The sequence below is a fragment of the Chionomys nivalis genome, chromosome 8 (genome assembly GCF_950005125.1).
Source record: "Chionomys nivalis chromosome 8, mChiNiv1.1, whole genome shotgun sequence".
In the NCBI taxonomy this organism is placed as follows: Eukaryota; Metazoa; Chordata; class Mammalia; order Rodentia; family Cricetidae; genus Chionomys; species Chionomys nivalis.
This window is the reverse complement of record NC_080093.1, coordinates 55,435,965-55,505,227: the sequence shown is the minus strand read 5'-3', so window position 1 is coordinate 55,505,227 and position 69,263 is coordinate 55,435,965. Positions and strand designations below refer to the sequence as shown.

Sequence of the window (69,263 nt, the reverse complement as noted above, 5' to 3'; positions counted from 1 at the left end):
CTGCCAGGAAACACTTAAATGGTACTGATAAAAGCTGACTGCATGCTTGCTTGTTTTTAGCCGTAGCAGGAAAAAAGTTGTGCTGTTTTAAAATGCTGGCGCTCTGGTCTGTCCTGTCAGGGCAAACTCTGACTCTTTGAGGCAGGAGGTCAGCTATAGAGAGAGCATTTGAATGTTGTAGCTTGTTTGCTGGCAAGGACCTTGAAACGCCACAGAGTTGTGGTGATAAACATGGCTACAGCTGGTACCTCAGCCATGAGGCTGGAAAGCTAAGGAATGGGCTGGATCCAGCCATCAAGGCCACAGCTTTAAACCTACCCATATTGCTCAGTAATTTCAAGACTCATGTGGTGAGAAAAACAGAGAGAGATACAGTAAAGAGAGCGGAGTGTCAAAAACAAAGAAAACTTCTAAATGATTTACAGTGTGTTAAAAATATATGCAGGTTGCCGGGCGGTGGTGGCGCACGCCTTTAATCCCAGCACTCGGGAGGCAGAGGCAGGCGGATCTCTGTGAGTTCAAGACCAGCCTGGTCTACAGAGCTAGTTCCAGGACAGGCTCCAAAACCACAGAGAAACCCTGTCTCGAAAAACCAAAAAAAAAAAAAAAATATATATATATATATATATACAGGCTAAAAGTTAAAGTTTTTAAAAGTAAAAAAAAAAAGGAAGGAAGAAAGTAGTTGGGTGTGGTAGTACACACCTTTAATCCCAACACTTGGAGGCAGAGGGAGATTGACCTCTGTGACTTCAAGGTGTGGTAGTACACGCCTTTAATCCCAATGCCTGGGAGGCAGAGACAGAAGGATCTCTGAGAGTTCAAGGACAGTCTGGTCTACAGAGTTATTTTAGGACAAATATATACAGAGAACCTGTCTCAAAAATAAAATAAAATAAAAGTAAAATAAAAATAAATGAAATAGAGATTAAAATAAAGCTGCATAAAGATGGAAAATACAATGAGAATTTTGATACTGTATGCTATTATGCTCTCTTTGAATTGTTTGAATGCTGAGGAAGGAGCAACAGCTGCTAAAAGATATTTGTTTATAAATGCTGCTGAACTAATTCAAGATAGATATTTTCAAAATACCTTGACTTCAGAATTTGGGTCTAAGGATATGATACTTTGGAAAAGAGTTTCTTCTTTTGTTTTCAGAGGATGAGATCCTGTGTATTACTTCTATCACAATATGGTATGATAGACCACGCCCTCCTGAAAGGTTGCTGTGAACACCCTCAAAAAATTACTTTGCTCAACTGCCGACTGAGATGAACCTAGCAGACAGGTTATCCCATAAAAGATCTGAATAACAGTGCCCCCATTCAGCAGGAAGCAGTTTGGAGAGAAATAACTGTGCCCATATTCCCAAATACTGTTTATAAATGTTCTTTTACATTTAAAGGGGGATATGGGCAGGTTGCCACAGGGCCCCCTTCAATGCCAGTGTGCATAGTGGGAGACCGACCTTTAGGTCCAGCTGACTCTCCCTTTTGCCCTGTGAAGGAACAACTTAGACACAGATCTGGGCTTATGGTTTTCAGGGCACAGATCAGTGTCATCAGCGTAGTCCCAGTCCCTTATAGACGCTTCGTGGGTAACTCCCCTCCCAGGCTAACCCCAGATCAGCCCAACCAACTTAACCACTCACTCGTGACCTGTGGGTCTGGCTGCAAGATAAGGATGTGTGGTGACTTAGGAGCAGGGGTTCTGGTCTGCAGTCAGCACTCATCTTGATCAGAGTCCTCTTGCTTCCCTAGGCGGGCAGGCCTGGTGATGCAGGGTCCCTGAAGGATCAGGGAGGGTCTCCTGGTCAACCCTCTGGTATGGGCCTGAGGCAGACCTTGCCAGGAGAGCATAGGCTTGGGATTGGAGGCGGGTGGTGAAAAGGCTTATGGGAGGAGGAAGGTGGGCATCAGGGTGAGAGCTACTGGCTGTCCAGCCAGGCTAGGCCAGATGAAGGGCCATTAGAGAAGCAGAAGAGGGGGCATGTTTCTCCTAGAGGCTACGAGAAACTGAATGGGAGTTTAGTGAGTGTGTGTATGTGTGTGTGTTGGCAGGAGGAGAGGGCTAGGATAGATACCTGGAACCTTTGGAAGGCCCTTCTGAGTAGCACTTAGGGGGCCTGGCAGTAGGTGAGATACTGTGGGTTCAGCCTTGGTTCTCGAGGGCTTGCTGGACACTTGGAGTTTCCAGGGAATGAGGGGTCACCCCCACCATGCAGAGCATTTAGTGGTGATGACACCATTATATATGGCTTAATTAAAACCTGACAAATCCATATCCAGAACCTGGAAACAACCTAAATATCCCTTGACTGAAGAATGAATAAGGAAAATGTGGTATATTTACACAATGGAAAAAAAAATAATGACATCTTGAATTTTACAGGAAAATGGATGGATCTAGAAAACATCATATTGATTGAGGTAACCCAGACCCAGAAAGACATATATAATATGTACTCACTCAGAAGTGGTTTTTAGACATAAAGCAAAGAAAACCAACCTATAAATTATAATCCCAGAGAACCTAGACAACAATGAGGACCCTAAGAGAGACATGCATTGGATCTAATCTACATGGGAAGTAGAAAAAGACAAGATCTTCTGAATAAATTGGGAGCATGGGGACCTTGGGAGAGAGATGAAGAGGGGGGAGAGGAAGAGAAGGGATCAGAGAAAAATGTGTAGCTCAATAAAATCAATAAAAAACAAAAAACGGCTGGGCGGTGGTGGCGCACGCCTTTAATCCCAGCACTTGGGAGGCAGAGGCAGGCAGATCTCTGTGAGTTCGAGACCAGCCTGGTCTACAAGAGCTAGTTCCAGGACAGGCTCCAAAACCACAGAGAAACCCTGTCTCGAAAAACCAAAAACCAAAAACAAAAAACAAAAACAAACCCTGACAAATCTTTTTTGTTTGTTTGTTTTTGTTTCTCAAGACAGGGTTTCTCTGTAGCTTTGGAGGCTGTACTGGAACTAGCTCTTGTAGACCAGGCTGGCCTCAAACTCACAGAGATCCGCCTGCCTCTGCCTCCCGAGAGCTGAGTTTAAAGGCGTGCGTCACCACCGCCTGGCAAAACCTGGCAAATCTTACAGCTAAGTAGGGCAGCTGCTCTAGCCCTGAGTACAAACGTGGTTCCTCTGTGTAACCATCCCCATTGTGGGGACACAGGATTTCCCCTCCTTCCTTGACTGTCTCAGTCCCTACAATCTGGCACTTTCCCTTCAAGCCGTGAGCTGACACTATATGGTTCTGAGAGTTCTTTCAGGACAGAAGAGTGACTGTGTTCCTCAGAGTTATCTCAGAAGAGAGATCATGTCACCAAACATTTTAACTTATTAAAGAGAATGAAGGACAACCATGGCGGGGTGCTGGGTTCAGGGCTTAAGGAGCCCCAAAGTGGATGTGAGTTTGGGGGCTCCACGGCAGGGCCACATACTCCAAACCTTCACTGTGATTTCAGGTCCTCGACTGGGGCCTGACCATGGCTGTCAGGAGTCCTGCTTTCAGGTTGTGTCTCTGCTCCTGTTTGGTTGTGAATGCAGTGTGCGCACACCTTGGTAGCTTGAATTAATGGTGTGGCAGCCACACAGGGTGACAAGTGGCAAGGTGTGAGTGGACAAACAGCCTGGGGAGATGGACTTAGGGCATCCACACTGAATTCCAAGCCAGGTGTTTGGTCCAAGAGTCTGTGGGAGGACTGTGGGAGGACCGTGGGAGCTGCAGAACTATTATGGGGACTGTGAGACCACTGTGGGCCAATTATAAACCCTCAGCTCATGCGGCCTTTGACATGGCCCCAGCCAGAGCCCCAGAGGTAAAGTGGTCAGGCTCTGTCCCCAGGGAGGATTTTATCTAAGGCCCCTGCTCTGATGTCTCAGCTCCCCCATATTTTCTGCTCCCTACACTTGGCCTCCTTCTCTTACACTGTGGTGGACACAGCTGTGCCCCCCACCTCCCAGGGCCAGGGAGATCTCCTCCACCCTCCTTTCTCATTCTCAGACTCCTCAGTCTGTGTGGTCACTAGATTTGCTGGCCGCCCCGTCCTGTGAACTGAGATCTGGTTCGCCTCTCATACCTGCTCCCCTTCCCCGCCCCCAACTCCAGGCACAGTCCTAGCAATGCAGCATGTCTAGGGTCAGGCAGATGTTAATGGTACCAGGATGTTCCCAGGCAGTCAAGCAGAGCTACCCCGTCTCCAGTCCAGGAGACAGCTGAGGATGACCCTTTGTCTGGTCCACGCCCTCTAGCCCGAGGGTAGTGCCCAGTGTCCTCCCAGGCTTTGGCAGGCATTACTGAGAGACCGTGAGTACTTTCTCTCTTTCCTGGGTTCAGAAGAGAGCTAAGCCTTTCAGGAAGTACTGGGTAAGGAGCTGGAGCCGTGTCCCATTTCTCCTCGAGTTCCCTTCAAGAAAGTATCGATTGAGGAGGCCTCACGTCTGGTCCTCATGTCATTTCCGAGAGTGTCCATCAGTGTGGGTCTTTACTGCCCTCTGCTATCCCCTTACCTTCCCTCTTGGCCTGAGGTGGGGTCAGGGGCTGAACATGGCTGCAGAGTCACCTGGTCCACTCTATTCTGTCTGAATCCTTGGTCTGAGCCAGTCTGTCTCCACCCAATGCTGGTTCCCATGCCCCGAGGAAAGATAAACCCAAAGTTTGTTTTCTGAAGGAGGAGGGTGGCAGAAGAAGATATTCTCCTTTTCTATGAATAAGCGTGTCTTTTGCTAGTGTGCATGCCAAGGTACACGGCTCATAGGCCCTGAAACCTGGCTGGGCTGTAGCCCATGACTCAGGGTGCCCTAGGAAACTGGAACCACCCATCTCAGCCGGAAGAAATCCTAGGCTAACCCCAACAGCAGGCACACAGCTTTATCATCCACAGGGTGTCTTTCAAGTACCTTCCGACCTGCCACCAACCGGCAGTGCTGGGCTAGTCTTCCTCCAGGTACCCAAGTTAAGCTGTTCAGACCTGAACAAACCATAGATTGGTCACAAGGTTCTTCTCACATTGGATGAACTTTGCAGGGGTACAGTGGCCAGTGGCCCAAGGTCATGGCTTGGCCAATACTTACTGAGCCAGAGGAGGAATGAATAACTCAAAACTCTTCCAGCTGCACGTGGGTTCACCACAGGTCCACAGAAAGGCCCCAGGCTACTTATTCACGTGGCCTCAGGTTGAGTCCTTCTGTGGTAGAGTGGCCTGGACCAATAAGTCTCAGGGACCCTGACTCTTCCCTCTACCCTATCCTCCTTTTCCTCTCTCCTTCCCTTCCTCCTGCTTCTATTAGTTCTTTACTGGTCCCTCGTTGTTAAGAGCATCTGACATAATGTCAGGCAAGGGAAAGATATTTCTGTCTGTCTCCTCACTCAATCCCTCCATTTATATCTTTGTACAGTGGACATTTTTATCCTGTGCTGACTGTGAGTAGCCAGTACCACCAAAGCTCAAATCCAGCCTCAGTGTCCAGTTTGGGCACACAAGGGAGCTTTGTGGATGGATGTAGTACAGGCACACAGCCGTGTGAATGTATCCAGTGCCACAGAGCTGTGCCCTTAACATGATCGCAAGGCTGTGTTTCATACTCTGCATACTTCACCATGTTACAGAGCATGATGTCAAACACAAAAGGGCCTGGGAAAGCAGCGTCGCATTGAACCGAGGTCTAAGAGCATACGCCAGTGGTATAAATCCATTCACAATGTTGTGCAACTATTACCATCATTCACTTCTAGAGTTTTCCATTTTTTAAAAGTTGGAACCTTGATTTTGTCAAGTATTGATCCCCCAGTCCCAAACACCCTATTTTGTTTTCTGTTTCTATGAATCTGACAACTACAAGGACCTCAAGGAATCCTGCTAGATTCAGGGCAGCATCCTTGATGGTCCTCGGTGAGTAATGTCCTCCCATGGGGACAACCACAGACGAGACCAGAGGATTGCTTCGCCTGTCCAGTTATCTGTTGGATACTTGGTTATCTACCTCTGGGATCTTGGAAGTAAAGTCGTGTGAACCTGGTTGTGCAAAAAGCTGACTCATTGTTAGAATCAATGTGTGTGTGTGTGTGTGTGTGTGTTGCCCACCAGGAAGGTAGGCTGGCCAAGGCAGGATTCTCTAGATGCCTGTGTCCAAGTCAGCTGGAACCAACCAAAGCTCTGGTAGAGGAACTAAGTTCTTCTCACTCCACCCATCCTAGCCCCGGTCAGAAGTACAAGGGTGCAATTGTCATTCCATGTGGCTAGTGCCCTGACCCTCCTGGGTGGCATGCTATGTATCAGGACCAGTGGTCACTGCTCCAAGTGTCCAGCTCACTTCTGTCTCCTTAGGTGTATCTTGGAAGAAGGCATAAAAGGATAGGGATATAAACTTGGGCATATATAGCTGAGTGTATAACTGGTCCCCCACTTCTGAGGCCAGGCTGCCGAGGCCATCAGCATCGAAGGTCATCCTGGGATAAGGCATCTCTATGGAGATAGCTAGTACTGATGCCAACCTGACAGGAGACAAACCTCTGGGCTTGTCTGTGAGGGAATTTCTAGATTAGGTCGACTGAGGTGGGACAACCCACCCTGAGTGCGGGCAGCAACACTCGGTGGGCTGGGGTCCTAAGATGGATAGAGAAGAAAGTGAGCTGAGCGCCACACCCATCTCTCTCTGTTTCCTAGCTGCAGAAGCAATGTGAGTGGCTGCCTCCCGTTCCCGCCAATGTGTCTTCTCCACCACAACGGACTGGACCCTTAAATGTCAGCCCGAACAAATCTTTCCTTAGGTTGTTTGTCAAGTATTTTGTCAGAGCAGTGGGAAAGGCAACATGTCCGGGAACCCCCGTCTGATCCTCATGGATGCTCTATCCTTTTCCTGCTCTTTGCCCAGTGAGCATGGCGGTGAGGACCCTTGTTCAGCCAGGCCCCATGCCACCCAGCAGTCTTCTGCCCTGCGTCCCAGCCCTTCGAATCTTGTTGCACATGCTCCATTCACGCAGTGTACACCTCCTCACAGCTTGGCTACCTCTTACAGCCCCTTGTCTGGCCAGAACGGAAGTGAGGGTTCAGTGGATTCTCAGCCCAGCAGCACCTCAAGCCTTCCACATGAAGGGAGAAAGGGGTGTCTAAGGGGACAAGCCAGGACAATGTGGAAAGATAATTGTCAAGCAGGGCCCAAGTCAAGTCAATGAGATGTGTAAGTAGCCAAGTGCCCTGAGGAGGTCAGGAAGGGAGGAGTGAGATGGGGCAGGGGCATGAGCATGACTGGGGACAGGTCCCTGGGTATAGGGGAGTCTGGGATACCTCGTCTCCCCACCTCATCCTCTCACTATAGGCCTTAGAGGAGTGAACCTGCACCTTCTGCTCCACGGTCCACTTCCTAAGTCAAGGCCATATCCACCATGCCCTCCTTCAGGCAAAGGCTTCTTACCCGGTCCAGGCACCAAGGACACCAGGGTGGAGCTCAGACCAGAGGGGGTCTCATGTATCACATATCTCCCTAGAACAGCATGGTACCCACTCTCCATAGTACCTGAGGCGCAGGACTATGAAGTGTGAAGGCAGGGGTTCATGGGACACTTTCAGGATGTTACCCATAGAACCTGGTATAAGACAAGCAATGAAGTTCCAGAGAGTCCAGTACTGGTCTCGTGCCTTCCCTCCAGCAGGTGCTGAAGACGGAATATGACCTTGAACAAGGCAGTTCCCAAGGAGAGTCAGTCCTGTCCCTGGTAGCCATAGGCCTTGATCCTGGTGGAGGCTGAGGAGGGTCCGCCATGCAAGGCTGTTGGTAGCCTTGGAAGCCCACCTTTACCGACTCTCTCTTTCCCTTCCCTAAGCCTGGAGCCTCAAGCTCATGACAGCTTGGGTGTGTGGGGCGGGAGTGAAGGTGGTGGTGGTGGTGGGGCGGGTGTGTGTGTGTGTGTGTGTGTGTGTGTGTGAGACGGTGGTGGTGGTGACACTTTACGGTGCTACCTCAACATTGTCATTGTGTCTAGGGAAACCAAGGCTTAAAGATACCTAGCAAATCCCGGCAGAGCTGGACTCACCCCACCTCCTCATTGCCCTGCTTAGAGCTGTCTGCCTGCTGTGCCTGGCCAGGAAGCAGAGACAGAGGAAAGTCTAAGAAGGGGTTGTTGTTCAAGAAGACAACCAAGACACCTGGTGATTCCCTCCAGCTGATGGGTGCCCCTCTGCTCAGCTATTGCCACAAGTGGTGAGCCATCCCCCAGGGCAGATGTCCTGCATCTGGACACAGCTCCAAAATGATCCCTGCAGGTATGGGGTATAGGGAAAAGAGGGGTTGAAATCTGAGGCTCCCCCCACCCTGCCTAAGGTAGCAGAGGGGCCTGCCTGGCTCTGGCACTGGTCTTGATGGATATCTGGGAACACCACCCACCAGCTTGTCCCCTTATCTATGCTTTGTGTGGCTCCTCTCGGGTGCGGTTGCATTGTGGTTGATAAGCCGCTTAGCTTGGCGTGCGCCCTTAGGCTTTATCGAGGCCAGGATGTTGTCTCAGGTGGAGTTGGGCAGGCCCAGGGGAGAGGTGTTCCCAGGCTACAGAGAGGCAGCACTGCCCAACTCCCACCAAGAAGGGGGAGTGCTGTAGAGGCCAGGCTGGGGGCCCGGCTGCTCCAGGGGCCTAGGTGGATGGGAGCCAAGGCTGGCAGGCTCTTACTTAGTTTTCAGAGACAGCGTTCCTCACCATGTGTGTGCCCCCGTGTGTGGAGCATGAAGGTTAATGAGGAGGGGAAGCAGCCTTAAGCATTGGGGTTTGTAGCTGGGCCTGGGCACCTGGGGGACCAAGTGCACCCCTGTGTTGCCTCTGATCAGTTCCTGAGACTGCACCCACAGGAAGGGAAACTGGCAACTATCGTTGCCTCTTTTGAAGTCAGATCTCATCTCAAGATGGGTCTGAGCATCTTACAGTGACCCAAGACCAAAACCAAAATAAAGTTAGCACGAAAATTGTGTAAAAGAAACATAGATGTGGGAATCTGGTGGCTCCGGGGTGAGTGGCAAGCCGGATGCTTGGCTCATGGGTGACAGGGATGGGATGGTGAGAGACGGGCCAGATGAAATGGGGAGACTAGACAGGCTAGAGGGTTGGAGTATGGATGGTTCAAGAAAGAGGGTTTGGGGACACTGAGGGAGGCACAGGGTGTTGAATGGAGAGTTTGGGGAGCTGGGCCGGGTGGATGCACCAGGTGCCCTCCTCTGTCCTGTCCCAGAGCTCACTTATATCCAGCCTATGCCCAGTCGGTCTGGCTTCCTACCTGAGACCTCCTAGCATGGCCAGGTTCCACCTCAACACATCCTGCCTGTCTCTTCTGAGTCTGTGCCAGAGATATACCCCCCATCCAGTATAGTGCCCCCACAAGCCCCACGCCCACTTATCTAAATGCTCTATGCCTAAGCCCCCTTCCCACAGCCCCCCATCCTCTCAGCAGGAAATACAGCTTCTAGAGTCTGTCCCTACCCACCCTTTACTCTCAAGCTGATGAGGACCAGCAACTTCTAGCTGGTGGGCCTGGGGCCTTAAGGGTGCCTCCCAGCCTAAGTATTGTTGCAGATCTGGGGGAAAGGCAAACAGCTCTTTGTGTGAGGCCTCCTCTTCTATTCCAAGCACTCTGGGGACAAAAGCTGGAGGCTGAGGAGCCCTACAGTCTAGACAACCTGGCCCCACCCAGCGGGCACCTGGGTGAAGCGGAGGTTGTGTGAGAAAGAGCTCGGGTGTTCCTGGGATTGCTGGGTCCCTGGTCCAAAGCTGGGAGGGTGAGATTCTAACAGGAATGTCATACAGTCTGAGTCTCTCCGGACCCCAGCAACCCTAGGAACTGCCAAAAGGCCAGAGGACGGCCAGCCGAGGCCAAGTTTAGCTCTGTTGCTCCTCTTCCTTAAGTGAACCCCCCTGGGCCCTGCATGGGCATTCTGGCCAGGACAGGAGTGGCCTGGGCTCTGGGCAAGACTCTTTTCTTCTTCCCTGCCTCCTTGTCTCCCCTTTCTGACCCTGCCACTAACACCATGAAGTCACTGTATGTGACCCTGATTCTGAGATCTTAGGGGGTCCCTTGCAAAAACCTCAGCCATGGTTTTCCAGCCTTAGGACTCTGCCATCGTCCCCATGACATTCCATACACATGCTTCTTTGTTTATTCAGGCTTACGATCCCTGCCTGGGGAAGAGAAAGCAACGGGAAATCAGCCCTCCTTACAGTGCTCTCGGGAAGATCCCCAGCTGTCATCGGTTCTGCACTCTGCTATGGTGTGCAGAGATCATCTCTATCCTCCATTAGCAGCGGAGATGCCCAGTGAGCCCACAGTGTACACACTGGGACTACTCCTCGGCTCTCTAAACCACAGGCTTTTAGGCCAATCAAATGGTGACTATGGAGCCAGGTGATCCATAGGCCTAGGGAGAAGTGCGGAGACTAGGAAGACCATATTCCTGTGAGCAACACACACACACACACACACACACACACACACACACACACACACACACACACACAGCTGTGATGGGGCCCATTAAAAACATTCAGGAGAGAAAAACAGGTTATTAAGTAAAGTAAGGCAGTTGGAGGGCATGAAGGGCTCCCTGTGAACAGGGAGGAAGAGTGTGGAGAGATAGTGGGGGGCCCCTTCAGTGCTGAGAAGAGAAGGACACATCTGTCACTCATAGTCACAGATTTGGAGAGCATAGAAAAGTCCCTATGATTAACACTGGAGAGTAGAGAGAGGAGCACAGTATCAGAGGGATCCAAACCAGTACAAGGAAGTAGATGAAGTATGATTCAGTTGGTACAGTAGCCGCTTTCTTCATTGCTGTGATAAAGTACCAGTATCTGACAAACAACCTGAAGGAGGAAGGGCTGGTTTTGGCTCATGTTTTCAGAGGGTCCGTTTGGTCTGTGGTCACTTGGACACATCACGATAGCAGAAGTGTGTAGTAGAGAAAAGTCTTGCTCTCACAGCAGACAGGAAGTGGAGAGGGAAGGTACCACTTTCAAAGGCATGTGGCAGTGACCTACTTTCACCAGCTAGGCTCCTTCTAATGTTTCCAGAACTTTCCAAGGTGAGGAACGTGTGTTCAGCACATGAGCTGGGGGAGTGGGGATGTTTCGTATTCAAACTATGGCAGCTGGCTCCCGGGAGGAGTCTCTCCAGTTTCCAGGGAGAGGAGGCGAGCTCAAACTAAATGCCTAAAACGGTGGTGCCGGCTGGACCCACACGCTTAACGTGTGAGCCTGTAGCAGGAGCGGGTGGTTTCTCATTCAAACTGTGCTACCTCTATCCACAGTCTGCAGGCTCCTGACAGGAGAGCTCAAGGTGGAGTCAGAAGCTTGCTAGACAGAACAGACAGGTCCAGCATGATGTGGCCAGATCTTGAGTTGGGAATCTGGGGGGCACCGCAGAGAGGTGCTGAGGACCAAACTCACTGACTGTTCATTCTGGCCCATTCCCTCAACTTAAAAATTTCCCTTTCGTCGACTGAAATGCAAAGCCAGTCAGGATCCTTGCTCTCATAGGGGTGAGTCCCCTAGGATTATATTTTAGTGGGGTGGTGACCTCAGCAGGTGGTCTTCCATGTCCCAGCCATGGAGCCGAGAAGGTGAGCAGAGTGGAACACCAACAGAAGAGAAGCAACAGGCAGGGGGATGAAATCTTGTTTTCTAGAGCTGAAGTGATGAGAAAAAGGGGGCACCCTAGAAAAAATGGAGAGCTAGCCATAGCAACTCGTGTATGCATTTCTGGCACTTGAGAAAATGAGGGATTTCCACGTGTTCAAGCCCAGTCCATCCTGGGCTACATTGTGTGACCTTGTCTACAACCTACATAGTAAGTACCAGGCTAGGCAGGGCTATACAGCAAGATCTTGTCACAATCCTCAATCCCCTATTCCCCAAATAAAAAAGAACATACACACACACACGAGAGAGAGAGAGAGAGAGAGAGAGAGAGAGAGAGAGAGAAAGAGAGAGAGAAAACTGCCTTAGTCCAGTCAAACAAAACCACAGAAAAAACAGTGCATGAAGGACGGTAGAGGCTGGTGGAGCTAAGGTTTCATCTCAGCGAGGCACCCATCCCTTCTTCCCTTTAGGCCAGTGAGATTTCAGTGAAGGCCATGTGGATGCATGGATACTCCTCCCGCCCCTACCACACATCCAACCTTCCCTCTCGGCTTCACCTCACTGGTGACCAAGCCTCTACAGGGTCAGTGGCAGACTTGTGAAGACTTGTAACTAGATACCTTGTCCCACCGTAGTCAGCGAGAATCAGACCTATGTGAGCAATGAGCAGAGACCACTTGAGTGCTCAGATACCTGGAGTGAATATGAGCCTCCTCCTGGTGAATCAGTGCCAGAGGAAGTCAACCCAAAGAGTTGTAACTCTGTCTTTCCTTTCAGCTGCCGCCATGCCATCCGTACTGAGAAAGACCCAGAAACTACAGGGTCACATGAGCCATGGTCACAGCTGCATCGGTAAACATGGCAAGCAGCCAGGAGGCTGTGTGAATGCTGGAGGTGCGCATCACCGCAGATCAACTTCAGAAAATATCACCCAGGTTACTTTGGGGAAATTGGTATGAGACATTATCATTTAAAGTGGAACCAGAGCTTCTGCCCGACTGTCAACCTGGATAAATTGTGGATACTGGTCAGTGAGCAGACACGGGTCAACGCTGCAAAGAACAAGACTGGGGTTTTGTTTCCCATCACTGATGTTGCAGGATCAGGCTACTACAAAGTTCTGGGGAAGGGAAAACTCCATAGGCAGCCTGTCACCGCGAAAGCCAAATTTCTCAGCAGAAAAGCTGAAGAAGATAAAGGGTGTTGGAGGCGCCTGTGTCCTGGTGGCTCGAAGCCACCCAAGGAAATTAATTAAAAGCTGACATTTTCAAAAAAAAAAAAAAGAGTTTTAAGCTCCAGAGTCTCCTAACAGAACCTGTAAAACACAGGTTTTGATAAGAATTCAGTACAAGAACCAGGAAGCTCTCCAGCTGAAGTTAAAGGTGATCAGCAGAGGTCAATACTGAGACACCACAGTCTGATTCCTCAGCCAAGACCGTAACACAGCCTCTGTGAAAAAGGCTTCCATGGGGGCGAGACAGAGGCAAGCTTAAAATACACACAGAGGCTCAACAAAGAACAGAGAATCCAAATAAAGATATGAAAAATACCAAGGTATAGGGCTGGAGAGATGGCTCAGAGGTTAAGAGCTCTTGCTCCTCCTTCAGAGGACCCTGGTTGGATTTCCAGCACCCACATGGTAGCTCACAACCATCTGTGACTCTAGTGCCTTCTTCTGGCACAGTCATCTCCAGGCACCAGACACACAAGTGGTACACAGACATGTATGCAAGCAAAATACTCATACACACAAAATAAAATGCAAATGAAAAAAGAATATTAAGGAGAACCAAATGGAGATTTTCTTTTTTAGGACTGAAAACTCGGATAATGGAAAAGATAAAAAAGAAAACAAAAGCTCAGGGTGTGTGTGTGTGTGTGTACGTGTGTGTGTGTGTATGTGGGTGTGAAATATGCTTCACAGGCCCATCTGTTTCAACCCTTGGTCTTTGACTGTGGGGTATTGTTAAGGGAGGTGGTAGAACCTTTAAGAGATGGGGCTTTGCTGGAAGAAGTGGATCACGGAGGGATCAACCTTGAGGGTTGTAGTCCAGCCCTTGCTCTACCTAAGTCTCTCTGGTTCTGGTCCACCGGGAAGTACAACCACTGGCCATAGAGTGGCCCGCCACCATACCTTCCCCATGATAGACTGTAGCTTTGAAACAATGAGCCAACACAAGCCCTTCATCCCTTAAGTTGCTTCTTGTATTTGGTCACAATATTGAGAAATTAGCTACTATGGTGGGCTTAAGTGAGAGACGGAAGGGGAAAGATCCTGGGAGAGGATGAAACGCTGAACTGAGATGTGGAAGTCAACACAGATGATCCAGGCTGGAGAGGAGATGGAACACCAGAGGCTGGGAAGGCAAACACACACACAGCCCTAGCAACCCAAAGAACTGTTTCAGAGAGCTCACACTGATGCCTTCTGTGGCATGTTAGTCACTCTTCACGTGACCAAATACCCAACAAAAGCAGCATAGGGAAGGGTTTGTCTGACTCACAGTTGGGGGCTACAGTCCATCGAGGTTGGGAAGGCTTGAAGCAGGAGCACAGGGCAGCTGGTCACATTAGGTCCACAGGAAGGAGAGAGAGATGAATGCTGGAACCCAGCTTCTTTTTTTTTTTTTTCTATTCAGCCATTGGGGTGGTGATTCCCATATTCAGGGTGGGTATTTACATCTCAACCAGCCCAATCCAGAAACCCCCTAGACATGTCAAGAGTTTTGTCTCCTAGGTTGTACGTAGATCATGTCAGGTTGACAGTCATCTTTGGTGTTACCTGAAGGACGCATGTGTTGAAGGCTTGGTCCCCCCATGTAAGTTATGGGGAAGTGGTAGACTCTTTATGGAATGGGGTCTGGTAGGAGATCTTGGGTCACTGGGAGCATGCCTTTGAAGGGGCTGTTGAGTTACTAACCTTTCCTTTTTCTTTCTTTTGCTTCTCATCCATGAGGCTAGGGGTTTTAGCTCATCATACATTCCTGCTGTGATGTGTGGCCTTGTCCGCACCTGTACTGAAGCTCTCAGTAGCCTGTACCTTCAAATCCAGGGGCTCTGACTCCCTCTTGGCTTCCATAGGTACCTGGCCACACATGCACAGGTGTAGACACAGTCACACACAGGGTTAAAATAAAAATAGCTCTTAAAAATTAAAATCTCCCGAGTATGGGCAAGCACTTGAATGCTCAGGAAGCCAAGTGAACCTCAAGCAGGATCAATCCTAAGAGCCCACATGGAACCCTCAGTGCCAAACTTCTGAAAACCAAAGAGAGTGTCTTGATAATGGTGGGAAAGAAGCGTGTTACCTACAGGAAGCACCAACTCAATGACAGCAGGTTCCTCATCAGAAACCACAAAGTTCAAAGGTGTCAGGGCATCCTCCAAGTGTGGGAATACATGTTCTCCAGCTCAGAATGCCACTCCAGCGAGGGCACTCTGATAAACAGAGGGGTCAGGACCGTCTTAGGAAAAGCCCATGCCCCGGGGCTGAAAGGAACAAAAGGAGAAACACAAATCTACAGTTATGGTTACAGATGCTGCCAATCCTCTCTAAACAATTACTAGAACAATGAGACCCAAGGCCAACAAGGATGTAGCAGAGATTAATGCTATCAGCCAACAGGACCTAGCCTTCATCCGGGGCACTCCACCCTGCGGCACACACCTTTCTCTCAAATGCACAGGGACCATGGTTGAGCAGCTGCTTCCTCCAGGCTATGTGACCACCATTGTCTGGAAGCAGAGCTGTTGTGATGACCTAGGAAGACCCTAGTCATGGCAAGGAACAAAGCAAATACAGCCAGTAGCATGGTTTGGGGCAATGAGGTTGTTAACATTCTTAGGTAGAGAGAATCATGGGAGACTTGGCTTCTGTAAGGGGTTTTGCCCTAGCTGTATGTGCTCCTGAGGATTGCTGGAGTATACAAGACGTGGAAGGTTGGCTGGAGTATAAAGAGGTGGAAAGTTGGTTGGGGTCAGGGCTTTATAGTGGTATAGCTGCCTGAGAGTCACCCAGGTTTCTGCCAGTAACTTCAATAAACTCACTGGTTTACTGTTGTGGTTTGATAGTGGAATGCTTCAGGCCAGCTCCTGTGTTTGAACTTGGCCACCAGCTGCTGGTGGTATTTTGGGAGGCTGTGGAACATTTCAGAGATGGATTAGGAAGTGGTCACTGATGGTGGGCCATGAGATTGACAGCCTAGCTCTGCTTCCTGCCCCAGGCAGATGTGAGCAAGTCACTGCCACCACCTTGAGTTACTCCCATCTCCTTGCCTTCCCTGGACTGGACTCTCTTAAACCACAAGCCAGGCAAATCCATTCTTCTTTAAGATGCCTCTTTCCAGATACTCAGTAATAGATATGACAATCCTAACTCCCGGATATTCACCAAGCTGGACATGGACAGGCTCTTCTTTGGTCTGCGGGTACCTTCCTTTTCTAGGCTGAATAAATGTTTCTTTAGCTCTCTGCAGGAAAAGGCATGTGGTAGGCACATGCTCTCCATGTCCTGGGATGCAAACAGTCAAACCTGCACGTACTGAGTCCGATGACAGTAGAATCAAGTCAGAATCAGCACAGAAGACAGCAAGAAAACCTCCGAACACTTGATAACCAGGAGCGCGTGGCTGTGTAACCCACGCCCAGAGAGGGATGCATTTGGGAAGTTCAATGGTTATTCATGGTAAACTTACACAGGGAAATGCCATAGGGAAATAAAAAAATCCCATCTATACAAACCCTGCTGTGGGGAAGAAGAGATGGCTCAGTTGCTAAGATGCAGCCCTTGGGGTGGAGGGAAGTCTGGTGTGGTGAGATGTGCTTGTCATCACAGCACTGGGGAGACAAAGACAGGCAGATTCTACCTGGGGCTCACTGGCCAGCCAGCCTGATCTAGCTGGCCAATGAAAGACCCTGTCTCAAGTAAGTGAACAACTCCCAAGGAAAGAGATTCAAGGTTATTCTCTAGTCTCCACATGCACACACCCACAGCCCCCACTAATACATATATACACACACATACACAAACACACACATGTGTGTACATATGAATACACATATGCACACACACACTAACCTGTTAACACTTGTTCAATGGTAAAAGGTCAAAGCTTTCTGTTTCCTCCTGGAAAGAGGCAAGGATACTTATAACCACTAGCAAAGTACAAAATTTCTGCTCTAGGTCTCAGATACTATCTGCTAAGCCGATACATTCTAAAGGTTTTACCTGATAGTGGACATTCTAAAAGTTTTACCTGACAGTGGAAAGGATATTAGATTAGATCTAGGAATGACAAATGGCTATCTTGGGACTAAAGACAGCTCGAGGTCATTTGGTTCTCTACCTGCCACTCCCCATCTCTCTACCATCACAAAGTTCTCTCCAGTCAATGAATCTCCAACCCAGAGGACTTCATAGTATCCACAGGCTCGGGGGGCTAAAGCAATACAGATGTACCACTACCGTCCAGGAGGTTGGGGGTCTACAGTGAGTCATCAGGACCGCATTTCTCCCAGAGGCTCTTGGGAGAACCTGTTTCCTTCATGTTCCATCTTCCGATGCCACCTGCATTCCCTGGCTGCTGTCTCCAAAGCCCTTCACCTCTTCATCTATTCTCTGGGAGGGTTACTGGGATCAGGAAACCCAGGACACTCTCCCTGTCCTAAGATCCTGCACCTCTCGTCAATGGAGGGAGTGCTCACGGGTTCAGGGAGTGGACACAGGCATCCGTGGTAGTTAATACTGTTAACCTGATAGGGTCTAGAATCTCCAAGTCTGTGAGGCAGTTTCTGGATTGGGATAATCTGGGTGGGAATATTCATCCTAAGTGTGATCAGCATCATTCCATGCACAGGGGTCCCCGACTGAATAAGAAAAAGCCAAGCTGAGTACCAACATTCGCCTCTAATTCCTAGCTGTGGGTACAGTGTGGCCGTCTGGCCACTATGACTTCTCTGTTAGGACGTATGAACTAAAACCCTTTCTTCCTTAAGTTGCTTTTACTGGGCCTTTGTTTACAAGAAAAGTAGCTAATATGAAAGTCCAGGGGGCGTTACTGAGACTAACACAGTTGGTGAACAACACTGTACGTTCACTACATGTTCATGGTTATAGACTATCAGCAGACTACAAGGAATGAGCAGTCCCCAGCTAACTCTAAAACCTTAAATACCTAGGTATACAAAAGATACACAAGACGGCTACACTGAAGACTGGAGAAAGCAGAAGAAATTTAGAGACCCATGTAAAAGAACAGACGACTCAGGATTGTTGAGATGTCATTTTTCCTGCGACTGATCAGCACCTTTCTTTTTTGACAGTGGGATGCGCATTCTGGTCTGTACGGATCTGTAGCTCCTAGGGCAGCCGGAGAAGTGTTAAGGGGAGAAGCTAGAGGACTCTTTTTCAAAACCTTAACTGGTCAAGATGGAGTGGTCTTGGCGTGAACACAGATGCAACGAGTAAGGAACCTGCACACGCACATTTGACTCAACATTGAGCCCACTGTTGAAAAACAGCCGCATGGTGACAAACTGGAAGTTGGAGTGGATCAAAAGAAACCTTGCTTCAGACTTTATATTACACAAAGCCCCCAAACAAGTGGTTTATTGTCTTACAGGTAAAACCAGGGCAATAATATCCTAGGAGAAAATGTGAGGCTGAGTCTCCATGGCTTGAAATTGACCAAGTCTTAAGTCAAGACTACCTGATCAGAATGCAAAATCTCTAGGTGTGAAAGAGAATTGATAAATTGGATACCACCTGAATTAGGAATTTCATAAAAAGACAATTAAAAGATTCACAATACATATCCAAAGGGAATTTATATAGTGCATACTTAAAGAGCACCTGCAAATCTATATGGAAAAGACACACACCTCAATTTTATTTATTATTTTTTTGTGTGTGTATGTGTGTGTGTATGTGTGTGTGTGCCTGTGTGTAGAGGTCAGAGGTCAATGCCAAATGTTGTCACTCAATAGTTTTCTATCTTATTTTTTAGACAGTCTTTTACTGAACTTGGGGTCTGCCAGTTCAGCCAGTCTGGCTGGCCAGCAGGCTTCATGGACCCTCCTGTCTCCACTCCCTAGCACTGGGATTGAGGACAAACACCACCATGCTTTCCAAACTCAGGTCTTTATGTTTGCCTGGCAGACACATTCCTTACTGAGCTATCTTCCTAGCTGTTCATACACTAGTTAAAAAAGGAATTCCGCCAAAGGCTTGAACAAATACATCTTAGCTAGGCTTCTAGTGGCCATAATTAAACTGGACATATCTCGGTATTCTGAGTGCTCAGGGAATAGCTGCCACTCAAACCACAGGGAGGCCCCGTATCTGTTTCTCTGGAGTGGGCTGGGAAGGAGACACAGCTTTCCTGAGGACCAGAGGCTCCTCCTGGCCATGCTGCTGGATGCTGGTCTAGAAGCATGTAGGTGGCCGTGGATCAGCCTACTGGTGGGAGTTGTCTGGACATCTGACCATGGTCTGACACTAGGGCTGAGCCTTGCTATCCTTCCTGTGTTTTTCCCCCTCCCCTTCCTCTCCATAGTTTTATAATTCTGAGGGCTGTGTGGGTGCGTGTGCACAGCCCTTTGCATGGTGCCATCTCTGAGGCTCCTGCTGGGCCTGCCTTTTCTATATTCTTGGTGCTTCCGGGTGAACTCGGCTACTCTTGTTCGCCTCAGAATGAGTACATCAGGTCTAGTTAAACAAGGCAGGTCAGGGTTGTGCTGTGAGGGCTCTGACTGAAAGGTTGACTGCCTGACGGGTACCCATGTAGGGTGGGGGAGGGCAGAGTCCAGCACCTTTGGGCCAGTAGCGCTCGGCTGGCCTGCTGGAACCCTAACCTGGCCTGGGGAGTGATTCAGAGCTGTGCACCCAAGGTACCTATGGATTGTTTACCTGTTCAGTCCTCAGAGACTAAGGTGTGGGAGTAAGCCTGTATATTTTTAGAGCTGGGTGTTAGGGTAATTCCCCTCACCCCAAAATGTGAGTGTCCCTGATCTGGCTGCTCTTATTCGAGCTAGGCTTTGGGGGTGATCTCAGACCCACTGTCAGATATAAGTTGTAGATTATATATCTAGGAACATTGACCCTACAGCAGCAGCTCCTCTGGATGAGGACGGGTGGGGGGTCAGGCAAGCAGCTGAAACAGTTAAGTCACCACCATCAGGGTCAACAACACTTAGGAGAGTGCACACACAGATCCCAAGCCAGAGAACCAACAATTGCTGCCATGTTCCTTACTATTTAAAAAATCATCATGAAACATACACCACGTCAGATCTGCTAACTTAGTCCTTGTCCTAAGTCATTTCTGTTGCTGTGACAAAACACCCTGACCAAAAGCAGCTTAGGAGAGAAGGGGTTTATAGCTTGGGGGAGAAAGGATGCTTTCCACCATTGCAGAGAAGCCAGGGCAGCAGGAGTTAGTCACATCACACCCACTGTCAGGGCAAAGAGAATGAACGCATACATGCCTGCCGATCAGCTGGCTTTCTATACTCTCGCACAGTCCGGAACCCAAGCCCAGGGAATGGTGCCAGTCACTTTTAGGCTGTGACTTCTCATAGCCGTGCTTATAGCCCAAACCAATGTAGACATTTTCTTACTGAGACTCTCTTCCCAGGTGAGGCTGACGATTAAAACTCTCACAGCCATGCACACTTAAAAGTGCATAGTTCCGTGCCATGAGATGCACGTTCACAGGTGTGCAGCTGTCCCCATCATCTACTTCCAGAATATTCCATCTTCCTAGAAGGAAACTCTGTCAGCCTTAAACTCTGACTCCATTCACTTTCCAACCCCAGGCATCTCATTTTCCCTTCTTCTTCTGTGGATCTAGCAACTCCAGAGATTTCCTCCTCCTCTTCCTCCTCTTCCTCCTCCTCCTCTTCCTCCTTCTCCTACTCCTGGAGATCCTCCTCCTCCTCCTCTTCTTTCTCCTCTTCCTCCTCCTCCTCCTGGAGATCCTCCTCCTCCTCTTCTTTCTCCTCCTCCTCCTCCTCCTCCTCCTCCTCCTCCTCCTCCTCCTCCTCCTCCTCTTCTTTCTCCTCTTCCTCCTCCTGGAGATCCTCCTGCCTATGCTACCTGGGTGCTGGAATTAAAGGTGTGAAACACCAGGACCCAGAATTTATCTTTTTAAGCCCGGTTTGTCGCACTAAAGTTTCATTCACACATTGGAACCCCCTGCCCCCAGTTTTTGAGACAGGGTATCTTACTATGTCATCCTGGCTGGCCTCAAATTTGCTATCCTTCTGCTGCAGGCTCAGGGTGCTGGGATTACAGGTGTGTGTTGAGTAATATTTTGGATAATGGATACAGGATGTCTTATGCATGTACCAGTGGATTTTGGTTCCTGTGAGTAGCACTGCCATGAACCTGAATATGCAAGTGTCTCTCGGAAACATTGTTCTGGGTGTGTATCCAGAGCAGTGCTTTCCTATGAATACACACTTCAGTGGATACAATTGTGTGTGTGTGTGTGTGTGTGTCTGTACGGGCATCTGTGTGTGTAGACTACAGGTTGTTTTGTCAAGTGCCTTCAATCATTCTGAAGTTGAGTTTCTGAGTCAGAGTCTCTTACTGATTTTAGAGTAATTGAATCTGTTAGGCCTGCTGGCCAGCAGGCTCCAAGGATCCTCGGGATCCCTGACTTCCCAGGGCTTGTTTCTATGTTTGCCAGGCTTTTTTTTTTTTTTTAAGGCGCAGAGGACTCAAACACCAGGCATGTCCTCATGCTTGCCTGGTGTGCACTCTGCTGACTGTCTTCCTAGCCCCTGGCTGTGATGAATTATTGAGGAAAATGTCCTCCTGACCTACTGTGTAGAATGCAACTTGAACTCATGTTCTTTTTCTGTCCAAAGGGTCAGAGCAACTATCCACGCCCCACTAGCCTGCTTGGGGCCTGGGTCTGGGGAGCCAGTAAGGGAATATTCCCTTCTCTCCCCCCAAGGCTTAGTAAGAGGGCAAGCAACCTGGCCAGGACCCTCAGGTCAGAGTGGGGGAGTAGCAGCATAGAGTGGGGTGATCAGGGGATAGTACCAACAAAGTCTACTTGACTGTCATAGACCCAGTGGTTCTCAGGGTTGGCCTGACTGGCTCAGTGATGGCTCCAGAGGAGGATTTGGGCCTGGTGTTCTGCTTCAGGGTCTTTTCTGTCCCCCAAATTATCTTTAGGTTCACATTCTCTAGGGGCTCCATTGAAACTGCCTGGAGCCCAGGAGATGAGGTAACCAGAGGCCAAAAGAGAGAGGAATGAAGGGCTGTAGGGCAAGAGAGGTTCAGTAGGAGAAAGCCCGATACACTCTCAAACTAGACAAGCAGAAGTTGGTATGGGGAGTACCAGCCATGTGTGAGGATGCACTGGCCACTTTCGGCAGCCATCTATGTGGTCCTTGCTGTGGACGCTGCCAAAACACTGGTCCTTTGGCCAGTACCAGAACCAGAGGGCTTAGGACTTCCTTCAGCTGCCCGGCCAGATCTTGGGAGGAATTCTGTTTGCCTAATGATTCAGAGAAACAAACAAGCACAGGAATGCTCCGAATCAGGGCAGCCCCGCCGCAAAATCAAATTGACGCTATTCCTTTTACCTCTGATGTTGGGGTGCAGTTCCTGGCCCCAGTTCCTTCCGGGCAGGATGAAACAGCACTCCCATGGTCATTGCTTCACCACGTCTCTCCCTTTGGCCCCCTCAAATAAACCTGGAGAAATTTAAGATGCTTTTCTCCCTTATCAAGGAAGTTCCTGGCTTAGTAAAGACCCGCTGGGAAGCCTGCCTCTTCTGTCAACACCTGAGGCAGTTCCTGAAAGTGGCAGGGCTGCCCAGCCACTCCAGGGCTGTCCCCTTCCCCAGCTGGTGCTACTTCCTCTCTGCCCCTTCTGAACAATGGACTATCAGTCTTTTGCATAAAGCCTCGACAAAGCCCAATCAAACAAGAAGATGCACTTTCTCCCCAAATGCCAGCTTTGTAATCAGAGTTGTACTTGGCAGTAGGCTCAGCTCAGCCCCAGGCTTTCAGGACACCCATGCAACACACGGTTAAGTATGGGATAGGACTGGATGAGAAGCTGTCAGGATCATAAAACCTGTTGGGTTTTTTTTATGTGCTGTGATTGTGCCTGTGTCCAGAATGACAGGCTAGGAAGTGCCGCTCTGCTTTCTGGATGAGGACGCAGGAGCTTTCTAGTCTCTTGGTTAGCCTCAAGTCTCTGGGAAATCTCCGGGGGGACAGTGGTGCACTGCCACTGAGGCCTTTTCCAGAGACCAGGAGCAAGCGCAGAGGATCCTGTGCCCACAGAGACTCTGGTATTCACGGAACAGCTGCTCTTACAGATGAGGACGATGGGCTGGTCCGGGCCACATAATACAGGATGCCGTCTTCTGCCCAGGAAGTAAACCCTAAGACGAAGTGCACCCCTGGCTTCCCAGGAAGTAAACCCTAAGATGAAGTGCCCCCTGGCTTCCCAGGAAGTAAACCCTAAGACGAAGTGCCCTCCCGGCTTCCCAGGAAGTAAACCCTAAGACGAAGTGCACCCCTGGCTTCCCAGGAAGTAAACCCTAAGACGAAGTGCACTCCTGGCTTCCCAGGAAGTAAACCCTAAGACGAAGTGCCACCCTGGCTTCCCAGGAAGTAAACCCTAAGACGAAGTGCACCCCCGGCTTCCGGGAAGACTCCTTAACCACTCTCCCATGGGAAGGAGTAAGAAGGTTGAGGGATCTCAGGTCTGCCCTGCAGAGCACATGGATTCTCTGAATCAGGCTGACCTGAGGGCCCCCGGACTTTGCCTAGAAACTGTCCCTTTGCCTTGAAGGGACAAGTGTGGGCAGTGGGGAAATGCGAGCCCTGGAGCTCCAGATGCTGAGAGCTGAGGCCCTACCCAGCTCATATGGACCAGTAACAGGCTGGGCTGAGAGTCAGGCTGTGTCAGGGCTAGGGGGGTGGGGGGTGGAGGAGGCTGGTAGAGTTGGTCTAATACCTTAATGTTAAACGGGTGCAGGCCCAAAGCTTTGCCTTAGAAGCTCCTGGGGTAGGAAGGGGAGCGAGCTGGAATGAGCATACTGTCCCCTGGAGAACTCAAAAAGCATCCTCAAAGGCCGGGCTAGACTTGCAGATGAGGGGTCTTTGTGTGAGGGTCAAGGAGTCTTGGCACTTCCAGCCACACCTTCAATTCACCAGGCTGTCCAAACTGCTGCTTTTTGCCTTACTGTGGGCCTGATCCCAAAGTGGTCCAGCTGCATGAGGCTTAATCTCTACGGAATCACCATACTGACCTGCTAGGATCAAGGGGATATCAGATGCTGGCTTCTTGTCCCACATTGTGGGGGGGGGGCAGAGGTGGGGCCAGTAGCCAGACAACAACGTGACAGCCATGCTCTGTCCTGTTCTGGTCCCTAACATTTCCTTAACTCCATGGCAACAGCTGGGGTGTAATCCCAGCCCTTCTTCTCTGGACTGCAATGAGCCATTCACTTATCAGCTCCTCAAGGAAGGGCTCCAGCCCAGCCCAGGCCCAGCCCTAGAACCAAATGGCCTCAGGGGCCAAGGAAAGGAAGGCTTGTGGACCACTGCCCTAGCCCCATGGCCCCTGTGCCTCTGTGTGCACAGTGTCCTTGCTGTATGTCCTTTAGGACAGTGAGGCTCCAGCAGCTGAGCACAGACCCCACCAGTGATCCATCCCACAAGTCAGGCTTGACTGGCTTCTAGGTTGAGCCATTGCTGCCATACCTGTCCTGGATCAGAAGCAGAGCAGGCTCCAACCCAGGGTGGAAAAAGGGGCAAGAAGCCAGCCAGACTGACTGGGGTCTGAGGGATCAGAGTGGTGCTAAAGGTGTGGGCATGGGACAGAAGCCACTGGAGCCTACAGGGTGGATTTGTGAATTGAATCCTTGGTGTTGAGATGTAGCTTCAGGGAGAGTACTGGTTGTAACAGGGTTCAGTTAGGTTGGATTTACATGGGAACCGTCATCAAGCCTGGTAGTTGATACCCAGTGGTTGAAGTACCCAGAACTGGATACTGAAGGAAACTCAGTACCCACACGGCCATAACAGGGCTAGGCAGTCACATGGGCCTGGTACCCAGAGCAGCCCTTTGAATCCTGTGTGCCAAGGCCTAGAGATGGTCTGTCTGGTCTGTGAGCTGGTCAAGGGATCAGCTTACTGTGGTTCAACCCAGTCTCGGACATGATGTGATACCCATCAAAATCAGGTTAATAACTCAGAGGGCCAAAGGGTCAGGATGTGATTTGGGCCTGTTTCTTTGTGCTAGGGTCATAGACACTGCTCATCTGGGAGCCTCCTGCCTTGTTGCCAAGGGTGTGGGGAAGGCATAGCCATGGTTGTGCACTTACCCCAGTCTGGGTCTGGTCACTACCTGCAGCTCCTTATGACCTCCTCATTGAAACTGGTTCCAATAACATGGCCTACCCATCCAGCCATGGCCAGCATGGCCATTTCGCCTGCCCCACAGCAAGCTACTCTTCTCCACCCTCTCCTCTCCAGGCTCAGCGTTTAGTGCCAAGGTCAGTCCCAGCTCTGCAACAGTTGGTGGTTGGGGCAGGGTGGGGGGTTTCATGTGTCTAAGCCCCAGCCTGCCTTGCTCATATATCGCATGACCACCCACACCTTTCCTTGTGTGCCCACTCATTCATTCATCCTTCAACTCACTCATTCACCCATTCACTCAAATAGCCCATTCATTCTTCACCTGTTCATTCACTGATTATTCATTCATTTACCCATCCTCACTCACCAATTGATTGGTTTAATCCATCCATTCATTTACTCAATTGTCCACTCACTTTTGCATTCATTCACTCACTCACTCACTCACTCACTCACTCACTCACTCATTCATTCATCTACTTTGCTCATTGATTGATCCACTCATTCACGCATTTAATGACTCATTCACTGAGTTATTCGCTCATTGATTCACTCACTCAGCCATAATTCCTCCGAGGCTCTACACTCCTGTGATTGTGAAGTGCTCTCTCTCTCTCTCTCTCTCTCTCTCTCTCTCTCTCTCTCTCTCTCTCTCTCACACACACACACACACACACACACACACACAGCTCCTCTCCAAGGAAAGAGGATGACTGCCCAGAACAGCCCTGCGGTAGTCTCAGAGGCAGCATTTTGTCAGTCTGGAAGATGTGTCTATTGAGGTACCAGGAACTCATAGGTTAGAATGGCCTGGGTAGGTCTGTGTGTGGGCTGCTTGGAGAGAACTACACAGGTCAGACCTGGGGGAAGCTCAGGGAAGCTCAGGGAAGCCAGACTCCACCTTCAGACACACCCACCTCTGACTGCTGCCACTGACCAGCCTAAAGTGACTGAGTGCCCACTGTTTACCTGGGTGAGGGTAATGATAGGCCTGCCCCGCCCACCAACGTGAAGCCACTGGTGCTCCAGCCAGCTCTCAGACTACAAAAGGCAGCTGGTGACTTGAGTCTGTCCTCAGAGCCTACCAGTGGGGACGTTTTCCCATGCTCCACAGCATGGGTGTCGGCCGGAGGAAGCTGGTCCCATTCTGGGTCCTAGCCCTGGCCCTGACTTGTAGTCAACACACAGGTAAGATTCAAAGTGTCAGCTTTTCCAGGTCATTTGGAGAGACATTTTCCTTCCCCCATGCCCTGGACTCAGGTGGGCAGTGAAGTTCAAACTCTTATCTGGGTCCTGGCAGCTAAATTATCTGTGCGAGGGTCCTGCCAGGCAGCCCTTGCCTGAGCCCTGACAACTTCAAATGGTCTCCGACTTAAGAGGCAAGGAAGTACTTTTAAGTGCTGGGGATTGAGGTTGGGCATCCAATGTGGGGGGAGCAGAAGGCATGTCTTAGAGCCCCCCAAGCTGGTCATGGCAGGCTCTCAACCCTCTTGTGTGCCCTGGTTGTGACAATTTTACCAGCACACAACCTCTTTGGACTGTCATAAGCTCACAAGACACCATGGGCTGTATATGTTGTAGGCCCAGCAGGGTGTTCTGGAGATGTGTTTTCTCCCAGCACGGCCTCCTAACAGATGCAGGCACCAGGAAACTAGACTTAATTCAGGCGAAGGCCAGTCACAACTTTGCTCGAACCCTCTTGTGTAGGTATGGGGGTGGGCCATTCACCCTCCATCATGGTGATTCTGTGCTTCAGACCATTGATGAGTGATAATTATGTCCTTCTCTCCACCTGCACATGGATGGCCAGCAGCCTGGGCTGTCTGAGGCTCCTGCTCTCTTCTCAGCTCAAGCCCATCTCCTCTTTGCAGGCCAGGCCCATCAGGACACTCTGAAATCTGCCCAAGAGCCTCACTCTGACTTCTCTCTCCTTCAAGGGCATGATGGTAAGTCCTAGCCTTTTGTCCCTAATATGCCTGCCATATTCTCCCCGCCCCGATTCTATCTTAATATGACCTTGGGTCCCCCAGGATTTCTTGCCTTAATGGCTCCTCAGCTAGCACACTGAGGAGTGAGAACATGGAGCTGAGGTGTACCCTGTTGTACATGACTGTTGATCCAGCCCCTGGTGGCATCACAGGCATCCAGGCTCAGGCTCTGAGAGAGATGCAGAAGGTCTGTCAGGCTGCCTGGGGAGGCTATGCCCTCTGCAGCACAAGGTCATTGTTCCACCTGCGTAGAGCCTACCGCCATTTCTCTTGGTTTGATTAACCTGTTTCAGTATCATATTCACCATCCAGGACATGACGTAGGAGCTGAGGGATTGGCACACATGCCAATGCAAGGGGTCTGGTGGGGTGTTGGGGACCAATCAGCTCCTTGCAGTTTGCATTCCCCAAATGGGTTAAAAAGGGAGGGGGGCCTGAGAGGTTGAGCTGCCCTAGATTCAGGCATTTGTGAGAATCAGGACATAAATTCCCATGTACAAACAGAAGTTTCTGGGCTCTGTGGCCACTATGGGCTGATGAATCCAGGGGTCCCTAGGGGACAGTGAGAGAAGAGAATGCTATATGTAGGCCTCAGGCTGGGCCCTGCCCTACCTTGTCCTCAATAGGACCTAAGCTGTATTGGAGACTTGGGAGTCTGCTTCTGCTGACCCTGGGCCCTCTCCTCTGGGCCACATTGACCCCAAAACCTCACTCAAGGCTGTGTGCACCCCATGATCCAAACCTCTGTCTCCACAGCTGTCCCACTCCATGGGGTGACCATCATCCCACCTCTGAAGACCGTCCCCGTGGTACAAGGTGAGTGAGCCCCAAAGTCTATCTGGGAAAGTGGCTCCTCTTAGCAGGAATACTCACCCTTAGACCTGAAGAGCTAGTTTAGAAAGGGGTCCCTGATTCCTGGCTGCAATAATCATGGGGAAGGTTGGGGGGCATTCAAAGTGGCCGTGAGCTGGTCCCAGGTCTTCCTGCATCAGATGGGATCTTAGATCTACAGGAGGCTGAGCCTGTCTGATCCCAGTGGCACATGGGAAACAGATACCCAGTGTAGAACACAGAGGGCATAACAGGTCCCAGAAAAGTGCCTTCAAAACCTGCCATTGCTTCGGTCCACAGCTCTCAACCCAGCACATACCGGGAGGGTGTGCAGCACATGGGGCGACTTCCACTACAAGACCTTTGATGGCCAGGTCTTCCGCTTCCCTGGCCTCTGCAACTACGTGTTCTCTGCACACTGTGGGGATGCCTATGAGGACTTCAATATCCAGCTACGTCGTGCCCAGGAGTCTAATTCCACCACTCTGAGCAGGGTCATCATGAAGCTCGACGGCCTAGTTGTTGAACTGACCAAGAGCTCCATATTAGTCAACAACCACCCGTGAGTCTGGGGCAGTATTGGAATGGGGGATGGAGGTGCTGCATGGTCAGGGGGTCTGTGGGAGACACTGAGGTTGTTAGCGATAGACTCCACTCTCAGGAGAGAAGCTGAATAGGCACTCCCCACCCCATGCTCAGGCTGCCCCTTCAGCTCCTTAATACTGGCATTCCAGGTCCCATGTCTCTGTCACACACATGGATGCAGGGATCTTGTCACCTGGGGTCTCTCTTTTCCTTGTCCCCCAGTACCTTATCCCTACTCTCTTCTACAGGGTCCAGCTGCCCTTCAGCCAGTCTGGGGTTCTCATTGAGCTCAGCAGTGGCTACCTGAAGGTGGTGGCCAGGCTGGGCCTGGTCTTCGTGTGGAATGATGATGACAGTCTCCTGGTAAGGATGGGGGATGGGTGTGGGTGGAGAGAGCCTTCTGGTAAAATGGGGGCGATGGGTGGAATCTCTCAGTGAGATCAGGCGGTGGGTGAGGAGAGGGGGCATAGGCCACACAGCTGGTGAAGGTGGGCATCCAAGCATCAACAGAGTCTCAGGGTCTTCACCCCCAGACATAGGTCCTGTGTATGTGGGATGTTTGCTTCTGAGTCATGGCTTCATTTGACTTATGGGGAGGGTCTTTTGGCTTGTGTCTCCTCTGGGAGCTCTTAACCCCTTTTTTTGAGAGTCTATAGTTCACATCCTGGGTTGTCTATAGTGGGGTCAGATGTCTGATGTCTCCTTAATTTCAGCTGGAGTTGGACACCAAATACACCAACAAGACTTGTGGTCTCTGTGGAGACTTCAATGGCAGTCCAGAGTCCAGCGAGTTCCTGTCTCACAGTAAGTCCCCAGGCAATGCCCTAGGACCCCAGGAGGCTTAGTCTCTCTCTCTCTCTCTCTCTCTCTCTCTCTCTCTCTCTCTCTCTCTCACACACACACACACACACACACACACCCCTGCTGCTCACACAGGCACACATATCCACACAGGCTTCCCTCCCCACAATTACAGCTCATGCATAAGTTCACACACACACCTGGACACACCTACACTCATGTGCATGCACACTCTAGGCATGCTGATACACCCCATAGGTGCATACAGGAAACAAGCTACCTGTCAGACCACTGGTTCTTGGTATCCCTATTCTGGGGACACAAAACCTCCTTCTTTCTTCACCCTGGGAGGGTCATGCTTCTTTACCTCCAACCAGTGGCATCACGAATGTGGCTGCATCAGCCAGATACTCCAACATTCCTCCTCTGTCAGTTCCCCCAAGTCCCATATGAGCTGTGGGTGACAGAGCCTGCCTATGTATATGACTGCCCGTGTCAGGCCAGGCTGTGTGCAAGGTCAGCCAGAGTCTGAGGGCTGGTGGGATGTCAGGTTCACTCTACAGTCCTCTGGGCTGCGTCACAGCCTGGCCAGGATTGATGGCTATGCATCTGTTAAGGCCTCTCTCCCTTAATCCTGTTGCCCTAGGAACTCCAAGCTCTTTCTAGGCTCTCACATGGGTTCCAGACATCAGCATCTCAGGGAGTGAGACTGGGGAAGCTAGACAGGGACCACAGGATCACAGGGGCATTCTCCAGGGGAGCCCCTTGGACTTGGCTGTTGGGATGATGGGTTGGGGGCTTGGGATCTGTAGACAGACGTGCTCTGGGCTTCCTACAGATGTTAGACTGACACCTCTTGAGTTTGGGAACCTCCAGAAGATGGACGGCCCCACAGAGCAGTGCCAGGACCCCCTCCCTGTGCCCCAGAAGAACTGCTCCACCAAATCTGTGAGCCTTGAAAGAAATGGGTGGGAAGGGTGGGGAGGAGGGCTTTGGGCTCCGGGATAACCCAGGTGCTTCGGGGAAGCTTGGGTCTGAACTCAGCATGGACCCCACACTTGTCCAGGGCATCTGTGAAGAGATCCTGAAAAGTCAGCTGTTCTCAGACTGCTCAGCCCTGGTGGACATCAGCAGCTACCTGGAGGCTTGCAGGCAGGACCTCTGTCTCTGTGAACGCCCCGACCTGTCCAGCTGTGTCTGCCAAACTGTGGCTGAATACTCCCGGCAGTGTGCCCATGCTGGAGGGAAGCCCCAGGACTGGCGGGGTCCCAACCTCTGCTGTAAGTGCCTAAGTTCCTTTCCCCACCGTCAGACCATCCTCCAGCAGGGAAGTGGGACCTGGCTTGATATGAGCTTTCTCTCGGGTCTCCCTGCAGCTCAAGCATGCCCCCTCAACATGCAACACCAGGAATGTGGCTCACCCTGTGTGGACACCTGCTCCAACCCCCAGCACTCCCAGGTCTGTGAGGACCACTGTATTGCTGGCTGCTTCTGTCCTAAGGGTAAGATGGAGTCTCTACCTCACCAGTCCAGACACAGGACCTCCAAAACACACAGCTGCATGGGTGGTCATGTTGCCATTCTTCAGCCTTGGTGAAAGACCCTAAGACCCTGGCCCCAAGTGTCGCTGTGCTGCCAAGGTTTACTGAGGCTCTTAGATGGCTCCTATCACATGGGTTTGCTTTCTATAGGAATGGTTCTTGATGACATCAACCAGACAGGCTGTGTTCCCGTGTCCCAGTGTGCCTGCCTGTACAATGGGACATCTTATGCGCCTGGTACCAACTACTCTACTGACTGCACCAAGTGGTAGGTTTTGAGCTCCCCTTTCAAGAGCCTGCCATATGCCAGGGTTACTTCCCCAGGCTGTGTGGACTGGTCAGGTCCCACACTGCTGAGGTAAAGCCCTCTGGGCAGAAGCCTTCAGTCTAGGTGGCAAACACGTCAGGATTGCTGTTCCTGGGAGCAGTACACAGTATGCCCTTCTTTCCACCCACAGCACATGCTCTGGAGGGCGGTGGAGCTGCCAGGAGATCCCGTGCCCTGGCACCTGCTCCGTGCTGGGAGGCTCCCACTTCTCCACATTTGACGAAAGGCAGTACACAGTGCATGGGGATTGCAGCTACGTGCTGAGCAAGGTGAGACCTATGATGTCCTGGATGGGGCCTTTGACTTGGGTGGGGGTGGGCTCCCCAGTTATCACCAGTCTAGGCTGCCCATCACTCCTGCACCAGGGAGACCTCGGGAACTTCATGGTGAAACTGAAGGAATACTTCTGCCGATTGGCCCAGGGCTCCATGGGGTCATTCAACTGTTGATGGGGCCTCTAGGGCTGCGTGACTCCTGCTCATGGCTTTGGCCCTTCTAATCTTGTCTTTTTAAAGAGACTTATTTTATTTACATATTTTTACTTCTGTCTATGCTGGTGTCTCTCTGTGTGAACATGAGCATGGTACCCATGGAGGCCGGAAGAGGCATCAGATTCCTGGAGTTGGAGTTCCAGGTGGTTGGGAGCCACCATGTAGGTGCTGGACACTGAACTTGGGTCCTTTGCAAGAGCAGAACACACTTAATCACCGGTCCATCTCTCCAGACCCTGTCTTATTTTTTTTTATATCATTTTTATGTCCACAAATAAATGAAATAGAAAGCCCAGTGAATTCCCAAGCCTCGCCATCCCCAGCAGTCTCCCTGTACTAACATCTTGCTTTAGTGTGATATTTTGGTTACGACTGGTAACCAATCAGCCATTACCATCCACGGCAGTGTCTGTCAGGGTCACTCTTGTGCATGCCCCAGGATGTGACAAATGTGAAATGTCCCGTATCTGCTACCCTAGTGCCACTCAGTAGTTCACTGTGCTGGCCACCCTAGACTGCACCTGAGCATCCCCCTCCTCACCTTGGAAACCACTGATTTTTTTTTTTTTTTTAAAAAAAACAACTGTTTTTCTTTTAAAACATTTTTATTTTTTGAAAATTTTATATGTGTCCACAGTGTATTTCAATCATCCCCCTCCTCCCCTACCTCCTCCCCTCAATCTGTCTTTCTCTACCCCATCTTCCTCCCAACTTCTCTTTTAGAATTCTTGTACTCAGTAGGTGCAGTAAGCCCCCTGCCAGGGGCTAGGGAGACTCATGGCGTGGGCTCCAAGGGGCCCCTTCCTCCTGAAATCAAATGGCTGCTTCTTAGAGTCTGTGACAGTGGCGGATGAGGAATTTCCCGCAAGGGGAGGCAGCATAGATTGCATGAGAAGGAAGGTGCAGTGGGCCGGGGTTTGCGCAGTATGCCAGGACCTGTATCGCCCCCTGCAGCCCTGTGACAGCAATACCTTCACTGTGCTGGCTGAGCTTCGAAAGTGTGGACTGACAGACAGCGAGACTTGTCTGAAGAGTGTGACGCTGAGCCTGGGTGGGGGGCAGACGGTGAGTATCATGGGGGGAGCTGAGGGGAGCTCCAGCAGACGCAGGTCCTGGCCGGGTGGGAGGGATATGTTCACATGGGCCGTCGCCTGGATACACATACCCATCAGAGAGTGCATGCACTATTTGTGGATCTTTCTGGGGATGACCCTCAAGTGGAACACTGCAATTGTTTGTCTCTGGTGGTTTTGTGATTGTACCAGTTGGCTCCAAGAAACGAGGACTCAAGTATCTATCCAATACAGCACCACTGAAGTTATTTTTATACATTAATTTCTGTTTTTATATTACTTAGACTATGATTCTTTTCAAAGTTTAGAAAATCAGGGAAAGTATGGGGATAGATCTTGGGACGTAAGTTAACCACATGGGGACTACAGCTTTGTAGCCCAGGACCTCCCAGACCTAGCAAGCACATGCCACAGCCTGTGTGGGCTGCCAGGGGACAGTTGGGAGACACTTTCTTGGTTCCATACTGACCCCAGTTGACTCCGGCATTGCTTCTAGGTAGTCATGGTAAAAGCCACTGGAGAGGTCTTTGTGAACCAGATTTATACCCAGCTGCCGGTGTCTACAGGTGAGGGCTGCTTATGATTCTAAACTGTATCTCCATCCCACGGGACACCCCCACCCTGAAACTCCTATCTTCTGCCCACAGCCAATGTTACCCTCTTCCGGCCTTCAACCTTCTTCATCATTGCCCAGACCCACGTGGGTCTGCAGCTTGAGATCCAGCTGGTGCCCATCATGCAGGTGTTTGTGCGGCTGGCACCTGAGCTCAGGGGTCTAACCTGCGGTAAGAGGCCCTGACCCTGGACCTGAGCCCATTCCATTCTAGAGCCCACATGGGGCCTCAACCTGCTCTCCTGTTCCTAGGGCTCTGTGGGAATTTCAACAGTATCCAGGCCGACGATTTCCAGACCATCAGTGGGGTTGTGGAGGGCACAGCAGCCGCCTTCTTCAACACCTTCAAGACCCAGGCGGCTTGTCCGAACGTCAAGAATATCTTTGAGGACCCCTGCTCTCTCAGCGTGGAGAATGGTGAGCCTATGTTCTGTTTGGTGCTTAGGGGTTGGCTTACTTGCTTCCGTTTCTGAGCTGGTTACTTCCCCAAGAAGCATTTTTTCAGCCAGCTCTGACCTGGCCTGGTGTCCAGTCGTCTACCCTGAGGCGGCGAGTAGGCAAGCTAGTATGTATTGTGTTGTGTCAATCACACGTTAAAGAAACCCAGAGAGGGAACCAAAATCTGAAGATGTCATATTGAGGAGTGAGAAAGGGAAGCTTCCTCTTGGAAAAAGTTGACTGAAAGTGACTAAATTTGAATTCTCCATTTTTCTCCTGGTGTTTTCCTTCTGTCTATCATCTGTAGTCAGAGGCCCGCCTATAGTATTTGATCTCCGTGTTGTCTCTCTGTAACAAAGGGTTTTGCCCCATATTTATTGAGCCACATGGAAATTATGGCATGAAGAATGAGTGAAGAATTCTTTCCCATAGAAATGTTTAGCAGAGTTTTACAAAGGAAAAAGTTATTTTACTGACATCAGTTGACCCTGGACCACACTCAGAACCGCACAGACCCTATCAGTCTGGCTCTCAATGTTGCTGCCAGCATTTATGGGGTATTTTTTTTTCAATGTTGCTTTTGACCTGTTGGTTGCTTCCAGCAAAGATTACACTTTCATTATTCTGGGTCAGGGGCATGGAGAAGTACACACTTTAAGATTAAAACTATACATTTAACTTAGGTTGTAAAGCTAATTACAGAGGAAATCCAAGGTATAGTCAGGTCAGTGACACTGTTCTCTCAAACAGGCTGACCACACAGCAGGGCAGCAACTTGAGTACCATGTCTTAAGTGATTGCAAGGCTTATTGTTAACTCGGCTTCAGCTCCTGCCATAGCTCAGTCTTCTTGAAGGCAAGCAGTATTTTAGAAAATATATTGCTGCAGTTTATAGCATACAGTAGTACAAGTGAGACAAGTGTGGGTGCCCCAGGAAAGAGTGGTGACCAGCATCCATGCCTACCAGCTGGCAGGGAGGACATGAGGATCTCCAGCACAGAGTCATAGATGTTAGGGACCTTACCCGCTGCAGTATGCACACAGGGCATTGGACATTAGGGGCTCTGCTTCAGGGTCAAAGAAAGGACACAAGTGTTGTAATGTGACACTGTCCGGCCCCCAAGTAGGGCTGAGGAGGTGCGGGTCAGGATCAGCTGGTACTGCCCCCTTTGCCTCTGTATTTTGGTCCAGAAGTCTTGACTATTGTCCACGGTGATGGCCATTCCCATTCCTAGGAGGTGAGGGCTCTGGGGACACAGGAAGGAAGAGAAACAATGACTATAGCTTTCCAATGCCTCGTGTGTGTCATAGTGATACCTGTGGTGTCACCTGAAGTATGACTCAGCACCCATGATGTCTGTCTACACAGAGATGCAAGATGTCACGAGATGGGGGGAAGCCAGGGCTGGCGTGAGTAAGTGCTGATGGGTTCTCTTCCATCCACAGAGAAGTATGCTCAGCACTGGTGTTCTCAGTTGACTGATGCCAGCGGCCCATTTTCCAAGTGCCATACCACCGTGAACCCCAGCACCTACTACTCGGTAATGCTCGCTCTTCGGCTAGCTAGGACTCCGACACCACCTTGTGTGTCCCCTTTCGGGAGGATCAGAGGACTCTGGAGAGAGGCAATTGAGAGGCAACAGGTGGCAGGAATATTCTCCCAGTCTGTCTCTCGGATTCCATTCCTGACATCCATGTTCCTTCACGTGTCCAATCATCATTGTTCACTGAGTTTAGATCAAGCCTCCGGTCCACACTAGAAACAGGGCTAAACACGAAGCTTTTGAGAAATGAGAGTAACAGAACAGCAAGGAAGACAAAGTATTCCGGGGCCGGACCTGGTCAGCCACAGAGATAAAGGGCCAGGCTCTTCCCAGAATCCATGTCCTAGAGGGAAGGTTGGCTACATGGGAGCTACCAACACTAAAACAAACTAGAGGGGCATGGGGGATGGGCAGTGTCCCGAGGAAGGGAAGGAAGGTGGGAATATGTTGAGTTGTGTGTGTGTGGGTGGATCCCAGTCAGATGCCAGGCTCCTGGATGTGAGGCTGGGTCTCTGATGCTCTGATGTCCCCACCCCCAGAACTGCATGTTTGACACGTGCAACTGTGAGAAGAGCGAGGACTGCATGTGTGCCGCCCTGTCTTCCTATGTGCATGCCTGTGCCGCCAAAGGCGTGCTGCTCAGTGGCTGGAGAGACGGCGTCTGCAGTGAGTGTTCTGTGGGCAAGCTGGGCTCGCTTTCTCTACAGGACAGGGCCCCACCTATGGCCTAGCAGCTGATCGGGTGCTCTAAGGGTCCTATCACTACACCGGTCTCTGAAACTTGGGGAGACCCAAGCCATTGTGACTAAGAGCCCTAATCAGGAGCTTGTCGGGGGAGCTGGGAAGGCCTTGAACTGTTAGACCCTCTGTCGATGTTTGCTGGGCTGTGTCCACCAGTGTCCTAAGTGTCCCCCTCCTTCTGCCCCCACACAGCAAAGCCTACAACTACCTGCCCCAAGTCGATGACCTACCAATACCACATCAGCACCTGCCAGCCCACTTGTCGTGCTCTGAATGAGGAAGATGTCACCTGCCGTGTCAACTTCAGCCCTGTAGATGGTTGCACCTGTCCTGCAGGGACCTTCCTGGATGATTTAGGCAAATGTGTGCAGGCCACCAGATGTCCCTGCTACCACAGGGGATCCACAGTTCCCAATGGCGAGTCTGTGCACGAGAGTGGGGCCGTTTGGTAAGATCCTTAGGCCCGGCAGACTGTATTCTCAGGGGGCCCTGGTCACCCTGCTCCCATGCACATGTGGCCGGGCGGACAAAGAGGATGTGACAGGGATTCCGGGGGTCCAGAGTGGATGATGTTCTAACAGCCCTCTCCTCGTAGCACCTGCACCCAAGGGACACTGACCTGCATCGGAGGTCCTGCCCCGACTCCAGGTGAGCATATGAGGGAGCCCGTCAACTCTGGGAGAAAACGTCCAAAGATGTGTCAGGGGTGACACCCTTCCCAAGGGAAAAGAGCTGGGGTTAATGATCAGCTCACTGTTCTGGTACAGTCTGTGCCTTGGGCTCAGGAACAAGGGAGACGAGGGTGTGGACACTGTGCACACATAGTCATGAAAACACTCAGTGTACTCCCAACACACACACACACACACACACACACACACACACACACACACACACACACCCTAATACAGAGATGTGCACACTGCCCCCACCACAGGGCAGTCACAGGCTCGGCTGTCTGGAAACAAAAGGCTGAGACATTACAGCACTGGTGTCCCTCAGAGAAAGCTTGGCAGGGCCAGATGGCATCACCTCACTGGTCCCCTTCCTTCTCCAGTGTGTGTTGCACCCATGATCTATTCTGACTGCCGCAATGCCACGTCTGGGGACACTGGAGCTGGATGTCAGAAGAGCTGTCACACCCTGGACATGACCTGTGTGAGTGAGCAGGTTGCTCCCTAATAACCGGCTCTAAGACCTCCTGGGTGACCCCCTTACTTCCTTGACCTCTCCCGCTATGGTATCTGTGGACCCCTTCAGAGCGGCAGGGTTCTCCAATGCTGAGGGCCTTCGGGGCAGCCTGGCTAGACTACGTTCCCAGAGCACTCCTGGATACCCTTCTGCTGAGCTTTCTGCTCCCATGACACCTGCAGTCCTGCAGGCAAAGAGGACATCTCAGCCCCAAACATCCATCCATATCCAATCCCACTCTCCCTCTCCATATGTCCACAGTACAGCTCTGAGTGCGTGCCTGGCTGCGTGTGCCCGGACGGGTTGGTGGCAGATGGTAATGGAGGCTGTGTTGTTGCTGAGGACTGTCCTTGTGTGCACAACGAGGCCACTTATAGGCCTGGGGAGACCATCCAAGTGGGCTGCAACAACTGGTATGTGAGGGGCACAGCAGGAGGGGTGGGTATCCAGGCTGTCACCAGGCACAGAGGTCCTGATTAGGAATGGACTAAGCCCCAGCACGGCCTCTGGTGGACATACACAGCACAGGCTCTCAAGGCACCTGGGCTCTGCTTTGGTTTCCCATAAGGGGTTCCCACGGAGCCTCTGGGAAGGTTCCCATTCCCTGGGAGCGCTCGGCTGACCTCCATCGTCTATGTAGCACCTGTGAGAACAGGATGTGGCGGTGCACAGACAAGCCCTGCCTGGCCACCTGTGCTGTGTATGGGGATGGCCACTACATCACTTTCGATGGGCAGCGATACAGCTTCAGTGGGAACTGCGAGTACACGCTGCTGCAGGTACGCCTGACGGACAGCCTCACCCATGGCCACCCACAACCCCAGGTTCTCACCACCCTTCCCTGTCCCCTAACGGCCTTCTGGTCCTCCAGGACCACTGTGATGGGAACGGCAGCTTCCAGGATGCCTTTCGTGTTGTCACCGAGAACATCCCCTGTGGTACCACAGGAACCACCTGCTCCAAGGACATCAAGATCTTCCTGGGGGTGAGTGGGATGGAGGCGGCAGAGCACCCTGGGGCTCCACAGTGGGGCAGGGGCACACCTGAGGGGGTGTGGTCTTGGCTAGCCCCTGAGGACCCGTTGTCACACAGAACTATGAGCTGAAGCTGACCGATGGCAAGGTGGAAGTGGTCCAGAAGGGCCTCGGGCAGGAGCCCCCCTACTATGTCCACCAGATGGGCATCTACCTGGTGGTGGAAACCGACGCTGGCCTGGTGCTTCAGTGGGACAGGAAGACCAGCATCTTTCTCAGACTCAGCCCTGAGTTCAAGGTGAGGCTGAGCCAGGGAAGCCCTCTTAGGGGCTGGGGCACTCATGGGACTGGAGGCATGAACGGAAAGAGACAGAAGCACACAGAGAGCTAGAGAGAGAAAGATGGAGACACAGAGAGACAGAGAGATAGAGATGGACAGAAAGAGTGAGAGAGATCAAGCGACATGCACAGAGAGACAGAGAAGGGCAGGCTGGGATGTGGCTCAGTGGGTAAAGTGCTTGTTGATACACCTGATGGGCTCAGGCTTGAGGTTCAGTCCCTAGAACCCACATGGTGGAAGAGCTGACTTCCAGGAGCTGTGCTCTGATCTTTGCAAGAGCTCTGTGGCAGTGCATCCTTCACATACACACATACAATAAAATTAACATAATACATTTTGGAGAGAGAGGGGGGATGGATGGGAAGGACCTTTAGAAGAGCAGTGAGGAGCTCTTTCTCTGTGTATCTTGCAGCTTTTGTAACATGTGACTACAAACTGGGTGGCCAGTTCTTTTTTGTATCTGGACCCTAGGAGCCCAAGTGATGTCAATAGGGCTGCTGTGTCTCTGAAGGCTCAGGAGGTCCTTCCTCGCCTCTGTAGCCTCTGGGGCTCCAGGAGTCCTCGGCTTGTGGCTTCACCATCCTAGTCTCTGTCCGTTGTTGCGTGGGTGACTGTGTGTAGCTGTCTATCTTTTTCTTTTAACAAGGACACTAGACAGGAAAGCCAGGACTCCCCTTGCCTTAGTGAGACCTCATCTCACTTGGCCACACCTTCAAAGATTCTGCCCCTTTCACAGGCCCAGGGTTAGGAAGGGACAAACATGGGGCCCCTGTCTAGCCCGCTGCAGTGTTTTGGACTGCTGTCTAAGACAGACTCTAAGCTGAATGCCACAGCCCCACGCTCACCCTACAAAGTGACTGAGAGCTGACACCAAGGCCGGGGTGGAGGAAAGAAGGGTGAAGTAGTCTAATAGGAATAATGGACAACGAGATTTCCTGGACTGCCAAGCTGGGGGACTCACAGGCCTCCTGGGACATCATGGGCAGGGGTTGTGTCCTGGGGACAGACAAAGATGAGCACAAGTGCCACACACTACCACTGGACACCAAGGCCTTCTAAATGCACTTGCTGCTCTTCCTGGGCTCATCCTTCAGGAAGAGCAGAGTGTATATCAGGCTCCAGGAAGGGGCTCTGGCCCATATCTCTAATCTCTGTGCTTCTATAGGGCAGGGTCTGTGGCCTGTGTGGGAACTTTGACGACAATGCCATCAACGACTTCACCACGCGCAGCCAGTCTGTGGTTGGTGATATGCTGGAGTTTGGAAACAGCTGGAAATTCTCCCCATCCTGCCCAGATGCCCTGGTGTCCAAGGACCCCTGCACTGCCAACCCTTACCGCAAGTCCTGGGCCCAGAAACAATGCAGCATCATCAACAGCGCGACCTTCGCCACCTGCCACGCCCATGTACGGCATGGGGCTGGGTGGTCTCTGAACTTTAGGATGGAGAAACCATCAACCAAGGGTGTGGGTGTCGGTCGGGAACCCACATGTGTACAGCAGAACGGGTCATGGTTTGGGGGCTATTAACTCTGAACACGGATTGAGGAAGCTTGCGGCAACTCCAAGATCGAGCAAGTCTATGGACACCATGATGTCCTGGCTGGACATTCATGGTCATACATTTGCCACCATGAACACTGGTAGAAACTGGTCCAAATTATTAGGTCAGCACTAAGAGCTGAGGGAGACAGGAGTCTCCAGAGCCTGAAGCTTCTGTCTCTTACAGGTGGAGCCTGCCAAGTACTACGAAGCCTGTGTGAGTGATGCATGTGCCTGCGACTCAGGGGGTGACTGCGAGTGTTTCTGCACTGCTGTGGCTGCCTATGCCCAGGCCTGCCACGAAGTGGGCGTGTGTGTGTCCTGGAGGACACCGGACATCTGCCGTGAGTGGGAATCTGTCTGCGTTGCTAAAGGGTGGAACTGGGGGTGAGGTGGGAGATGATGTCCCTTGCTTCTCCTGGCTTGGTTCTGGCCAGCACACACACACATATACACACACACACTCACACTCACACACACCTACACCTGCAGTATGGAACTGGAGGTGGGTGATAGCCTGCCCTGCTCCTCTGGCTTGGTTTTGACCCGCAAACACACACACACACACACGCACACACACACACACACACCTCCAGTATGGAACTGGAGGTGGGTGATAGCCTGCCCTGTTCCCCTGGCTTGATTCTGACCCACAAACACACACACACACACACCCCTCCAGTGTGGAACTGGGGGTGAGATGGATGATGACATCTCTTGCTCCTTCTGGCTTGGTTCTGGCCAGCACACACACATGGATACACACACACACACACACACACACACACGCACACTCAAGCACGCACACATGCACACCTCCAGTGTGGAACTGGGGGTAAGGTTGGTGAGAGCCTCCTCTTTTTCCCCTGGCTTGGTTCTGGCCAGCACAGACACACACACACACAGACACACACACACTCACACCTCCCTCCAATGTGTGTGTGTGTGTGCATGCATCTGCTTGTGTCCTGCAATCCAAGTACACAAACGCTGTAGCCGCTCCATAGCTGGCTCTAACAGGAGCAGTTCCGAGGGCTGAGCCAGGATGTCCTACTGTGAGTGCTCCAGGATGGACTGTGGTTCCAGGCAGGAGAGGCCGGTTCCGTAGGTCTGCCAGGATGCATGGGAGGGCCAATAGTTTCCCAAGGCAAGTGAAGCAGAATGACAGTGACGATCTGTGGGAGGAAGGCTGACCTCAAAGAATGTTCTACAATGGAGGCATCAGTACCTCTTTTTATGCACAGTCCATGTGAAGCCCCGAGGGACCAGTGCGTCTGGGGGCAGCTGCTGGAGCTGGAGAGGCCCCTTCGGTGTTTGCCTCGCTGGCACCCCTATTAGTCGGAAAGCTTTATCTGAGCTGCCTTCTCTCAGGGTGGGGTTCAGCTTTACCCCAGGAAATCTCCCTGCTTTCCAGCACTCTTCTGTGACTACTACAACCCAGAGGGTCAGTGTGAGTGGCACTACCAGCCGTGTGGGGCCCCCTGCATGCGCACCTGCCTGAACCCTAGTGGAGAATGCCTACAAGATCTTCGTGGCCTTGAAGGTAGGTGGAAGGCTGAACTGGGAGGGGCAGGGTCTGTTGGGTTCCTAGGATATGAACTGGGATCTATCCTGGGATCCAAGGCCTGGGGTCTTCTGATGGGACCCTTGGTTGGGAGGAATTCTTCCTGATCCCATGAGGATCCTTTAGGTTTTCAAACTCAAACAGTAGTGTGGAGGAAGCTGTGCATTGAGGACAGACCTGGGCCCTGGTGTCAGAGGGCTGGGGTGGGGTGGGGGGGGGAGGAGATTGTCTAGGACACAGGTCTTTTGGTCCACAGGCTGCTACCCCAAGTGCCCACCAACAGCCCCCATCTTTGATGAGGGCACGATGCAGTGTGTATCCAACTGTACAGTCCATCCCCACTCACGTCTACCACCCTGCCGCATCAATGGGAAGTCGTACCGACCAGGTGCGACGGTACCTTCAGACAAGAACTGCCATTCCTGGTAAGTCCTTCAGTTAGAGTGGCCTAGAACCTGGAATGCCACAGGGAGCCCAAGCCAAACTTACAGCATCAGCTAGAAGCACCCTCTGCCTGAGGTTGCGCTGAGGGGAAAGTGACACCACCAGCCCTGTGGAACCCCGTGCCTACAGAGCTTCAGCTAGGAGGGAGAACACTCTTGTCTTAGGCTCAGCTGAGAGGACGGACACCCTGGACTTGCGGCTGAGCTGGGAGGGAGCATGCCTATGGGCTAAGGCTCATGCTAAAGGGAGGACATCCTTGACGTCCTAAAATCCAGCTCTGTGTAAAAGTGATGGTGTTCTCAGCCAAGTGTCCTCCCAGGGACGAAGGGACGATGTCTGTGGGAGTCCACCTTGTCTCCTTTGGTTATGAGTGGAGGTGATGTTTGAGAGAGGGTGACCTTAGTGGAGCAGATCCTGAAAGGCTGAAGGTTAGGACCTGGTTGGACCGTAGCCTCCAGCTTGGGCGGTAACTGGACTGCTTCATCACTGATATTAAGCCCCCTGGGTGCAGGCAGGTCCAGTTCCCGTGCATTCAGTCCCACTTCTTTCTGTCCTTAACAGCGTTTGCACGGAGAACGGCGTGAGCTGTAGCCACAATGTTTCGGGTGAGCACCTGCAGCCTTCTCTGAGCTGGAGACCGTGGGAGGGGAGGGGGCGGGAGAGTCATTGCCAGTGTCTTAGCACCCTAACAGGCTAAACATCTATTTCCCACAGCCTGTGTCTGTACCTACAGTGGACAGGACTTCCATCACGGGGAAGTCATCTACAACACGACAGATGGCATGGGAGGCTGTATCTCTGCATACTGCGGGGCTAACGGCACTATCGAGAGGATTACTGACACCTGCAGCCCCACCACTCCCATGCCCCCGACCACGTTCTCCTTCTCCACACCAGTTGGTAAGGCAGAAATGACCGGTGGCAGAAAATGCTAGGCTTCCTGGGGGTTGTCTCTCTCTCTGTTGACTGGTGCTGCTTCTCTTGCTGAATGTTAGGTAGTGGCTAGCTCGTGGTCTTGGTGGCAGGCCCTGAAACTCAAGGAGGGGCCAAGGAGTTGAACATCAGGAACATAGGTAGCCTGCTTTTATCCCATGGCAGGAAGGGATCAGTCTCCTTGACCCATTCTGGCAGGCCCGGTTCTGTAGCTACTGGACCCGATCCCAAGGGAGTGAGGGCCTTAGCTTACAGGTTCTAATGACTAGTGCTCCCAGGCTAGTACTTTGGATGAACATGAGATTTTCCCAGAATTTATAGCGCCTGCTTGCCTTACACTGTGTAGATCGCTAGATATCCCTCAGGTCTCACCCCCCCTCCCTGCAGCCTAGTTTTGAAGGGTATAAGCGTGTAGATTCTGCTCGGGGCATGGCCAGGACAGAAGATTCCGTTTAGATGAGATTAATTTGTCTGTTTGTAGACCTAATATAGTGTACTTCTGTCAACCGAGAGCTAGGTTCTGAGAAGACAGGCTGATGGATGTGGCTGTGGTGTTCAGTTTTCAAAGTTAGTGTAACCATGGTGATGAGACCCAAGGCTGCTGATGTATGAGGAGGGAGGATGTGACCAGGGACGAGGTAGTCAGCCCCAAGGCCCTAATGCTGACTCCTGCTACCTTTGTCCACAGTCATGACCTCAGTGATACCCTCCAGCACACATCCCAGCCCTACCCTGAGTGTCGTGTACACAGGGTCCCCAAGCAGGGCTCCACCAACAACCAGCAGCATGCTGTCTGTCGAGACCCCTGCCACAGCCTCTACCTTGACCTCATCTACGACAGCCTCCACCTTAACCACGCCAGGCTGCGAGGAGGAGTGCTCCTGGTCTCCCTGGATGGATGCCAGCCGCCCTGGACGTGGCATTGACGGTGGTGACTTTGACACTCTAGAGAACCTCCGTGCCCATGGCTACCAGACCTGCCAAGTGCCCAGGGAAGTGGACTGCCGTGCTGAGGCTACCCCTGAGGTGCCACTTCACGCCCTAGGGCAGCGTGTGGAGTGCAGTACAACTGCCGGGCTGACCTGTCACAACAGGGATCAGGTGTCGGGGCTCTGTGACAATTACCAGATCAGAATTCTGTGCTGCACCCCCATCAGCTGTCCAGCCTCCAGTGGTCCTACCCAGACCACCCATTTGATAACCTCCACGACAACGACAATGGGGACCACAACCTCCTCAGCCCCTGTCACCTCCCCTGACCACACAGAGAGCACGGTGATGTCAGGTGCCTCTACCCATGCACCAGGTCCTTTCCCCTCTTCCTCACATCCTTCTCCATCAGCTCCAAGGCCCTCCATCCCTGGCCCAGTTAGTTCTACCACAATTAAGACAACTCTGTCCACCACTAGCCCAACGCCAGAACCAACTTCAGCCACATCATCTATGTCTGTATCAACTTCAGGGTCCACCGTGGCTTCTCTGCAGACTACTCATGAGTGCAAACAGGAGCACTGCAGTTGGACTGATTGGATAGATAGCAGCTACCCTGGGCCCGGCCGAAACAGTGGAGATTTTGACAGCTTCCTAAACCTGAGAGCCAAAGGCTACAAGTTCTGTGAGAAGCCACAAAATGTTGAGTGTAGGGCTCAGTTCTTTCCCAACACTCCCCTGGAGGAGCTGGGCCAGGACGTAACCTGCAACCGAGAGGAAGGCTTGATCTGTCTGAACAAGAACCAGCTGCCACCCATTTGTTATAACTACGAGATCCGGATACAGTGTTGCACAGTGGTGGATGTGTGCTCCACCGCTTCGGCTGCCACTCATCCTACCCCACATGCAGTAAGCACGAAAACCAAGATCAAAGGAACCACAAGCTTGCATTCCTCCTCCATCACCTACACCAGTACTCACTCAGCGATGACACACACAAAGACCTTGGCCACAGAGAGTCCACACATAGTCACGGAGCCAGTGACCACCCACTGCCAGCCCCAGTGCAACTGGACCAAGTGGTTTGACACTGACTTCCCGGTGCCCGGGCCGCATGGAGGGGACCTGGAAACCTACAGCAACATCCTGAGGAAGGGAGAGAGCATCTGTCACCGGCCAGAGGAGATCACACAGCTGGAATGCAGGGCTGAGAATCATCCTGAGGTGCGGCTGGAGGATCTGGGTCAGGTGGTGCAGTGCGACCCCACTGTGGGCCTGGTGTGCAGGAACCGGGACCAGCAGGACATCTCCGGGATGTGCCTCAACTATGAGGTGCGAGTCCTGTGCTGCCGCGTGCCTGAAGGCTGCCCTGAGACTACACGTGCCACTCCTGCCAGCTCTCCAAGTGAGACTGTCACCAGTTCAGTGCCTGGCACCACTTCTGTTCATAGAGCAATCAGCACGTCCATGCCTCAAACCAGGACAACCATTGTGCAGACAGCCAGCACCACCTCCACACCCCAAACCAGCTCACCCTTCATAGAAAAATCCAGCACCATCTCTGGGCAGACCATTTCCACCAGAGACACCAGAACCACCTCTGGGCAGACAGCCAGCACCACATCCACACCTAAACCCAAACCAAGTTCTGAGCCTTCGGCCAGTACCACCTCTAAACCCCAAACAAGCTCAACACTTATAGGACATTCCAGCACAGCCTCTGGACAGCCAGCCAGCACCATGTCCACCAGAGACACCAGAACCACCTCTGAGCAGACAGTCAGCACAACCACCTTGCATAAACCCAGACCAACCTCTGGGCAGTCAGCCGGAACCACCTCCACACCTCAAACCAGTGCAGTCTCTGGGCAAAAAGTCAGCACAGTGTCCACCAGGGACACCAGAACCACCTCTGTGCAGACAGCCAGCACCACCTCCACACCTCAAACAAGCTCACCCTTCATAAAAAAATCTAGCACTACTGCTGGGCAGACGGCCAGTACTATTTTCACCAGGGACACCAGGACCACCTCTGGGCAGACAGCCAGCACCACCTCCATACCTAAACCCAAACCAAGCTCTGAGCCTTCAGTCAGCACCACCTCCAAACCCCAGACAAGCTTAACACCTATAGAACATTACAGAACAACCTCTGGACAGCCAGCCAGCACCATGTCCACCAAGGGCACCAGCGCCACCTCTGAGAAGACAGCAAGTACCACCTCCACACCCCAAACAAGCTCACCCTCTACAGTAACAGTGAGCTCTACCCTCAAAACTCAGACCAGTTCAACCTCTACAGAAAATACCAGTACCACCTCTGGGCAGCCAGCCAGAACCACCTCCACATCTCGAACCAGTGCAGTCTCTGGGCAAGCAGTCAGCACAGTGTCAACCAGAGACACCAGCACCATCTCTGAGCAGACAGCCAGCACCACCTCCACACCCCAAACAAACTTACCATTTGTAGAAAAATCCAGCACCACCTCTGGGCAGACCATTTCCACCAGAGAGACCAGAACCACCTCAGAGCAGACAGCCAGCACCACCTCCACACCCCAAACAAGCTTACCATTTGTAGAAAATTCTAGCACTACTGCTGGGCAGATGGCCAGTACTATTTTCACCAGGGACACCAGGACCACCTCTGTGCAGACAGCCAGCACCACCTCCATATCTGGATCAACTTCAACATCTAAAGGAAAAGTCAGCACCACCACCAAACCCCAAACCAGTTCAATTTCTGAGCACACATCCAGCTCCATGTCCACTAAGGGCACCAGCACCACCTCTGAGCAGACAGCCAGTACCACTGACACACCCCAAACAAGCTCACCCTCTACAGCAACTGTGAGTTCTACTCTCAAAACGCAGACCAGTTTAACCTCTACAAAAAAAATCAGTACCACCTCTGGGCAGCCAGTCAGCACCGTGCCCATCAGAGACACCACAACCACCTCTGGGCAGAATGCCAGCACAACATTCATGGGAAGAACCAGCACCACCTCTGTGCCTGCAACCAGAGCCACCTCGGCTCCTCTGAGCACCACAGGCCCTGGGCCTCATCCTGGGATGACTTCCTCCCCACTGACCACCCACTGCCAGCCCCAGTGCAACTGGACCAAGTGGTTTGACACTGACTTCCCGGTGCCCGGGCCACATGGAGGGGACCTGGAAACCTACAGCAACATCCTGAGGAAGGGAGAGAGCATCTGTCACCGGCCAGAGGAGATCACACAGCTGGAATGCAGGGCTGAGAATCACCCTGAGGTGCGACTGGAGGAACTGGGTCAGGTGGTACAGTGCGACCCCACTGTGGGCCTGGTGTGCAGGAACCGGGACCAGCAGGACATCTCCGGGATGTGCCTCAACTATGAGGTGCGAGTCCTGTGCTGCCGCGTGCCTGAAGGCTGCCCTGAGACTACACATGCCACTCCTGCCAGCTCTCCAAGTGAGACTGTCACCAGTTCAGTGCCTGGCACCACTTCTGTTCATAGAGCAATCAGCACGTCCATGCCTCAAACCAGGACAACCATTGTGCAGACAGCCAGCACCACCTCCACACCCCAAACCAGCTCACCCTTCATAGAAAAATCCAGCACCATCTCTGGGCAGACCATTTCCACCAGAGACACCAGAACCACCTCTGGGCAGACAGCCAGCACCACATCCACACCTAAACTCAAACCAAGTTCTGAGCCTTTGGCCAGTACCACCTCTAAACCCCAAACAAACTCAACACTTATAGGACATTCCAGCACAGCCTCTGGACAGCCAGCCAGCACCATGTCCACCAAGGGCACCAGCGCCACCTCTGAGAAGACAGCAAGTACCACCTCCACACCCCAAACAAGCTCATCCTCTACAGCAACAGTGAGCTCTACCCTAAAAACTCAGACCAGCTCAACCTCTACAAAAATAACTAGTATCACCTCTGGGCAGCCAGCCAGAACCACCTCCACATCTCGAACCAGTGCAGTCTCTGGGCAAACAGTCAGCACAGTGTCCACCAGAGACACCAGCACCATCTCTGAGCAGACAGCCAGCACCACCTCCACGCCCCAAACCAGCTCACCCTTCATAGAAAAATCCAGCACCACCTATGGACAGACCATTTCCACCAAGGACACCAGAACCACTTCAGAGCAGACAGCCAGCACCACATCCACACCTAAACCCAAACCAAGTTCTGAGCCTTCGGCAAGTACCACCTCTAAACCCCAAACAAGCTCAACACCTATAGGACATTACAGAGCAACCTCTGGACAGACAGCCAGCACCATGTCCGCCAGAGACACCAGAACCACCTCTGAGCAGACAGCCAGAACCACCTCCACACCTCGAACCAGTGCAGTCTCTGGGCAAACAGCAAACACAGTGTCTACCAGGAACACCAGCACCATCTCTGAGCAGACAGCCAGCACCACCTCCACACCCCAAACAAGCTTACCATTTGTAGAAAAATCCAGCACCACCTCTGGGCAGACGGCCAGTACTATTTTCACCAGGGACACCAGGACCACCTCTGTGCAGACAGCCAGCACCACCTCCATATCTGGATCAACTTCAACATCTAAAGGAAAAGTCAGCACCACCACCAAACCCCAAACCAGCTCAATTTCTGAGCACACATCCAGCTCCATGTCCACCAGCACCACCTCTGAGCAGACAGCCAGTACCACTGACACACCCCAAACAAGCTCACCCTCTACAGCAACAGTGAGCTCTACCCTCAAAACTCAGACCAGTTCAAACTCTACAGAAAATACCAGTACCACCTCTTGGCAGCCAGCCAGCACCGTGCCCATCAGAGACACCACAACCACCTCTGGGCAGACTGCCAGCACAACATTCATGGGAAGAACCAGCACCACCTCTGTGCCTGCAACCAGAGCCACCTCGGCTCCTCTGAGCACCACAAGCCCTGAGCCTCATCCTGGGATGACTTCCTCCCCACTGACCACCCACTGCCAGCCCCAGTGCAACTGGACCAAGTGGTTTGACACTGACTTCCCGGTGCCCGGGCCACATGGAGGGGACCTGGAAACCTACAGCAACATCCTGAGGAAGGGAGAGAGCATCTGTCACCGGCCAGAGGAGATCACACAGCTGGAATGCAGGGCTGAGAATCACCCTGAGGTGCGGCTGGAGGAACTGGGTCAGGTGGTACAGTGCGACCCCACTGTGGGCCTGGTGTGCAGGAACCGGGACCAGCAGGACATCTCCGGGATGTGCCTCAACTATGAGGTGCGAGTCCTGTGCTGCCGTGTGCCTGAAGGCTGCCCTGAGACCTATTGGACTCCCCCTGTGACCACACCCCTCAAACCCTCATTTCCATTTGTGTCACCCTCATCTGTGTCCCCATTACCATCTTCGAGCCCTGCAGTGCATTTTACCACTTCTTGTGTGTGCAACGTGTCAGGTCAACTATATCCTATCGGTAAGTGGTGTGTCTTTACGCAGCTCCTAAGGTACTCTGTTCCTTAATTTTCTTCCGTGAAAGTTCTTGGATTTGGCAGATGGTGCCACAATCGCCTTCAAACATTTCTTATATTTTTCTTCTTTCACTGAGTGGAAGCCTTTAGGTTAGCCACCCACTGTTTGGGGAGCAGACTTTTCTCCCAGTGCCTCCGCATTGCTTCACTTATCTTAATATTGCAGGATCCAAGATCTACAACAAGACAGATCTGGACGGGCATTGTTACTATGCCTATTGCAACATGACCTGCCAGGTGGATAGAGGGGTTAGTAAGGACTGCCCTTCCACCATGCCGACCCCTGCAACAGCTCTGTCCACCTCTACGTCTCCCATCGTCCCTGTCACCGAGACGGATTGGTGCAATGTGTTCCCTCCCAGAATGGTAAGTCTATCTGTTATCCTTCCTGGAGACTCAGGGCCACTGTGAAGACCTCAACATATTTGCAATTATACCTCAGCTTAAGTTCCCATGAAGATCAGCAACCCCCAGCTGATACAGGATGAGTTTCGGGCTGAGCCTTTTTATGGCTTTGCGTGTCTGCTTCTACTAGTGCGGTATTGATAGTTGGGTAGTTGGGTGTTGGGCCTGAAGGTTAAAACTCCCCCAATGAGAGTGAAGGTATCAGAGGTGATGGTACACCCCATGGATGTAGTAACACATGGAAGGGGGTGAACCTCAGGGGTGGAGCATTTCCACATTGTGGTCCCTCGTAGCCAGTGCCATACTTTGGCAGGGATGAGGCTAAGACAGGGGCTGGAATGGGGCTACAGAACCTTGAGGTGATTTCCTGGCCCAGGGCTCAGACCCACAGCTGGCTTTGTTTCTGCAGAAAGGGGAGAACTGGCCCATGCCTAATTGCTCCCAAGCCACCTGTGAGGGCAACAATGTTGTCTCCCTAAGTCCACGCCAGTGCCCAGAGATGAAGGCACCATCTTGTGCCAACGGCTATCCACCCCTGAAGGTGGATGACCAGGATGGTTGCTGCCAGCACTACCAGTGCCAGTGTGAGTGGGGATAGGGTTCAAAAGGGGAGGACATATGATGGAGGAGGGGAGAATGAGGACTCTAGGAAAGACTTTCCGTTATCAAGTCGGGGTTGGGGATGCCAAGTGGAGAGAACTGAGTCCCAGAGCCATAGAGCCCAGTGGGAGAAGAGGAGGATTCTCTGTGTCTCGGGATCCTAGCAGCTTATGAAGGACCGGCCAGGCAGTATCTGAAGGGGCAATCCACGAGGGTACAAAGGTCTCAAGAGTTCCTGATTAGGAGGCTGTGGGGGAGGGGCTGAAGCAGTTGGATGAGAGCCAGTCTATAAGGTAAGCTCCCTGGCACCCACAGGTGTTTGCAGCGGCTGGGGTGATCCCCACTACATCACATTTGATGGCACCTACTACAGTTTTCTGGATAATTGCACGTACGTGTTGGTGCAGCAGATCGTGCCTGTGTTTGGACCCTTCCGTGTGCTCATTGACAACTACTTCTGTGACCTGGGAGACAGTGTTTCCTGCCCGCAGTCCATCATTGTGGAGTACCACCAGGACCGTGTGGTGCTGACCCGCAGGCCAGTTGACGGGATCATGACCAACCAGGTGGGCATGCCTGTGTATGTGTGTGCGCTCACGCGCACGTGTGTGTACAGGGTTTGTGGCAGGCTTGGTCTGGATCGGGAATCTGTCTAAACGTCCTTCTGCTGTCTGTATCCAGATCATCTTCAACAACAAGGTAGTGAGTCCAGGCTTCCAGCAGAATGGCATTGCCGTCTCCCATGTGGGTGTTAAGATGTACGTTACCATTCAGGAGATTGGTGTCCAGGTCATGTTCTCAGGCCTCATCTTCTCTGTTGAGGTGCCCTTCAACCTGTTCGCCAACAACACCGAGGGCCAGTGCGGTAAGCTCCACTCTGGATGTTGTTTGGGTATTAGGAACAACCTCTCCATGGGCCTAGGGGTTTCTGGCTGTGCACACATGTGGTCCACATCTACTTGTTCCATGGTGGCTTCTCTGTACACCGGGCACAGCTCTGCTGCTCAGCTGGCTGACCCTCATCTCGCCCGCAGGCACTTGTACCAACGACAAGAAGGACGAGTGCCGCCTGCCTGGAGGGGCAGTAACCTCTTCTTGTTCTGAGATGGCCGGCCACTGGAAGGTGCCCGACCAGCCTGCCTGCCAAGGGCCTCCTCCAACACCAGCTTCAGTGGTACCCAGTCCTTCACCGACCCCGTGTCCGTCATCACCACTCTGTCAGCTCATCCTAAGCAAGTAAGATTACAGAAAGTGCGGAAGCCTTGCTGGTCCCATCTGCCAAAAGCTGTGGGGTCCTCAAAAGGCTCCTAAGAACAATGAGACCAGCCTTGTAGCCTTGTTCTAGGGTTTGGGCACTGTCTCTAGGGATTTTGCTGGAATGCGGTGGCCAGGTGGACTCGTCTCTGGAGTCCTGCGTCAGTTCCTCTCGTTGCTATGAGCGCAGTCACTGCCTGCACCTGAGCGGCACACAGGGTTGCAGAATAAGGGAGGCTGGGGGGAGAGAGATTTGCAACGACCAGTGTTCTGGCTGACACCTTTCCTGGCACACACCCAGAGGCGGAATGACAGGGTCATAGGTGCTAAGTCTCTTAGAACCTCATCTCCGAGAGGATATCACAGATGTGGAAGCCCCCACTGCGAGTGGTGACCCCAGCAGAATGGATGCACACACCGTCGTGTGTGTCTTTGCCTACCCACAGCGTCTTCCTGTCCTGCCACCCTGTCATCCCTCCCCTGCCGTTCTACGAAGGCTGCTTGTTCGACGCCTGCCATGGCGTGGACTGGGAGGTGGTGTGCTCAAGCCTGGAGCTCTACGCAACACTCTGTGCCGCCAAAGGCCAGTGCATCCCCTGGAGAAGCTACACCAACAACACCTGTCGTGAGTTCCCAGCCCAGGCCACCTTCCTGTCCTCTGTCGTGAGAATTTAGAGGCGCTAGGCAGACAGCCTGGGAAAGGAGGAGGACTTGGAGCCTCAAATCTAGTCTTCCCTAGAGGGAAAATCTCCAGGCTGTGGGTTTGTTTTCAGGAAAGGGGTATTATCTGAATCAAGGTGTCTGTGGATTTAGGGCCTGGGGTGCCAACTGTCTTGGGCAAGCATACAGACCTGGGGGTGGGGTGGGAGGCAGGTTGTAGATAGATACTGAGGGCTTCTGAGTGGGTATCAGCACTCAGCAGCAGCTGGGGCTTGGAGGGTCCCAGAAGTGAGGCCTTGAAATGGCTTCTCAGGGTGGCTCTCTCTTCACACAGCATTCAACTGTTCTGATAACACAGTATACAAGCCGTGTGGCCCAACCAACCCTCACTACTGCTATAGGAATGACGACATCAGCACCAGCTTGTAAGTGTCCGCAATCTGCTCCCAGGGCTGGCAACCCCTGCGTATCCGGCTCTGGCACTTGGCTTTCCTAGGCTGGGTTCTTTCTTACTTGGAGGTGAAGGGCCCATCAGTTCTGTTTCTTACAGGATCCTTCAAGAAGCTGGCTCCTTCTCAGAGGGCTGCTTCTGTCCGGATAACACAACACTTTTCAGCACTAATGATTCAGTCTGCGTGCCTTCCTGTCAATGTATGTCCCCACAGGCACAGGGGTGGGAGCTTTGGGGGGGGGCAGGATGTGGCTTGACCCTAGACCCCACTATAGTACCCAGCGTGGGTCCTGATTTTGCCCCATCCCTGTGGCCACCCAGAATGACAGGACCTCTCTCTACAGGGTGTCTGGGGCCTCATGGAGAACCTGTGGAGGTAGGTATGGATGATGGTGGTTTGTGGCTGGGGCACAGAGCCTGAGGCAGGAAACAAGGGCAGTGCGGGCTGGGGTGGGGCTTTCTCAGTGTGCCAAAGGCCAGATAAAGGGAGAGAGCTGGTGTCCGAACAGGATCTGGGAAAATCTCTGGGGCTGCCCTGCCTGTGTTCTGGAACTGCTGGGAATCTCCTCCTATCCTGAAGAGATGTGTTAGGATGAAGGGGAAGGGCTGATCACCAAACAAAGCCCTTCTCCCACCTCTGCTCTTGGCCTCTGTGCCTGGCCTTCAGCATCTCAGACCTGGCGCTCCTGAAGCCCCATCCCCCAGGCTTGCGGCACAGCCCTCTCGGCACATGTGGGGCCTGACTCTGAGGCTTGGCTGTAGCTGCCCTTGGGCCCAGTGGCTCCCTCACAGGTCAGGTTCACGTATCATTCCTCCACAGCCCGGCCACACCGTCAGCATCGATTGCCAGGACTGTGTCTGCAAGGGCGGCACGCTGACCTGCCAAAGGAAGTCCTGTCCCCAGACCACCTGTCCAGAGCCTGGCTTTGTGCCGGTGCCCGAAGCCCTGCAGGCTGGCCAGTGTTGTTCCCAGTTCAGCTGTGGTAAGCCTTCGCTTCAAGCCCCGTACCCATAGGTAGGACAATCTCCTGAGGAGCCATAGGTGTACCGGGTCAGCAGCCAGCTCTGTGTACATGGTCTCAGGAGGAAGGGAGTAGAAACCTCGCTTCCTAGGGTTTACACATTGCTTGAGTATAGGGACCCTGCTGTGTCCTGTCTGATAATGCCCTAGCAGGTGTTCTTTAGGTGTGTGTAGTGGAGACTCCTCTGCCCCGCCTGACCAGAGCCTGTTCCTGGGGTCCTGGGGACCGTCATGACATCCTGTGGTGGGGTAGACCCTTGGAGCAGAAAAGAAGCAGAGCAAGCCCAGCCCCTGACAGCTTTCTCTACCCACAGTCTGCAACTCCAGCCACTGCCCTCCTCCTCTGCACTGCCCCGAGAATTCTAGCCTGGTGGTCATCTACGAGGAAGGAGCTTGCTGCCCACGACAAAACTGCAGCAGTGAGTGTCCCTGACCCTTCCACCAAGCCACATTGAGACCTGGAATTTCCCAGGAGGACTGGCCAGATGACGCCACTGATGGTGGGAGATGGGTTGTTGATTGGGGTGGAGCCCTTGGTGGGAAGGAAGCCGAAGGTGCTCCAGCATCTAACAGCAGAACGTATCGATGTAAGAGTCAGGCTGTGCCCTCACAAGGCCCAGGCTACAGCCAGTATGTCTTTTGTACAGGTCAGAAGGGCTGTGAAATCAACGAGACTCTCTATCAGGTAGGAACCAGTGGTGCTCAGGCCTTATAGCCTGCAGGGACCGAGCTTCCCATTTGGGGCTCTTCACCAGCCCTTTGGAGCATAGCTGGGGGTTTGAGAAGCTGAGGAGCTCTTGAGCCACTCTTGTCCCTGGCACAGAACTACTGCCCAGACCAATGACACAAACCTCTGTGGATGTAGTTCAGAGCAGCGCAGTTAAGGTTGGCCCCAGGATCCTGGCAGCCGCCAATACCATCAGGATTCCTATCAGGTTCTCAGCTCCCTGGTGTCATATTGGGGATGCCAGCACCTCGTTTCCCCCAGCCGTCCTTTCCCCACACCAATTCCCCAAGTATGTAGTATCTTGGGTCCCCTGACATAGAGACACAGTTATAGGCTCTGCCCTGTGACAGCACCTGATTTATGGTCTCTTCACGATGAGGTAACATTGAGGATCATTTCCTAGAGAATGGGTCAGCTTGGTGGGCAGCCAGAGCAACTGGCCAGTCAGAGTACAGGGCAGATCTCTTCTCAGCTTGAGCCCACTAATGCCCAGCCCTGACTCTTCCCAGCCTGGTGCTGTGATCTCCTCCAGTCTATGTGAAACATGCGTATGTCAGGCGCCCAGCAATCCCCATTCAGATGTCTTTGTGGTCAACTGTAAGAATGAGTTCTGCAACACCCAATGCCCTAAGGTGAGCACTGGCTCCATCCCTGCTCTCATCACCCGGTGCCAATGGCCTGAACTTAGGCAGCATACTATTCTTCCTGTAGGGCTCCGAGTACCAGCCCGAGCCAGGACAGTGTTGTGGCCGGTGTGTGCCGAAGGCCTGCTCTTTTAAACACAGCAACAGCTCTGTCTCCTATTACCTTGTGAGTACCTGGGACTAAGATAGGTGAGCTCAGAAAGAGGAATAGAGGACAGGAACAACAGACCACAGGCTCTACAAAGGCTCCACACAGGCTGGGGCAAAGTCACCATGCTCTCCAAAGAACTACTCACAGTCCCAGGCCCAGGTATAGAGAGTGTGAAACAGACAGCATTTGAACCGAGCAAACAGGGTCCTGGGGGCACTGGACTCGGAGTGGCCTTTATCCTGGGGACTCAGGGATGATGAGGTAGGATCCTGGGGACCCCAGGCTGACTAGGCAGGGTCCTGGAACCTTGGGGAGAACTTGAGAAGCCATCTCTGGCTGTGGGGAGATAGAGGTTGGGCACTCACGACGCAGACTGGGCCTCCTTTCAGCCTGGTGAGTCCTGGCCAGAACCTGGGAACAACTGTGTGACTCATAAGTGTGAGAATTTCCAAGATACACTCACGGTTGTGACAATGAAGATGGAGTGCCCCAAGATCAACTGTCCACTGGTAAGTTTGGGGTTTCCCACTGCAGCCAAGGCGGCAGCTGACCTGGGATGAGGAGAAGTTGGTGCTGCATGGCCATGAGGCTTATCCCCTCCAGTAGAGGGGGTTCCCGCTTTTGTTTGCATTTGGCCTCACGTCTCGTTCCTCCATTTCTGGATGCCTCATTGCCCCTGACATTCACAATGGCCCATTGTTGGCACAGGGCCAGGCTCAGCTGAGAGAAGACGGTTGCTGCTATGACTGTCCCAACACCCAGAAGAGTAAGTGGGGGATCTGACAAGGAAGGAGTTGATCCCAGCCTGGGGCACCCAGGAAATGACTGAGCAGACACTGACCCTCTCTCTGCCTTACTTCCTGTCTTCCCAGAATGCGCAGTATACCAAAGACAGCAGATCATCCGTCAGCAAAACTGCAGCTCCGAGGGGCCAGTGAGCCTCTCCTACTGCCTGGGCAACTGCGGGGACAGCACCTCCATGTACGAATCCCAGAGAGCCTCAGGGGGCAGTGTTCAGAGAAGCAATTGGTGGTGAGGTGGAGTGGGGTGGAGTGTCTGGTGCATTGAGGTCCAGAAGCAGGGCAGGGAGGGACAGAACCAGGAGAGGGAGAAAAAGGGCGCTGGAGGAGACTGTTATGATAACTTGAGCATCCCAAGGTGGCGTCAGCAGGGTTCTAGGACCCTTGGGCTATACTGACTACTTTTGAAGCAGGGTTTCTGTTTGCTGTAATATCTCAGACCTAAGAAAGCCCCAGTCCCACGCAATGACCTGCTGTGCAGACGTAGGACACCTGGTGGCCAAGGGCAGCTGTGGCAGAAACTTTTGCCCCAGGGAACTGGCAAATGAGAGTGAGAGGGTTTTGAACACAGGGTGACAAAGACCTCGGGAGCTCGGCACTGTGCCCGCTGGTTGCAGAGCCTGTGGCAGGCGCAGGCAGCGGCCGGCAGGGCTGGGTGCTGAGCAGATCTACCCACAGGTACTCCCTGGAGGCGAACACCGTGGAGCATAAGTGTGAGTGCTGCCAGGAGCTGCAGATCTCACAGAGGAATGTGACTCTGCACTGTGACGACGGCTCCAGCCGCACCTTCAACTACACCCAGGTTGAGAAGTGCGGCTGCCTGGGTCAGCGGTGCCATGCTCCAGGCGACACAAGCTACCCAGAGTCCTCAGAATCAGAGTTCAAGTCCCAGGGAAGTAAGGGACACGGCCAGCAGTAAGCACTCAGGGCCAGCACGGAGGTGCTTGGGCTTTCCCAGGAAGCTGAGCGGCACTGCTGTCCCAAGACACCACCCAAAGTCTTCCCGAGGCCAGCAGGACACTTGCTGCTTGTTCAAGTGGCTTGAATTCCAGACCTTCTGCCTGCCCACCACTTCCTCTTCAGGAGGGACATGGACCTCGGCTGTCCTTGGGGTGGGAGCAGTCCTATCCACTGAATAGGAGCATAAGGGCACCAGGCTTCTTTGGAAAGAACTTCAGTGTCGCCAAAGGGTCCGATGAAGGATGCGGGTGTCACCTGCTTGGCCTCACTCTCACCTCAGCCCTGTACCTGTGCCCCCTTTCAGGAAATGGCCAACTTGTTTTATAAATACAGTCAGAGCATTTGTGAACTCTCTCTCTCTCTCTCTCTCTCTCTCTCTGTGTATTATTTTTAAAACATGTCCATAGATATAGGAACTGCACAAGGACAGGCCTGGACTTCAGGGGACCTTATTCTTCAGGCTGCTCACTAGGGGCTTGGCAGCCTGGTGAGGGCCACTGGGGAGTTCCCTGCCTCTATTTGCTGAGAGGATATGTCCTAATGGTGACAATAGCTACACAGGGGCTAACTGGAGCCTGGACGAAGCTCAGAGTCAGAAGCATCCTGGGAGAGGACAATGAGGGAGAGAATGAATGAGTGAGTGAATGAGCTAGCGGCTGAGGAGATTAGTGAATGAGTGACTGATCGAATTAGTGAGTGTGGAAGTGCTTGGATGACGGAGGCAGTGGATGAGTGCAGTGATTGAGTGGAGAGTGAAGTGACCTAGGGAGAATAAAAGATTGAATACGTGAGTAAATGGATGAGCAGACTCATGAGAGAGCCAATGAATAAATGAATTAACAAGTGGATTAATGTGTGAGTGGACGAAGGCATAGGTGGCCAAGTGGGTGAGTGGATGAGTGGACGAAGGCATGGGTGACCAAGTGGGTGAACGGATGATTGGGTGAATGAACACGTACATGAATGTAGGAATGAATGAAAGGGACCTGGTGGTGACCAGGCTGAGCCAAACAAGTCTAGATATCCTACTGTCCAGAGAGAGAGAGAGGCCTGAAGTGAGGCCTGAGTAGCCCATGGGCAGGCCAGGATTGAGCACATTCCACACTCCAGTGCTCAGGAGCTCCAGACCTCACCAAGAGCAGGCACATGGAGGGCAGCAGGGCGAGCATCCCTAGAGCAGACACTGGGGGGAGGGTAATATGCCTTTTGGACCCAGACATTTGCTTGGAGGCTGGAGCTATCTCTTGGCAGGGCAGGAGATAAACAGACCTTGTTGGATGCCCAGAGGGATCCTGGGGCTCAGGCAAGGGTTTTCAGACCTGCAGTCACTGGGCAGGTGTGAGGTGTGTTCTAAATGTCTCTGGTGTGGCATGAGGGGAAAAACACAGTTCCCAGATCCAGGTCTTTGTTTCACCCACCAAGGCAGCATGCTGGTGGCCAGCCTAGTGTATACGGGAGTCCAGACTCCTGTATCCAAACTCAGCCTCCAGGAATCCAATGTCCATTGCTTCTATTTTACGCTGCCTCAGATACAAGAACCAGGCTCAGCCAGTCCGGTCTGGGGCCCAGGGGCTGCAACCCTTCATGGCCTGCTGGGAAACTTGCATTGGGAGTTCAGTTGTGTTCCTCAAAGCCGCCATAAGGTGGTGCAAGCTCAGATCTGTGCCTTTGTAGTGTTCTGGATCTGGGCTTTTGTTCTTGGGTGAACTGATCCTTGAGAACAGCCCAAAGTAGAACTGAAGCGCTAGAGGAGACAGGCATTTCTAGGGATCTCGGGGCTCCAGGGTCTGGAGGAGAGGGTAAGGACAACCCTTCAGTTCTTCCCAAGCATTCCCTCTGGACAGGCAAGCTTTGGGTTCAGCTGGAGAACCACAGTCCTTCCATCTGTCTGCCTGCTCTGCCAGTAAGACTTGGGCTGGTCCCTAAGGCACCTTCAGGTTCTTTCTGCCTGAGTGTAGTCTTCAAGCTTAGGAAATCAGGAGTCACCAGAGATACACCCAATCCCTATTGGGCCCCTAGGTCACAAAGGGTTTTGGCCTAATGGCCGGTCTCACAATATTTCCTGGCATTGGGTTTCAGGCAGACAAGTCCTGTCTGTGTGCTAATAGGAGTTCCAAACTTCTAGGTGAGTCCTATAGCCTCTCTGCTTGCTTGGACTATTTACTTCCAGTGGTATGGGCTGCCTCAAAGCCTGATTCCTATCCATGGGCAGTGCTGATACGGCCACTCCCTGGCCGAGACCCTGTGACCCTTTGCGTGAACCCTGAGGCTCACTGGCTCTGCAGGTCTGCTTGGCCGCCTGGCTCACCCCACTGACCTCTCAGTGGCTGCCAGGCTCTAATCAGTGTCATTGCCCCTGGAGAGGATCAGGTATCTAGAGAGCCGCCTCTTCCTCTCAGAGTGGGTAGTGCGGGGGTGACTAATCCCCAGCTCTCGGAGTACCCGTAGGCCGAGGTCCTCCATCTGCGTCACTTCTGCCTAGAACCATAGCAGGTGTGCTGGCAGGAAGCAACCGGATCGCATGCCTCTGGGTAGGAGTGGTTACCTTCTTTACCTGCACACCCTGCCCACTGCAGCCTTGGCCAAATTGTGCAATGCACTGTTTCTGGAAAGAGCTGAAAAGCAGGACAGGGGCCCCCACACACCTCGATAGTCTACACCCTGACCACAGGGGTAGCCCCTTGATCCCACACCCTGGACTTTACACAGAACAGGGCAAGAAAACATATCTGAATAAGGCCCCATAGACCTGGGCTGCCCAGTTGCTCCAGAGGCTGCGAGGTCTTGAGAAGAACTAACTTTAGGAGCTTTGTAGGAGGCACAAAGTTGAGTTCCGCCCTCTATATTTTGGGAGCTTCCAAGTTGAGAACAGGATAGACAGAGGGCAGGGTAGGTACTGACCCCTCATCCAGTACCCCCAGCACCTCGCTTTCACCTGCAGTGGGAAACTGCTTAGTCTGAGGCCAGTTCCCTGTGACTGTCCTGGGAAGGCAGAGTGGAAAGGGAACCCCAGTCTAGCTGTCCGTGGGCAAGAGGGAGCAGCACAAAGCTGAGAGGGGATGGTGACCCATGGAGGGTCAGAGGAGAAAGACCTCCTCAGTCCCATTGCCTAACACCAGTGGATCTGTGGTCTTCCAAAGGTTAAGATAATGAGGGGTTGGCACTTGAGGCTGTGCCTATGTCCAGAAGTGGGGATACAGGGCTACACTTAGGTCTGCCCCTGAGACCCCATTACTGAGTTCTGGATTTCTGGGACCTGATGGGATTGTCAGGGAGAGTATCAGCATGCAAATGTCCCCAGGATAGATCACAGCCGACACAACCAAGTGTAAACCCATCTTCCTTCAAGGCAAGGGGTTCTGTGACACTCCAGCTCAACTGCCAGCAAGCAGTGACCAGCAGCAGGTCCCCAGGCCTGTGCCCAGCTCAGGCCCACCTGACGATATCCTTCCATGGTGTCTCAGCCCATTTCCCCATCTAAGAGTACAAAGGGTTCCAGCCTTAGAGGTCCGAGCTGGGAACACTGAGGGTGGCAGAAGTATCTAAAGGCACCTGCCAAGACAGCCTCACTGTACCCACACCCTGGCTCCGTTCTCAGCCTCCCACCCAGAGGGGCCCAGCGAGCACCTCAGCTGTGCTGAAGAGTGGGCTAACCCCCAGAGACCACACCTCTGACATTTCTCAGGAAACAGGGACACCTTACCTCACGTATTGAAACACAGTCGGGGGATAGGGCAATCAGATGTTCCTGTCGCTTCTGGAATCAGATTTCTTCCTGCACCCCAGCCAGTAATATCAGGGTGGGGGCAGCTCCCTCCCCACCCAGCCTTGCTCAACACGAAGCCGGGTCTGGGGTTTCCTCTGTGACTACATCGGTTTCCTACTGACCCTCTGCCCAAAAACTCCCACAGTCTGAGGCTGTGCCTGTCTTCAGCAGGCAGTTCTCAAGCCTTAATGAGCACCTCTGAGACTCCCTTTCCTGCTGTGAGACCTGGGGGACCTGGGAAGAAGGACCCCAGTATAGGAACCATGTACTCAGAATGTACTTTAGGCCCCACGTTCCTGGTTCCCTGCTAAGGCAGCCCTGGTGGGACCAGAGCCTGTGTTAGCTTAGGAAGTCCCTGGCAGCTCCCTGAAACCTGGGATGTTAAGCAGCTGTCCTGAGATTGCATCCACACCTCCAAAACATCTCTGCAGTGACGACTGGGCTGGTTTGCAAATTCTTCTTCACTTGTTCGCATGCGGGGGTGTGTTCGGTCATACCTGCAGGTCCCAGGCTGATGTGTGGATGTGGACGCTCAGGCTCACCTGGGCAGTCTGAGCCCCGCAGGAAGGAACTCCCTCCACTCCTTAGACAGTAATACACTTTTTCCTCTTCTCAAGGAGGGGCGTGGCAGTAGCTCTGAGGTGATCATCTCTTGGCCTCCACTGGCAGCCCCTCTCCAGGAATGGGAGTCTGAACTGTCTGGACAAGAGACCCTGTGACTAAGTCATCCCTTCAGGTATCCATTGTATCCTTTTGGCTTTCTCATGATGACACTGGTAACAGCTCAGAACATACTGGCCCTGGGAGCATGAACTCACTTCTTTTCCTTGCCCCTTCCCTGCTATGGGGGACATGAGAGGGCCCTGGGACAGGGAGCATCTGAACATGATAGTGGAATTCTCTCGATCCATGTCTCCGACAAGAGACCAGTTGTGCAAGACGGCTATGCCTTCCCTTTCCCTGCATTGGGTGTGTCCTTTGATTGGGTTGGGGCTTCCATAGCTCAGTCACCACAGGGGCCCCGAGACTAGGTGGTATGAACTTGTTGGGGAGAGGCCAGTGCAGCCTGGGTGTGGGTATCCAGCTGGCTTTTGTACCAGACATCTCTCTCAGCACAGTGCCATAGCGGGAGGAGGTCACCGGCCTCTCAGTAAACCTCGCGGGTAGCAAGTCAACAACGGGGTTCCTGGAGGGGAGGGAAGGGCCTGTTTGTCCACTTGGCATCTCTGTTCAGGGACAGGACATTGAGGTCCTACTCTTGTTTGCTTCCCTCAATCTGCCTAATCCTGAGCAAACCCGGTAGTGGGGGGCTGCTTCTCACTTTTTCCTCCACACCAACCCCACACATGTTGCAATCTGCCCATTGGGGTCAGAGGTGGCCTTGGCCCTGGGTAGGCATGCTGGGAATGGGAAGGGGCACTAGGTCATAGCTGGGACACCTGGAACACCTGCCCCATCCTTTAACTGCCTCAGACTCCTGCACCACCCACTCCTGGATGTCAGCCTGGAGACATACCCCCTCATTTTCTGAGACCCCGCTTTCTCCCTGGCCCTTGTCTACATCTCCCCTGGGCATTCATGTCCAGGTGAGGTCTGGGGCTGCCCCTTTCTGTTCTTCTATCCACCTGTTTTTCAAATCACAGCCAGCACTGTATGTTCTGAGGGACTTTTTAATCCTGATGGGATTTTGAATTTCCAGGTATGTTGCAAAAATAGAACCAAGAGCTCCCGTGTGCTCCCTCCCTGGATTTGCCCATGTGTGCCTTGCTGCATGCGTCACCTTTTGCTTACACACACTCTCTTTGTACACAATAGTCCTTCTTTCTAAACCACCAGAGTTTAAGACGTGTGCCCCTTCACCTTGTAGATACGGGTGTGTATTCCTGGAAACAGGACAGGGGTCACACCAGAGGAGTTCACTTGACCACAATGCCACCATTCAGGCCTGCTCGGCTTCCACCGTGGCTTCATTTGTCACCGTAGCTGTTCACTCCCATATGGAGCCTCTCATCTTGTCCTCTGTACCCCACACCCAACCTGCTCATCCATGCTAGGGCCAGGCTACCCCATTGCTGAGAGCCTTTACAAGGCTTTGACCCCCGCCCCCAACCATGCTGCGTTTGTAACGGTCATTGACTCATGACTAGAGTCACAGAGGTGCGTGTGGGTAGCTCCTTTGACCTGGGATCTGTCCTCAGTGATACTCTGTTTCTTTTTTCTTTTTGTTCAAGGCCAGAGGCGTTGGATTCTCCACGACTGGGGTTAAAGGTGAGCTGCCCTACATGGGTGAAACTAAACTCAGGTCCTCAGCAGGAGCAGTACATGATCCTAACTCCGAGCCACCTCTCCATCTCTGCTTCTGTGTTTCTGAACCTTGATCTTTTGACGGGGTGTAGGGTTTTGCATAGGACCCCAAGATCTGACTCTCTGTGTTAGGGGACATGAGTTCAGCCTGATCTTCCCTCCCTCTCAAGTCCAGGGATGCCCCCCCCACTCCAGCCGGACGGTCACTGGGACATTTGGATTATGTCACTTGGCTCATGGTTTCCTCACTGAGAAGTTGTTCCCCTGGAATGTGAAAATGTCTGGGGATATGTGGGCCCATCAATGTCCTTTCTGGCTTTGCCTAAGTAGCACCCACCAGGATTTTCTGATCCTTCCCCTTTTCTTGTTGGCTTTCTTCTATAGGAAAGATTTTCTCTTTCATCCCATTTATTTATTTATTATTTTTAAGAGTTTCATATATATAAACAATGAAATTTAATCATATCTACTCCTGATCCCCTCCCAATCCCCTTACCACACCCCTCAACTTCATGTCTTTTTTTTTTCCTGATTACTCACTAAGTCCAGTTAATGCCTGCACGGGTGTATAGCATCCATTGGATCATGGGAAGCTAACCAGTGGCCATGCTCTCAAAGAAGAATGATTCTCCCTCCCTCAGGTGCTATAACTGTCAATAGCTCTACTTTCTGCCTCTATGCCGGAATTTTGGCTTCCTGGATCTGGTGCAGATAACCACAGACAGCCATCGTGAGCTCATGAGTGTGGGAGCCATGCTGTGTCTAGCAGACAGCATCTCCCAGCATTTCTTCCACTCCTTTGACTCTAACATTTTGCCCTCTCCTCTTCCACAACCTTCCCTGGGCCTTAGTAGTGGGCAGTGATATAGACGTCCTGTTTAGGGCTGAACACTCAATCACTGGTCCTCAGAACTGTGACTAGTGATGCATCTCTCTGTTGACTGTTGCCTGCTATAAAATCAAAAGTGGTAGTTTGAATAAAACGTTGCACTCCTTATTCCATAGAAATGCCATGGTCAGAGTAAAATCAAGACACTGCCTAAACTGACCATGGTCAGAGTAAAATCAAGACACTGCCTAAACTGACTTGGCCCGGGGCTCTGGGAAATTGTCCATTTTCCAGAAATAAAGCAAAGAATCAAGAAGACTCCATCTCTAAAACAGTGTCACAGGTCTGTACTTGTGTACTGGCAGATCAGGCACTGAACACCAGGGTCCTGCCTCCTCCATCTCCCTACACCCAGGAAGAGCAAGCACATGGAGGGTAAAGAGCACCGTGCGCGTGTGTTCTGACCTGCCAGCATGTACTAAGGCGACACAATTGCTTCTGTTCCTCTTGACTTGGAACTGGGGCCGGAAGAGCAGCTTGCACAGCTTATAAATGCTTCTAGAGATCACAGACTCCTGGAGCAAGGAACACAGCTGGAAAACCTCCTGTAAACCATCTGAGATCTGGGAGAGGGGCCGGAAGAGGTGTCTTTGAGAACCGAGAGCATCTACAAGCATCTACATACTAGAAATTCACCGCTAGGTTCCATCCCACCTTGGGCTTGACTACAGTGACGTAGGAGACCTCAGCCCAGAACCAAGGTGCAGATCTGGGAGAAGTCCTTGGAATTCAAGGAAATATCTGTCAAAACACTAGTGGAGGTGTAAGTTAAAGAAACCACATAATGACTTTGGGGCAGATAGCTCAGGAGGTGTAACACTTGCTGAGGAAGTGTGAGGGACTGATAGTGAATTTCCAGAATCTATGTAAAGCCGGGCATGGCAGCACACACTGACAACCCCTGTGCCCTGTGGTGAGATGGGATGGGATGGATACAGAGCAATCTCTGGAGGTTCATGGACCAGCTAACTTAGGGTACGCAGTGGCAACTCACAGAAGAGACTTGTGTCAACCAAGATGGAAGGTGAGGCCCAATACCTGAGGTTGTCTCTGACCTCCTGCACTCATCCAATAAACACACATACGTGTGCTCGTACACATCCATGCACACATATCATAAATGCATAGAGCCTTCAGTGACCACACAAGACAAAGACTAGTTTTGCAAAACTAATTTGGAAGCATCTCATACAAAACAAAACCAAAAACAAAAAAACAAAACCCAAGAACCGAGCATGTCCTTCTTTGGGTTCCATATCCAGGCCCACACCTTTGACTCCTTTAATGGCAGCCAGGCTGCTCCTTGGGAACTCAGGTAAGATATCACCCACTGACTGCTAACACCTCTTAAAATCCATCCAACAACCTCAGATTCCTTCCCCCTCCCCTGGGTTCCATATTTTGGCAAAAACTTTTGGCAGAAGACTTCTGCTTTACTAGAGGCCAAGCCAGATCTAGGGACTCAAGGTAGGACACCACCCGCAGCTCACTAACACTCCTTAAAGCCCTCCCAGCATCCCCAGCAACACCCCTGGCCCCATATTCCAGTCCACAACTCTGACAGCTTTCCTGGAGGCCAGGGATCCCAGGGAGTCCATGTAAGATATCACCCATTCCCTGCTAACACAGCCCCAGACTGCACTCCTCCCTTTGGGCTCAACTCCCTGCTAACACAGCCCTAGACTGCACTCCTTCCTCTGGGCTCAATATTCTGGTCCCACAGCATCAGCAGAACACTTCTACCTTACCTGAGGTCAAGTGAATACTAGGAACTCATGGTAAAAGGCTGCCCATAAGCCAGCTAACAGCCTCCAACTGTATCCCTTCCCCTGAGCCCCATATTCCAGCCCACAACCTCAGCACAAAACTTCTACCATGCCGGAAGCCACACTGCTCTAGGAACCCCAGAGTCAAAGTAAACACTCAAAACCCCAAAGGTCTTGCAAGCCACAAAACTCCCCCTGGAGACACCCTACTGGACCAGAACCCCTGATAACTTAGGCCAGAAGACCAGAGAGAAAACAGAAACCAAGGAACAAAATGCCCATTCAACAAAGACGAACTCAGGAACTAACACCTAGACTTACAATCATCCCCAATCCAGATGCCTAAACGCCAGGGTAAGAACACAATCAACAACAGAAGGGGCAATAGGGCACCGCCAGAGCACAGCTATCCTGGGACAGCAAGACCTGAACAACTCAACACAGTTGAAGCACAAAAAAAAGACCTTCCCAGGGAGATCCATAGACAAGATCTCCTGAGAAAATTGGGAGTGTGTGTGGGGGGGAGTACAAGGGGAGGGGAGGGGAGAAGGGGGGAGGTGGAGAACATGAGGGAATGGGATGGTTAAGATGGGGAAGGACAGAGAGGGAGAACAAGGAAAGAGAGCTTGATTGAGGGAGCCATTATGGGACTGGAGAGAAACCTGGTACTAGGGAAATCCTCAGAAATTCACAAGAATGATCGCAACTAAAACCCTAAGCAATAGTGGAGAAGGAGCCTGAACTGGCCTTCCCTTGTAAGCAGATTGATGACTACCTTAATTGTCATCATAGAGCCTTCACCCAGCATTTGATGGAAGCAGATACAGAGATCCACAGCTAAGCACTGTACCGAGGTTCCAAAGTCCAGTCAAAGAGAGGGAAGAGCGATAATACAAGCGAAGGGGTCACGACCATAATAAGGACATCCACTGAAACAGCTTACTTGAGCTAGTGGGTGCTCACTGACCCCAGACTCACAGCAGTGGGAATAGGACTTAACTAGGCTACCTGTAGGCAGGTGACAGTTGTGTGGCTTGGGCAGTCTATGGGGCCACGGGCTTTTTGGATGGAGAATGGAGCCCACTCGCTTTATAAGGAGACCTTATTCAGATTATATATGGGGGGGCTTTATTGACTCTACTTGGGAAGCCTGACCTTCTCTGAGGAGTGGATAGGGGCTTGGGGTAGGGGGACTGTAGGGGAGGCAAAGTAGGAGAGGGACTGGGAACTGGGATAGGCATGTAAAATGAGAAAAGATTGTTTTTTTTAAAAAAATAAATTTAATTTAAAAAAGAAAATGATCTTAAAAGTAATTTATAAAGAGGTCCTTAAAGAGGAGATGGAAAAAAATCTCTTAAAGAAATTGGGGAAAAGACAAACAAAAAATTGGAGACTTCAATACCCCACTCTCACCAATGGACAGGTCATCCAGACAAAAACTAAACAGGGAAATAATGGAGCTGACAGATGCTATGACTCAAATGGACCTAGGAGATATCTACAGAACATTTCACCTAAACACAAAAAATATATCTTCTTCTCAGCATCTCACACAATATTCCCCAAAACTGACCATATACTTGGTCACAAAGCAAGTCTCAACAGATGAAAGAAAATTGAAATAACCCCTTGTTCCTTATCAGACCACAATGGATTAAAGCTAGATTTCAACAACAGAAACAACAGAAAGTCTACAATCTCACGAAAGCTGAACAACTCACTACTGAATCAACAGTGGGTCAAGGAAGAAATAAAGAAATTAAATAGAATTCAATGAAAATGGATGCACAACAAACCCAAACCTATGGGGCACAATGGAAGCAGTCCTAAAAGGAAAGTTCACAGCACTGAGAAAGCTTTCATAAAGAACTCGAGAGATCTTACAGTAGGGTCCTAACAGCACACCTGAAAACTCCAGACCAAAAAGAAGCAAGCTTATCCAAGAGGAGTAGATGTCAGGAGATGATCAAACTGAGGATTGAAATCAGTAAATAGAAACAAAGAAAACAACACAAAGAGTTGAGAAAATCAACAAGAGAGACAAACCTTTATATGAACTAACTAAAAGGCAAAGGGAGAATATTAAGATTAACAAAATCAGAAATGAAGAGGGGGCTATAACAACAGACACTGAGGAAATCCAAAGAGTCATTAGGCCATATTTAATAAAACATATATTTTACAAAATTGGAAAAATCTAAAAGAAATGAAAAATTTTCTCAACAGATACCTCTTACCAAAGTTAAAGACCAGATAAACAGCCTAATTAGACCTCATATTGGCTGGTTTTGTGTGTCAACTTGGCACAAGCTAAAGTCATCAGAGGAAGGAGCCTCAGCTGAGGAAATGCCACCTTGAGATTCAGCTGTAAGGCATTTTCTCATTTAGAGATCAATGGGGGAAGGCCCAGTCTATTGTGGGGTAGTGCCATCTCTGGGCTGCTGGTCTTGGGTTCTATAAGAAGGTGTGCTGAGCAAGCCATGGGAAGCAAGCTGTTCTCCTCCATGGCCTCTGTATCAGCTCTTGCCTCAGGGATCCTGCCCTGTTTGAGTTCCTGTCCTCATTTCCTTCAGTGATGAACAGCAAATGCTGAAGTGTAAGCCAAATATACCCTTTCCTCCCAACCTGACTTTTGGATGGTGTTTTGTCACAGCAATAGAAACCCTAACTAAGGCAGACCTATAACCTCTAAGAAAATAGAAATGGTCATTAAAAGCTCCCCCTCCCCCCCCAGCTCAGGGCCAAATAGATGGTTTTGGTACAGAATTCTACCAGACTTTTAAAGAAGAGCTGACTCCAACACTCCTCAAATTCCACAAAATAGAAACAGAAAGAACATTGCCAAATTCATTTTTTGAGGCCACACTTACCCTGATATGCAAACCACACAAAGGCTCAACGAAGAAAGAAAATTACAGGCCAGTTTCCCTCGTGAACAATGATGCAAAAATCCTCTGGCAAAGCAAATTCAAGAACACATCAAAAAAATCGTCCACCATGATAAAGTTGGCTTCATCCAAGAGATGCAAGAATGATTCAACATAGGAAAATCTATCAATGTAATTCAACATATAAATAAACTGAAAGAAAAACCATATGATTGTCTTATTAGATGCTGAAAAAGCATTCAAGAAAATCCAACACCCCTTCATGATAAAGGTCTTGGGAGATCAAGGATACAAGGAACGTATCTAAATATAATAAACGCAGTATACAGCAAGTTGGCAGCTAACATCAAATTAAATGGAGAGAAACTCAAAGAGATTCCACTAAAATCAGGAATAAGACAAGGCTGTCCACTCTTTCCATATCTATTCAACATAGGTTTGTTTTTTTTTTTTTTGGTTTTTTTTTTTTTTTTTTTTTTTTTTTTTTTTTTTTTTTTGGTTTTTCGAGACAGGGTTTCTCTGTGGCTTTGGAGCCTGTCTTGGAACTAGCTCTTGTAGACCAGGCTGGTCTCGAACTCACAGAG

At 51.7% G+C, this 69,263-nt stretch overlaps 1 protein-coding gene across 1 annotated transcript; it reads left to right on the top strand.

Annotated features, from left to right (window-relative positions):
* The first annotated feature begins 26,123 nt into the window (after positions 1-26,123).
* On the top strand, positions 26,124-57,025 carry Muc5ac (mucin 5AC, oligomeric mucus/gel-forming). Its single transcript, XM_057778708.1, has 51 exons — positions 26,124-26,196; positions 26,880-26,954; positions 27,753-27,812; positions 28,128-28,389; positions 28,661-28,775; positions 29,126-29,216; positions 30,052-30,161; positions 30,280-30,493; positions 30,590-30,715; positions 30,905-31,019; positions 31,213-31,351; positions 32,528-32,642; positions 33,147-33,212; positions 33,294-33,431; positions 33,512-33,676; positions 35,144-35,238; positions 35,781-35,907; positions 36,175-36,430; positions 36,578-36,630; positions 37,040-37,140; positions 37,435-37,586; positions 37,814-37,952; positions 38,045-38,158; positions 38,266-38,445; positions 39,653-39,892; positions 40,215-40,371; positions 41,442-41,570; positions 41,848-42,016; positions 42,597-42,640; positions 42,750-42,935; positions 43,657-46,113; positions 46,951-47,349; positions 48,661-49,338; positions 49,560-49,759; positions 50,208-50,382; positions 50,714-50,964; positions 51,080-51,263; positions 51,433-51,634; positions 52,099-52,277; positions 52,647-52,737; positions 52,863-52,963; positions 53,108-53,139; positions 53,584-53,746; positions 54,099-54,203; positions 54,432-54,469; positions 55,021-55,143; positions 55,223-55,321; positions 55,696-55,815; positions 56,015-56,072; positions 56,179-56,287; positions 56,785-57,025. Exons 1-51 carry the CDS (start codon positions 26,124-26,126, stop codon positions 57,023-57,025), a joined length of 10,011 nt encoding a protein of 3,336 aa, XP_057634691.1.
* Positions 57,026-69,263: the final 12,238 nt, after the last annotated feature.

Coding starts and splice junctions, on each gene's coding strand:
- Muc5ac (XM_057778708.1), top strand. CDS start 26,124: ATGGGTGTCGGCCGGAGGAAGCTGGTCCCATTCTGGGTCCTAGCCCTG. Junction 42,936..43,656: donor CTCCTTCTCCACACCAGTTG/GTAAGGCAGAAA, acceptor CTTTGTCCACAG/TCATGACCTCAGTGATACCC. Junction 51,635..52,098: donor TGTCAGCTCATCCTAAGCAA/GTAAGATTACAG, acceptor GCCTACCCACAG/CGTCTTCCTGTCCTGCCACC.